The 62,608-nt window shown below is 41.7% G+C and overlaps 4 protein-coding genes across 6 annotated transcripts; 2 read left to right on the top strand and 2 right to left on the bottom strand.

Annotated features, from left to right (window-relative positions):
• Window positions 1–23,669: 23,669 nt before the first annotated feature.
• On the top strand, window positions 23,670–31,730 carry shisa9b (shisa family member 9b). Its single transcript, XM_053852257.1, has 4 exons — window positions 23,670–24,347; window positions 25,354–25,460; window positions 29,060–29,200; window positions 30,534–31,730. The coding sequence occupies exons 1-4, from the start codon at window positions 23,845–23,847 to the stop codon at window positions 30,914–30,916; spliced, it is 1,134 nt and encodes a 377-aa protein (XP_053708232.1). The 5' UTR covers window positions 23,670–23,844; the 3' UTR covers window positions 30,917–31,730.
• A 6,213-nt stretch (window positions 31,731–37,943) lies between these two features.
• On the top strand, window positions 37,944–40,706 carry igfals (insulin-like growth factor binding protein, acid labile subunit). The gene is made up of 2 exons (XM_053851749.1): window positions 37,944–38,035; window positions 38,154–40,706. The coding sequence occupies exon 2, from the start codon at window positions 38,159–38,161 to the stop codon at window positions 39,890–39,892; it is 1,734 nt and encodes a 577-aa protein (XP_053707724.1). The 5' UTR covers window positions 37,944–38,035; window positions 38,154–38,158; the 3' UTR covers window positions 39,893–40,706.
• A 911-nt stretch (window positions 40,707–41,617) lies between these two features.
• On the bottom strand, window positions 41,618–54,686 carry unkl (unk like zinc finger). Of its 3 annotated transcripts, XM_053851747.1 has the most exons (17): window positions 54,523–54,686; window positions 54,321–54,447; window positions 53,537–53,746; window positions 52,465–52,641; window positions 51,761–51,894; window positions 51,540–51,675; window positions 51,358–51,475; window positions 50,041–50,125; window positions 49,689–49,855; window positions 49,285–49,473; window positions 48,917–48,967; window positions 48,454–48,631; window positions 48,297–48,386; window positions 47,998–48,234; window positions 47,105–47,292; window positions 46,061–46,318; window positions 41,618–45,896 (listed from the first exon to the last, which is right to left on the bottom strand). In XM_053851747.1, the coding sequence occupies exons 2-17, from the start codon at window positions 54,383–54,385 to the stop codon at window positions 45,729–45,731; spliced, it is 2,451 nt and encodes an 816-aa protein (XP_053707722.1). In that variant the 5' UTR covers window positions 54,386–54,447; window positions 54,523–54,686; the 3' UTR covers window positions 41,618–45,728. The 3 variants fall into 3 exon arrangements, with proteins under 3 accessions (XP_053707722.1, XP_053707721.1, XP_053707723.1); XM_053851746.1 differs by having other exon boundaries at window positions 54,321–54,679; XM_053851748.1 differs by lacking the exon at window positions 49,285–49,473 and having other exon boundaries at window positions 54,321–54,679.
• A 2,207-nt stretch (window positions 54,687–56,893) lies between these two features.
• Window positions 56,894–60,361, bottom strand: gper1 (G protein-coupled estrogen receptor 1). Its single transcript, XM_053852126.1, has 2 exons — window positions 60,023–60,361; window positions 56,894–58,892 (listed from the first exon to the last, which is right to left on the bottom strand). The coding sequence occupies exon 2, from the start codon at window positions 58,631–58,633 to the stop codon at window positions 57,494–57,496; it is 1,140 nt and encodes a 379-aa protein (XP_053708101.1). The 5' UTR covers window positions 58,634–58,892; window positions 60,023–60,361; the 3' UTR covers window positions 56,894–57,493.
• Between the last annotated feature and the right edge of the window lie 2,247 nt (window positions 60,362–62,608).

Genomic DNA, 62,608 nt, shown 5'->3' with positions numbered 1-62,608 from the left:
AGCATTAACTCAACAACTATTTTAAACTCATATTTCTGCTCAGGTAATTTATTGGTTATTGAGATATGACTAAGATTATCTTTCCAAATTCTTTTGTTTTGTTGACGCACGCATGAAGTCATGGCTGGGATATGATAACCAAACATGGAAGTTTCAAAGGCAAAAAAAAATTCTGATTGTCATCCAAACAAGAAAGCAATTTTTCCTTTTTCCCCTCAGCCAGTTCTTAAACTATGACTAAAAAAAGTGTGGCACGTAGAAGAGCACTTGGTCAAATCATTGGCATCAGTGGCTGTTTTTTGAAAAAGTGAAAGTGAAGATCATCATTTAAAAGTCATTTTACAATAAAAAAAAAAGTTCAAGTTATCGAAATTCACTCACTTATTACCACGTCGATGATTATTATTGAAAACAATAAAAATAAAAAATATAGCTCAGATATAGATCATTTCTTTAGTTTCATTGTATGGGACGACACCAGCAATTTTATAGCATTTTACTGAATGAATATGTTGATCATAGTGTGACTTAAACATTAGTATTTGAGATGATATAGTTTATTCCAAACATACTGACTTATTTAGCACATATTGACAACAAAAATGTTGCAATTCTTGAAGCATTTTGTGGCCCTTATTCCTAGACAGCAAATCCCAACTACATAGGGCGAAATCATGGAGAGAGAAGTACATTTGAGGAATATACAGTGTTACTACTGAACTTCCCAGTGACAAACCGACATGTAGCTACAGCTCCTAGAATGACATTTGTAACTGAAGAAATATAACAGATGCACGTACTTTGCCTGTTTATTGACTATGTATATTCCAGGTGGAAAGTACATCAACCACTGCACAACGTAATGCATCGATTTAAAAAGCAGTCTGATCCTCGATTTGTTTCTGGTAAATGAAAAGAGAAGAAGTCATGACAACTTAATAGCCGTGTTTTGGTAGAACTGGGTTAAACGTGTGGGACTGAACATATACTTATTAAACAGCGGGAGACAGAGGAAACCCAAAGTTGCTAGATAAACATTAATAAGGCAGCGAGGAAAAATATGTTATGACAGGTCCCCACCGAGATTGAATAATGGTTAACAAGCTCTTTTTTTTATTTAAAAAAAATATAGGGGAGTGCGGCGGGTGAATGAGGAATGTGGAAAATCATCCATCCAAATATAACATATCTTTAAACACACAAATCTTTCAGAGGTTCACATCCGTGGTCCAGTAAGAGAAACATTGATTCGTCCTTTACAATGCAGCTGCTAGAATAAGGACAAATAAATGTGGAGAATGTGAGATTGACTGATTTTTTTTCTTTCTTTCTTTTTTTTTTTTTTTTTTTAACAAAATGAGCACCGAACAGGCAAAAAGTGTGTATCATACTGTCAGAAGATAAAGTACATTATTATATCAAACTGAATCAGCTGAGGGAAAGACCCATGCGGAGCACCTTTCTACCTTTCTAAAGCAACATAAACTTTCATGACTAGTCATGGGAACATGTCACCAATAAAATATTTATCACTGGATTTTGGCGTTAACAGTTCAGTACAAGCTTTTTGTCAGCACATTACAAGACCAAGCTATTTGGAGGTTGAGACCAGGACAAGACCAAGATATTTGGAGGTGAAGACCCGGACAAGACCAAGATATTTGGAGGTCGAGACCAGGACAAGACCAAGGTATTTGGAGGTTGAGACCAGGACAACACCAAGATATTTGGAGGTGAAGACCAGGACAAGACCAAGATATTTGGCGGTTGAGACCAGGACAAGAACAAGATATTTGGAGGTCGAGACCAGGACAAGACCAAGATATTTGGAAGTCAAGACCAGGACAAGAACAAGAACAAGATATTTGGAGGTTGAGACCAGGACAAGACCAAGATATTTGGAGGGGAAGACCAGGACATGACCAAGATATTTGGAGGTGAAGACCAGGACAAGACCAAGATATTTGGAGGGGAAGACAGGCACAAGACCAAGATATTTGGAGGTGAAGACCGGGACAAGACCAAGATATTTGGAGGGGAAGACCAGGACATGACCAAGATATTTGGAGGTGAAGACCAGGACATGACCAAGATATTTGGAGGTCGAGACCAGGACAAGACCAAGATATTTGGAAGTCAAGACCAGGACAAGAACAAGAACAAGATATTTGGAGGTGAAGACCAGGACAACACCAAGATATTTAGAGGTCGGGACTAGGACAAGAACAAGAACAAGATATTTGGAGGTTGAGACCAGGACAAGACCAAGATATTTGGAGGGGAAGACCAGGACATGACCAAGATATTTGGAGGGGAAGACAGGCACAAGACCAAGATATTTGGAGGTGAAGACCGGGACAAGACCAAGATATTTGGAGGGGAAGACCAGGACATGACCAAGATATTTGGAGGTGAAGACCAGGACATGACCAAGATATTTGGAGGTCGAGACCAGGACAAGACCAAGATATTTGGAAGTCAAGACCAGGACAAGAACAAGAACAAGATATTTGGAGGTGAAGACCAGGACAACACCAAGATATTTAGAGGTCGGGACTAGGACAAGAACAAGAACAAGATATTTGGAGGTTGAGACCAGGACAAGACCAAGATATTTGGAGGGGAAGACCAGGACATGACCAAGATATTTGGAGGTCGAGACCAGGACAAGACCAAGATATTTGGAGGTGAAGACCAGGACATGACCAAGATATTTGGAGGTGAAGACCAGGACAAGACCAAGATATTTGGAGGGGAAGACCAGGACAAGACCAAGATATTTGGAAGTCAAGACCAGGACAAGAACAAGAACAAGATATTTGGAGGTGAAGACCAGGACAACACCAAGATATTTAGAGGTCGGGACTAGGACAAGAACAAGAACAAGATATTTGGAGGTTGAGACCAGGACAAGACCAAGATATTTGGAGGGGAAGACCAGGACATGACCAAGATATTTGGAGGTCGAGACCAGGACAAGACCAAGATATTTGGAGGTGAAGACCAGGACATGACCAAGATATTTGGAGGTGAAGACCAGGACAAGACCAAGATATTTGGAGGGGAAGACCAGGACAAGACCAAGATATTTGGAGGGGAAGACCAGGACATGACCAAGATATTTGGAGGTGAAGACCAGGACATGACCAAGATATTTGGAGGTGAAGACCAGGACATGACCAAGATATTTGGAGGTGAAGACCAGGACAAGACCAAGATATTTGGAGGTCGAGGCCAGGAAAAGAACAAGAACTCGACCGGTCTTGAATAGAAATCCCGAGCCCGCCCAGTCTGAGACCAAGACAAGACCGAACAAAAATGTATTCGAGGCCGAGACGAGACCCTAAAAAAGTGAGTTATGAAACTAGCCTCGAGACGTAGACCAATCTTGAGTGCTACCAGAAGCTGTCCGCATGTGGAAGTGAAGGGGTTTATTTGGGGTATTATCTAAATAGCCAGTGGCACTGGTCAATAGGTGGCACTCGGGCACTGCCCCCTCATAAAAAGCCTAGCAGTGCACCTTTCTGCCTTCCTAAAGCAACATAAACTTCCATGACTAGTCATGGGAACATGTCACCAATTAAATATTGATCACTGGATTTTGGCGTTAACAGTTCGGTACAAGCTTTTTGTCAGCACATTACAGACATGGTGACAGATATTGTCCACAAATTCAGTAAGAGTCCTTCTGCTTCCAATACTTGCTAAGAATAGTTTTTGACATCGCCCTGACATTTTCGTCACAATTGACACTTTCTGTTGAAATTAGCAGCGAGCACACGCCCATGACCCACAGACCTGGGGTCAAATCCTGGTTGAAAAACATTTTTTTAAGAAAAGAGTTATGATCCAATCTTAGTTTATCTAAGACTCAAATGCCATATAAAGTAGTCTGTGTTGTGCCATGGCAACATATATCATAGAAAATAAGCTGTAAAATATTACTTCAGTTTTACGGCGATGATATTGCAAGTTATACTTAACGCCTGACTAAGAACAGAAGCATGAATTACACGGTTCAGACTAACATTTGTCTCAAGGGGGTTGAATCAGTGGGAACAAGCTGAGAAGATCTCAAGCTCAATTGCTGTTATATTGATAAAAGTAGAGATAAAATAGTGAGTACTCATGAGAACAAGTGTTCATGAGCACCCTCTGATATCAGAAACTACTTATGCTGGCGTCCAAACACAATTTTAAATCGCTTCCAGACGTGACTCCACAAACAACTTTGCGCAAATAATTTGTTGCCCCAACATGGCCTTCAGTGCCCCAACATCAACAGATGCTATTTGTAAACCAAGCGCTGTTTAGGTCATGAATTCATTCACGTTTATTAGTCTCTTTCCACTGAGCTTGAACACAAATACAGGCCTCCATTTTTCAATTGAATTGACAATAATAGAATAACATTTATTTTTGTTTAATTTGAATGTTATTAATTTTCGGGTTGCAATGACTAAACAGTGCAATTGGTTTGTGGAGGAATGTTTCTCAAGAAGGCGCAAAAGAATTTCCTCTGAATTCTCTGATTCAGAAAACGTTTCCAAATATCAACTTGCTTCACTGAGGGCGTCGGTTGTTTATGCTCGGCTGATCCAGATGTTTCAAGTTCAGAAGCTGCTGGTATAAGTCATGCAAGTGAACGTAAAGCATCGTGAAGGTATTTAGTTTTGGACGTATAGTTTTTGTTTTTGGGAACCGGAGGCCTCAGACCGAAATTTTGTTGCCATCATATAGTGACATGTTTTTGTGCAATGACAATAAAGAAAGTCTAAGTCTAAGTCCAAGTCTAAGTCTAAGTCTAAGGTGAACTTGTTAAAGGTTCTTGATGTTGTAACTGGGGCTCAGAATTCTGTCATGCATGAAAAAAAAGAATCATAACTCAGATTTTAAGCAATAGAATTCAGCGAAGTCGATTCCATGGAATCGATGTTTAGATTTTGGTGGTGCTCTGGTTTATCCGGCCATATTTCAAGTATGTTGCACCGATTTCCTCTTCACTCTCAAGCGACTGCAGAATGCGTACACCACCTACTGTCCCATTGAGCTCTGCTCTATCAGTGGTACGACATAAATAAATGAAAAAGACAGGCACAAGACCAAGATATTTGGAGGTGAAGACCGGGACAAGACCAAGATATTTGGAGGTGAAGACCAGGACATGACCAAGATATTTGGAGGTGAAGACCAGGACATGACCAAGATATTTGGAGGTGAAGACCAGGACATGACCAAGATATTTGGAGGTGAAGACCAGGACATGACCAAGATATTTGGAGGTGAAGACCAGGACAAAGACCAAGATATTTGGAGGTCGAGACCAGGACAAGACCAAGATATTTGGAGGTGAAGACCAGGACATGACCAAGATATTTGGAGGTGAAGACCAGGACAAGACCAAGATATTTGGAGGTCGAGACCAGGACAAGACCAAGACATTTTATATACGGCGTCTCAAAGTGATCCACAAGTGTGCAAAAAGAAATGACAACATAGGCGCCATGGCGATGTCGTATGAACACAGGGAATTTTAGGGTGTTATAAAGTGTGCGCTTAAGAACCTGCCTGTGGCTACAAAGATGGCGTAAGCTGCCTCTGGATGGTGACATCATACCTGACAGATATGGTACTGACATACGTTTTCTTTTCAAATGTTTCAATGAGCCAGAAAGAATTGAAATGAAGGATTTGATGGCACTTTCTACCACATGCGAATATTTATATCCGCAAAATACGATGTTTGTTATCGGGTCGTTTGTGAAGTTCATGTCCCCGATGTGGCTGGCATGTGTTAGTCATTGCTTTTATTTGGTTGCGCACCAAAACCCAGGTGTATCAGCAGACAATAATGCACCTCAGAAGATTTTTATTCATTTGCCAGGGGAAAATGTGCATCCATGAAGGAGTTATAACCTTTACCGAATCGCTTTTGCCGAACTGCACGTCGTGATTGGTTGACCTGTACGTGGTAGAACACATTTGGAAAGCCGACAGATTCGGTACCGACAGATGCACCACCGAAGAAGTGTCATATGTCCTTAACAGTCCTTCTTAACAACTGATAAAAAGCTATCTGTCCGTGTCGCACTTGACTGCATATAGACAAAAAACAGAAACTCCAGTTGTTGGGGAGCTGCTACGCTGCTAATTCCTGGGGGAGAACTCTTTCATGAAAGTGAGCAGCAGTATGTGCTCTCCATGTGCTTTTCTGATTTTAAAGTTGTGCTGTTCCTGGACTCTTCCTAGGAATGAAACAGGAAATCTCAGTGGTGCAGACGGGGGAACAGAATCAATTTCATGAAACCAAAAGTTACAAAATGTGATGGATCATTATTCAACAAGCAGTGCATCATTGGGAGTTTCCTATTCAACCACGCTTCCCATTTTTAAACTGAAGACTCAATAGCATTTTAAGCAACATTCTCAAGACTCATCACCAGTCAAAGCAGAAATGAAACTACTGTAAACAGGATGAGGGGAATTTCATGTACACACTATGGTAGTAAATTGGACATGTATGAAAAGAGAAGCATCCTGTTGACAGTACGAACTCAAAGCTAGTGTTTTTGTCAAGCGCTAAAAAAGATTTATTCACACTTAAAACTGCTGCAAATTTCAGCAAAACATGCCTTTGTGTGACATATTTTGGACTGCACCGTTAAAATGACTTGTTTACTGAAGTTTCTTCAGGCAAAGAGACAAGTTTTAATCGATCTTGGCTTGTGTGCAGTGAGCTATTAGCTCTTGTGTTGGGTTACAGTGGGCGCTCCCAATGTCTCCAAACAGACGTGACTGATCACTCTCAATGCATTAACAACGTCTGAGTAAGGAACAAGTTTACACAATCCAGATTACTACATAAAAGGTTATTTGCTTGAATCCATTGAAACATTTTTTCTGTTCTATTATCACAATAACACTCAAGTTTGTGTTGACTTCAGGTGCAGATTAATCTTAAACACAGGTTTAATAGGTTCCATTTCAAGTCCCCAACACAATGTAAGGTAGGCAGTGAGATCCTGCAGGGGACGGTGTGTGATCCAAACACCGGTCTGATAAACCCATCGCAGCACTTGATATAAACCAGATGGCTTCGGTGAAACAGAGCGCTGAAGCTCTGTCACTGTGATCCCCACAGTCTGAATTCTCTCCAGTGGAAGTTCACACCAAGCTTCACCCTTCTTTGAACACCAAAGCAGAAGATCCCTCCGCACACAGACTAAAGAGAGGAACTGAATGGTGGATTTTCCCAAGTGCCAAGGTCAAATCGAAGTGTGTGACAAAAACAGAGATCCATCACATGTGGCCAAAACGTTCACCTTGGGTAAAATCCCGTTCTTAAAAGCTTCGGGTCTAAAGCGGTGCTGCTTTGCTGATGGGCGCGCTGTAATGAAGCACAGGTGTTCTGTTATGAGAGAGTCATCCATGCTGGCGTGGGATTCCAGATAAAACCCAGGCCACGTCAAATTCCTCAGACTTTCGCTGAGGTGTTTTTCAGGGGAATCCATGAGAGGTCGTGGAGATAACTAGCAGCACGGACAGGCCTTCTCAAGAGTTCACTGAAAAAGAGGGATTCAAATCCGACACGCTGCTGAGCTCCTTCTTCCATCCAGAGACAGATGTTGGGGCTTGATCATTGCAGGAATCTGTTAATCGCATCATTTTGAAGGCATCTGCTTGTGGGTTTGGGATGACGGATGGTCGTGTTGTCAGACAGTGACACGTTGGTCTTCGGAGTTATTTGTCAAGCTGGTGACAAGCCTGGGCCTCCGCCACAAAGTCGCTTCAATGATGGCTCGAGTTAGACCCGGCAACACCTGGATCTGAAACCAGGAATGTGCGGAGGAAGATGACACCTTATATAGAGGAAATATAGGCATCACAAAGATCGAATCTGCACAATAGGTTGCCCTCTTCAAGAACTAAAAAGCAGTTTGTAGTCGCAGTATGTCTCACCACACATTTTCAGCGGATTCCCAAACGTATGTCACCTAATCCTTTTACAGAAATACACTGAAATGTATCGCTTTTTTCCTTTCTTCAGCGCTTGACTCTCTCATACTAGGAGAGTAGCCTTGAGTCAAAATTAAAGTTTCAATGTATGTATGTGCTAAGTTAGAGCTAATCGAAGGTTAAAATGCTGTGATTTAACCTTTTGCGACAGGTAACGTTGGAGTATTTAAATAAGCCCAGCTGGAAATATGGAGCCGGATGAAGTTACTACCTCACATAAGCAGAGGGCAGATGTGAGTAGCTTCGAGCTGAGCAACTTTGTGGGCGTGTTTTGTTTGGAGTAAATAGAGTTTGAACTCTGCCCCCAGTTGAGCTGACGAGGGAGGCTGTAGTTTCGTAGTAGGAGCAGGACAGAGATCAAGAGAGCCACTGACTCAGATTCTGAAGGGGAATATTTACACTTTGATCAAGATCATACAGTGAGACAGAAAGCGACAGGGAATATCGTGGCAGCACGATCAAAGAGGGGACTGAGGTAATGTGACTGTGAAAAAAATGTGGATGTAGTGGAAGTTGTGGTCGGTAAAAACTGATGCCCAGCCAGTGACAAAGTCATAAACCAAGTCACGCTCTGTCCCAGACTCGCCTCATCCGTGTCCCAGCTCCAGCCCACAACAGGACATCAAACCCTGGAGTGAGCGCTCCAGCACCTCCCCTGTGACACTCTACCACGGTCCAGTGCGGAGACAGGAAAGGTTTTACACCTCAATATGAAGAAAAAACAGCCAGTAAATGTAATGACACGTCTGCATACAGAGGCTGCGTTATACACAATAACAAAGCGCCTTGTGGGTCAGCTGATCGGTCCGCGCACGTTATGTTTTTTGTAGCTTTTTTTTGGATTCGAGTTCTGGATTTTCATTCGAAATCCGAAGCAAAAAAATCTCAAAATTTTTGTTCGAACTCCGGGACGTTCGAAAAGCGAGGTACCACTGTATTTCAATATGGCCGCCGCCTGGTCATAATGTACAAATCAGATGTGTGAAATAACTGCCATCCCTAACTTTGGGTCACAGTGAAGACTCGCCACCATTATCTGTAACCATCTTTAAGCTACAACCTTTCATTCGTGATATGGAAGTGCAATGTTTCGCTGGAGCTCAAAAGGTTAAGAGGCAACACTTGTGGATGTCAAAGTTCAACTGTAGTGTTTTGTAGACTGCTGGCGTTGTCAGTTCCATTAAGTCAGTGTTGTGTCCAGTTGCAACTGAACTCTAGTACTCTCATCTCATTAATTTCTGTTTCTGTTTCAGGACGGTAATATGGAATATGAATATGTTCTTCCCAGGCTTGGTAGCGTCCTACAAAGACCCCAGTCTATGGTGGGAAAGTTAGCTGGAAATCCCTAAAGGCACTTGCTTGTCTCCGAAACTGTGCTAAATGCAGCCGCCACAAGAGATGGGGGAAGCTGGAGTGATCACAGCGGCTTTCGCTGTATTAGCATCCTGTGGTATTCAACACACACACACACAAAACGCACATCATAAACAACTCGAACACAACAGAACCGTACATCTCAACTGAGTCAAAGTAAAATGGATTTCCCGCTCATGGTTACACCGGATCCTATAAAACCTGCTCGTAGCTGACGTACATGTTTTGAGCAATATAATTATCTTAAAGCTCCGGGATTTTCTTCAAAAGGTCGATGTGTTCCTGACCAAGCGCAGCTTTGGTGACGCACACCAGATGGAGCCGGTTCTGTCCTCAAAATCTTTGAACATTGATCGGCACTATCACAAGGCTTTGGGGCTGACAGCGGGGAGCAGAGCTCATAAAAACCATTACAAGTGGAACGTGCTCTTGTGCTGCGTATCCTGTCTGATGATTTTAGCGTGAACATGTGGCTCTGGCAAGATTTATGTGACATGAAAATGAAAAATGATGGAGCCGGTCTCATTATACTTTATAGATCCGCTAATATAAACATTTTTTTTTTTCTGTATGAGTAGTTTAGGGTGTGAATATCCAGCCAAACCCTGACCCTCGATTGTTTAACATAAAAAAAACTACACAAATAAAATCTGAAAGTTTGACATAGAAGAATTGAATTCCCAAATCCCATGATGTGGAAAATGCTGAAAGAAGATGAAGCTCATTTGAAACAAGCATAATATGGACAGCCGTCCAGCCGCTACCCATGATCCACCTGAATTTCATGTAAACAAGAAGAGGACCCAGCACATGCCATGACCAGACATACTTTCTTAGCTGTATTTCTCAGGTTATTCAGAGCTAAATTTAGCACTCAATGAATGCATTTCCCAGTAGTACACACTGCAGCACCCATTCATATGGGACAGTAGGCTCCTACTTTGCCTCGTAGTTGGGACTCCCGTCTGTTATTACCCCACAGATCATAGATGATCAAGTCTGTGGTTAGTGTAATGGGTTAGGTATAGACTAATCCAGACATGAAACCCTCATGAAGTTAGAGCAAAACTACACAAGAAGCTATTCTTTAAACAATACTGGTTCTTAATATAAGTCATTTTTGTTTGTTTTTAATGTTATTTCCCCACCGTTTGTGTCTGTTTTCCTAGCAGCTATTCTATTGTTATATTGAATTAGCAATTGAGCCCCAAAATAAATAAATAAAATATATATTTATTAATAATAAATGTGCCTTTACATTTTATTATTTTTTTAAACTCTGTCTTTCTGAACCCTCCAACCATATATTTTACATGGTATATATATATATATATCATAGTTAAAAAAAAAAAAATATATATATATGTATGTTTAAATTATTTTACGTAACAGTGTCATTACATTTTTTCCCAGACTTCTCTCTTATGCCCCTTCGCAACACGCAACAGTCTCAACATACAATGTGGGCCCACATTTAATCTCCCAGCCCTGGTCTAACCCATTACCTTGAGCAACTGGCAGGCACCGTTGATGCCCACTGCCCCATATGAATGGGTGACGACTGGAATTTACAAAAGCAGACAACGTTGCAGACATCATGTTCCATTCTGCTGCCAATTTAGAAGGTATGATAAAAAACATATGGGATTAAATGTATCCAAACACATGTATAAACACTTGTGGCCTAGTGTTGAAATCAATGGAACAGTACAGGACTGTGTGCTTGAGCCTTAAGCTCTTGCAACAACACATTCCTGGCAGGGTATATTTCAGTTGGCATTTTAAAAGCTTGCAGCATTTCAAACCGTTCAATTCAAGAAGTGCATTTTGCCAATGGAAAGCTTGTTGGCCAGCAGCGACTTCATAACATCAGGCCCTATTATCTGAACGTTTGCTTAAGTGGGGAGGGAGAGCGGGGGGACGTCTATAAATAGAGTAACTACACCAACAACTAGCTCGACCAGTGGAGAACAAAAAAAAAAAAAAAGTGTCTGGCATGTCACAGATGAAAACAAAGTCACAACTTCTTCCAAGGGTGAGTAACTAGTTTGCACTTTATCTCTAAACAGTCCCCGATTTCATCAAGCACGACTTTCCCATCACTTTAGTCAACCCATGAGTGGCCGCGAGGAGGTTCCGTTAAACAAAACATGAGCCTCACTTGCCCCCTCTAGCCCACGTCCCGCCAGCGGAGGGCCTGGCAGGGGGTCGTCTCGGGGTCGGCCACTGACCAAAATAGCTCTGTGTTTGCTCACTGACATTCTGTAATTCCTGGAGTGTGTGTTGAAGCATTCGCTGGATTCTGGATTCTTCCAAAGTGTTTGACACCTATTTTTATGAAGCTCAAAGTGTTGGTTCTCTGCTCTCTTTACGTCACTTAACATGCCATTTTTACCTTGAATAACTTCATAGAAATTCTGGTCTGGCAAAGGGATGAGATGATGTCAGACAGCTTTTGAGTTTCTGTAAAAGACACGATTAATTGAATTTACTTGGACGGCGGCGACTTACAAACGGGACTGCAGCCAAAAACTGGCAACGCATCGACTTTTTCCACGTCTGCATATTCAATTTGGGATACGAAACTATTGCAATGTGTGTAAATCTTAGTGCTGACAGCCAGAATCCTAAAAGCGCTGTTTTTTTTCTTTTTTTTTTCTCTTTTTTGGCTCCTGAATCTTACATTACAGAAGGATCTTTCCGAACCCTCCAACCATAGTAAAAAAAAAAAAAAAAATTTAATATATATATTTATAAGAATAAGAGGTAACAATAATACTCCATGTGTTGACTGGAGTCAGAGCAGGAACACGCTCCAGACCACAAGGAAAGCATCAACAGCTCTATAAATGTCAGGAGTATAAACTGTAGTTGTGGCAAAACAAGGCAATATAAAACTATACAACTTCTTTTTGGATAGATTTTGAAAATAAAACCCTCATGCATGAACTGTCATCAGCTTACTACTGATTTACTTCCTGATTCTGCTCTGGGAAACAGTGAGCACGATTACAGACATTTCCTTCCTCCAGCATTCGCAGCAACGCCTGGAATGGCTGCTCTATTTACTCAGGCCTGGAGCAGTAAACTCCAGATCCCACACCCACATGGCATATGCATCACGCACTGCAAAGGCCACAAGTTCCTGGGAGAGTCACTCCTCACTAAATGCTGATACTTGCTCCATAAATGTCTTCAGTTCCTCTTCATAGACACTTTAAGTTTTCCTCTTTAACATTAAATAACAATTACAGCAAGTAGTCAACTGCTAATGTGCACGCATTCTCGGAACACCGAGGCCCTTTACAAAAGGGGTCAGAGTCGTCTCTACTTCTTGAGGAGGCTCAGGTCCTTCAATGTCTGCGGGACAATGCTGAGGATGTTTTATGAGTCGGTGGTGTCCGGTGCAAATCTGTTGGCTGCGGTTTGCTGGAGCATCAGATTAACGGTGGCGGACACTAACAGATGCAACAGACTCATCCGCAAAGCTGGTGATGAAACCGGACTCTGTGGAGACGGTTATGGAGAGAAGGATGCTCCTGAAACTTAAGGAGCATCCTGGACAACATCACCTCCATGAGCTCCTGGTCCAATACAGAAGCACATGGACCAACAGACTGAGACTACAGGACCACAGGAGGTCCTTTCTTCCTGTGGCTATAAAAACATACACTTTGTCCCTGAAAATAATACAATGAAGGGTTTTTTGGCACATTTTCTGTTCTTGAACTGCACATTGTTTTTCTAAGATCTTTTGTATCACTTTTTTTTGCTCTTTATAATATTATTTCTTTTTAACTTACTGTGATGTGTTGTGTACAGAGCATGTTACAAACACAATTTCCCTTGGGATTAATAAGGTTTTTCTGATTCTGATTCCGTCAATATTTATGAAGCTTCTTTTAACATAAATAAGCATAAAAATAGTTTGAGCTGATTATGTTCCTGGGTATTTTTTTTTTTATTATTACTTTAGCTGGTTGAAATTAACGGCCAAAAAAAAAAAAAAACAGATTAATGTCTCTACCTAGTGTATGAAATGGAGAACTGCATACACTTTTATTAACTATTAATTTAATAAGATTCATATCAAAGTGGATGACTCAGTTATTAATGTTTTGGTTTGTTCCAGCCGTTTGCATTGTGTCCTCTCACATACAAGAGACAAACAACAGACAATAGAAGACAATCGACAGCGCGCAACATTTCAAAAGGCTCGCAAGGGGGCAGTGTTAAGTTCCACACCACGACGCTTTCGATCCAAAAGTCATCCGTCAGCTTGGTCCCAAATTTAGATCGTGTTGCACGAAGCAAGAGTCACAGAATATTTTTAGCCCGCGATCAGCGCCCATCACTTCTGAAGAACTCTGTCAGAGTCTAGAAATCTGCTCAGCAAAATTCTTGTCACGCACCTCCAGTTTAAAGTCCACTCTTGAACATTTGAATCATAAATTCAACAGCACTTCATGTGATATTTTATTCTTGTTCTATGTATTTACTTACTCTCACGTATGTTCCATATTCACCCTGTGATTCACCGGAATATGTCCACTGTATTGTCATTCTTTACATGGCGATACAAACTTATGATCAGTGTGTTTTCAGCCTCTCCCACTTAATATCTCCACAATATTGTGATATGGATATGTGCCCCTTCTCTTCTTGACTAGAAGAGGAGGTGACAAAATCATATAAAAATATAGTCACCATTGTTTGTATTGTCTTTCTAGCAACAAATAAAACAACAACAACAACAACAATAATCCTAATAATAATAATAATACAGTCATATACTGTTAACATATTTCATCACAATCTTACGATGAAAAAGAAAAAGAATCCAAGCCTCAGATCATGCTGCTACACCCGAAACCTGCAGAGCTTTGACCCCCTCTCTGTGTTTAAAAGTCAGAATCATTCGAGAGGTGGGACACATTATTTGCCTGAAACAACACTCCAGCTTCATGCTGTTGAAAAAGCTAATTCAAGCTTTGTGTCTGAGATCCAGTCTCATCTCTCTGCAGGGTTCCCTGTCATACATGCCTGTCCCTTTCTCTGGCAATATGGAGGCAGATTATATCAAGTTCAAATCTCAATATTCTGCTCATTCAGCGCTGTCTGTGTGAGTGAGTGTGTTCCCAGGCTGCATGTCAGGGAGATCAACTTGGGTCCAACTCACGGTGCGAGCTGAAAATAGGTCAGATCGAAGAATATAGTTTCATATTACATTGCACAGGAGACCCAAGCAGTCGACAATGGCACTGGTGTCCTCCTCACTCTTCACCTCCCTCCAACGGAAAAACACTTAAAAGGAGCCGTCGCTGTATGACAGCAGAACGTACAAATACATAACGTTTTCTTCTTCTGGTCTTCACAATATACATCATAAGCATGTCATTTGAATGCAGTATTAAGTCTCGGTTCCATCCCAGCCATTTCCATTCAGCTACTACACCACCTAATAATGTTACATGAAGTATCAAAAATCTTTATAAATAGAATATAAAAGAGATTGTACAGAAACCTGACACGAAAGTGAAGACAACAACACATCTACAAACACTTCAGATCTAAGTTTCTAAATTTATTCTGCTTCAGGATGAGATGTTACATCGCTGTCACCTTTTGAGACTCACACTGATGGAGGACAAGTGGTGCACAGGAAATCAGAAGTGGCTTTGGAAACCCAAGTTTGCATGGCCTCAGTGCTGAAATCATGAGACACATACCAAATATTGACTCAATATTTCCAACTCAAGGTGTCTCTTATGTCCTGTGCAGTCCTATTAGAAGGCCAGGGGGTAAGTGTGGGACACCCCTCGTAGGTAGCAGTCTGTTCCAGGGAACCAAGGATGAGGCTTCATGAAACAGTATCACTTTTTTTCAGGGGCCACCAGACGTTGCTGTCTGCTGTATAATATTTACCTTTCAAGTTCAATGAAAGCGCACGTCATTTTTTAACCAAGAGCGCCATCTAGTGAAAATAAGGACACTGTTTCATCAACCCATCACTAGTGGACACACAAGTATTTGTCATTCAGTATACGTTTGGGTTGTCGCTAGTTGATGAGGTCATGCTGTGCATGTTCCAAAGTCAACAAAGATTTACTCAGAACCTGTACATCTTTGTCACTTAGATTAAATTACATATTCTTATAGTGAGGGGCAAATGAGGCTTCGTGAAACAGTGTCCTCAATTTCAGAGACCGGAGGTGGTGGCCTCGGTATAAAAATGCTGGCTACACCAGTGAGAGGAAATTGGAGTGGCCGAAAGAAATCCTCACACCTCAGGTTCACTCTTAAGAGGTGGTGGTGGCCTCGGTATAAAAAAATGATGTGAGGTTTCCTTCAAATGGTTGTTGAAACCCAAAGATTTTCAAGCAAACAGTGCCATCTAGTGGCCTCAGAAAAGGAGAATCCTGTTTCATGAAGCCTCACCAGCCCATCACTACTTTCTTAGTGCCACAGTGGAGGAATTGGACGCATCCTTGCCACTTCAAGTTATCAGGGCAGTGAGTTTCAGCACCATTGTTTTGAGCATGGAGAGAACTGTTTCACTACCTTGTGGTCAGAACTTAGCAGGCGTAAAATCACTTGGGAGTCTTGGTAGTGAGAGTGAGCTGTTCTTGCGTTTATGTTTATTTTAGGCATCACGCTACTGGATCATCCCTACAGACCTCAAGATAATGTCAGGAAGGGAGAGAGCGCATGTACGATAGCAGCAGGCATGGTGCGGTAAAATGGACACAAGGCCCTCCACTTACTGCTACACCAGTGGGAGGAAATTGGAGTGGCCAAAAGAAATCCTCACACCTCAGGTTCACTCTTAAGAGTTGCCTCAAGTTGGGACCAAACTCAAAACAGCACTAACACCAGTGTGCGGCCGTCATACTCATATTCCATATTCATAACTAAAATGTTGGTCCTGCACTTTCTTTATCAACTATTTCCTGCGCTAAAATGGATGCAAACCCTATTTGTATGACATTGAGTCTCATGACTGTTCTTGGAAGCGGCACAAAAGTAAACAACAAAGCTACAAGTTTCGCAAATACGGTGGGCATTTAGTGGGCTGGCCCACCTGGGAGCAGGCTGGACCGGCATACAAGGATTCTGCTGCAGAAGAGTCACAATTCTCTGGGACGGGATCCAAGCCTGGCAGCTCAGTCACGGATATCTCCGCGGTTGCAGGGCCACAATTTCTCCTCCAAGCAGCTAACGCACCGAAATTATTATCCTCCTCCCCAAGACCAACATATCTGGGTCTCTCAGCCAGAATGCCTCGCCTGGAGCGAGAGCGTTTTTGTCAGGCAAGGTGAATACTCAATGACAGCAGAGGATAACGGCTTATTTGGGAGAGGAAAAAAATAAACATCCACGGGAAGAGTGGCCTAGAAAATATATGGCGCGTTTGTGTTGAATCAAACCGACTGAGATTTTGTTTGGATTGTGAAAGACAAGCACTTTAGGCAGCCATCTTGATAAAGACAAAGCTTGTCATTCAAAAGCAAATGACGGTGATTCAGTTTGTTGTCGCGGGTATTTACCTCCAGCGATCCAGAGGCTCACTGGTCCCAGCCAAGCTCGTGCATTTCGAGTGGAGGCTTGGACTCATCCTGCTGTAATGATCCTGGCGCTCCAGCCGAGTTACTGACATGAAGCTGGCTGACTTGGCGCCGGGGCATCTGTCCTGGTGCTCGGCTCAGACTGTGGAAATGAGCCTGTTATCGCCGCACAACTCAGCCATGACATACAAACCACCAGCAAGCACTGCTGCTCATACTAATGAGACTGAAGGACTATATGCGTATGACTTCTTTGTTACGCCTCATGAATTAGTAATAACAGAACATAAAATTGAGACAAGCGCTTACATCATGCTTAAACAGAAAGATTATTATTTCAACCCCAAATAAACCAGTTGTGCTTTGAAAAAATAAGAAAAAAACACATTATGAATAATGAAAAATGCCCCCATGAATTCAGGGAAATTATTAATTTTTGATTTTTTTTTAGAAAATCTCAGACAAGCAAGTCATGTAAATATTTATAATAACTTTAGTTTAGTATTATATGTTCAATATAAATCAATAAACAAGAAATATTCTTGACAATATGTTGTGTTATGACATTTGCAGTCTTAATAAATAAATAAATAAATATTTGGCTGATAAGAAAATGGATGGAAATTTAAATTAAAAAATAGAATAAAAGTTGGATGCACCATTAAATAAATTGCCAAAAATATTATCAATTTAAACAACAATAATAATTTGGGTCTCAGCTCTCTCTTTTTTTGTAATGTAAATAATAAGACTAACTTTTCGAGGTGGCCCTTCAGAACTTTGTAGCACTTCATCTTAAAGTGATTCATGCAATATTTCTGCACCCTATAAGACCATTCTCTATCAACTTCACTAGATTTGTTGGCAAAAGAAAAAACATAAACTTAAGGGCCATTGCTTTGCAATATTATGATGGTGTACATGCACAGGCAGGGACGATATTTGTTCAACTACTTATTCAATTGAGGTATCCAGTCTTCATACTTCCAAACTGTGATACATACTGTACACAGCTCACACAAGAGTCATGTGTCACCATGGCTATTTTTCTGATGCCATGACAACCGTTTCCGTGCACACGGCTGCACCACGATTGAGGAAAGTCACACAAAATACAGTTGAAATCAGTGATAAAACTCTCTATACAGAAACAGTGTATGTTTCTGAAATGATACCTCAATGATCCGTTGAAAAACATTCAACTTTACATCTTAAAATTACCTTATTTGAAAGACAAAGGAAGGAGTATCCAGCAGCTACACATCAGTACCTGTCAAACAGAAGGTGCAAATACACTGAAAATCCTCAATCACTCGTACTTCACCGCTGCACCCACACGGACTGTCAATCTTTACAAATGTTCTTTTATTGTTCTGTTCCTTTCCCAGCATTCCAGGTATAAAAGAACCCTTCTGGCCTCCAGGGGATAAAGTTAGACGCAATTCTGGGCTGAATAAAGCAAGCTTTCGAGGTTTTGAATCGGAGAAAGAGGTCCGTTTTAATGGGCAAGAAAATATCAGCGATCCAGGAAGCACCTGATTTTCCACTCTGACATAGGTCAAAACAATTCTTATACTGCTGCAACAGGCCTCTTGACAGATTCAGGTTGCAGATTTGAATACTTCTAAAAGATTTCATAGGTTTGTTTGAGGAGGGGGACGACAGAGGACTATTACTGCTGCTGTTTCAGATGGGAAAACGTGAAGAGGGTGATAAATGTGAAGCAGAGGTGAGCCTTTGCTCCTGAAATAATTGAGTTCATGAAGTTAGAAACACAAGTTAAAGATGAGTGTATATGCATATGATAGAAAAAATAAATAAAAGCATTCTTCCTGAAAAAAAAAAAAAAGAAAAAATACATTTTATTTTAATTTAAGGAAGAATGAATCACATCACATGGCACAATATGGGAGATCAGTGATTCTTAACCTGAGGGTCGGGGCCCATGGTTGGGCCGCCAGTGCCTCCAAGATGGCCGCTAAAAGTTTTTTTGTGTTCCACCTTTGGGCTGTGAGGACCGCGAGATGCTCAGTTTTAATACATTAGCCACGTGTGGTGGCAGTAGTGTGTCACTGAATTGATTTGACAGCTGCAAATCTGTGACACTTAACTATGGGGAAGTTCTTGAAAAGAAAAAAACTGTAAAAACTGTTCATGAAGCAGTTTTGAAAATTAATTCAAATCTTTTATGGTGATACTTTCATTTACACTTTACCTATATCTTTTATCTTTATCTTTATAGTTTAAATAAAATATATTATTTTTATTTTATGATATTTAGACATGATTTATGCTGAATTTATGCTTAAGCTGAAAAAACACTCCTGATCTTTGTTTTCTCTTCTATAAGTAACCAAAGTCAGAGACACTGAAACAGTTTCATCATTTTCAAACACATCACACCACAATGTGTAGCACAGAGATTAGAGCGCTGCCAGTATTAGTGAATCTCAGGGATTGTACCTCAAGTGCCAAACGAAAAGTCTCAACAAAATAAGAGTGAAGTTACTCCAAAGTAAAATTTAAAATATTCAAGCCACATTTGGATTCTTAAAAAAAAAACCTGCCTCACCACTGCCTTGTGGAGGTGAACCCAGTTTTTCCTTCTGGGTTTAGTTTGCTCATAAAAGGAGCGAAGAATTTCGGGAAGAATTGCGAGATTTGGAAACGATGAAAGAGTCAGAATGTGGTAACTGAAACGCGGTGGAGGAAGCCACGCGATGTAAATGTGCCGAGCTTTATTTAGCATCGCATTAGAATGAAAACGTCTGGCGCCTCTCCCATGTTCAGAAGGTCTTTCAACACTTGTCAGTTCAAAGATGACTTTTCGACTTTCCATGTGGGAGACCTAAATAATTGAGGAGCCCAGTCTCTAAATTACAGTTTGCTATGACTTATGGATGGTCACTAAAGGACGTTTGGCTCATCGTTGCTGATGCCAGCTGCCCGCTTCTTCCACTTTGTTCGAACACATGTGACAAACAATTCCCCCGGCCTGCTCGATTCCCAGAATACAAATGTTGGGTGCCAAGCTTTTTTTTTTTTTTTGATGGATGGATGTGTGGGGAAGGGTTTGGCAAGGCACCGAACTGGTGCCAGTCCAGCGTAAATACAGATGAGAGGCTGCAGCTACAGTGGCTCAGCGAGTTCCTGCTGGTCCAGCACTCTTCTGCAGCTCTTCATAATGACTGGGTAATATCTCAGTCTATATTCCCCTTAACTTTTAGTGTCTGTCAAGTTTGATTTCTCCAGGCTGCTCCTAAACACTGGAGTTAAAAAGAAAGGACGGGCTGATAAATATAGTCCTGATGAGCAGAATCAGACCAGAGTGGTGGGAACAAAGGCCGACAACTCAAGCTCCAGAGCTATTTTAGGACCGATAAAAAGCTTGTTGAACCCTGCATAAAAGTCACTCTACGTTTAGAGGGGATCTCATCATAAAGGTACACTTTTTTAGAATTAAACCAAGGTTGGAATGTAGGGAGATAAAGTATAATTCATTATGAACTTCTCTTTTACTTCCTGCACAGGCCTCCCTCATGTGTCACTTCCAGAAGAATTATTTGACTGTGACAGAGAAGAATTGCATCAAAATTCCCTCCTGTGAGGCCATTTCATTAGGCTCCTCTCCTGTCAGTGGAAAACTATAGTGTTCTCTTCTTCTCACCTGCTACCCACCTATCTATCCATCCATCCATCATCCATCCATCATCTATCATCTATCTATCTATCTATCTGTCTGTCTGTCTGTCTGTCTGTCTGTCCGTCCGTCCGTCCGTCCGTCCGTCCGTCCGTCCGTCCGTCATCCATCCATCCATCCATCATCCATCCATCCATCCATCCATCCATCCATCCATCCATCCATCCATCCATCCATCCATCTATCTATCTATCTATCTATCTATCTATCTATCTATCTATCTATCTATCTATCTATCTATCTATCTATCCGTCAATCTGTCAATACAATGATCTGAAAAGCTACAGTACTTTTTTCAATTGTCCAAAGTATTCAACAAACTGTCTCAACATTGCACGGCGAGGCGAGGCTGCAGGGAAATATACTGATATCTATGAGCTCAAAAAAGCCTATTTTTAGGCAAGAAAAGCTTCGTCCTCGGGGACAGCTCAAACCTATTATAGGAAACTTTAAAGCTGCACCAAAAGAAGAGGGGCTGAAGTCCCCTGACAGACAATTGTAAATAGAAGTAGCCTCTGATGGTCAAGATGATTCAGCATCAAACAAGGAAGAGTGAGATTTCTCCAGAGGCGGTCTCCTTCTACTCATCATAATTTTAGATGAATCGCCTTCTCTAAAAATAATTTGTTGTCGGACTTTTGGGTGGATCTGAGCTGCAATTCATCACCGGTTATTGTGTAAACAATCAATAAATAGCAGAAGGTGCTCTTTAGGAATGCAGCCGTTTTAGATCGGATTCTTTATCTAGAACTCATTTGGAGCATATGTCAAACCAAGACATCCTCACTCCTGTCGTGCAATGCTCTATATTGAGGTTAGGAAAGGGGACTTTTGCGTCCTATATTGAAGCCAAAGGTAGCCTCCGTTGTTGCATGTTGATGTTTAGGCGTTTCAATGGAGTGAAAAACGCTTTCCATTGAGAAAAAACAGGGCAGGACAAGTAGTAAGGACTGTGCGGAGAGAAAGTCACTGTGACAAACTCCGTCTTTTTCACTTTAACCGATGCAAGTTGGCTTTTCACCAACTTCACGTGGTAAAAAGGGTTTTCACACCACAGACTCTGTCTTGGGTCAAAGTCCATTCAGCAAAGTGGGCTTCAGTCTGCTGACATGGAGACACTGGAAACAAAGTAAGTAGCACAACTAAACATTTTTGGCTTATGGAGTTATGATCGCCGGCAAAATGCAAAAACAACAACAAAAATAATCGGTTCAACCAGGGATTCGGTAAACAGCAGAGCATTCCAGGAGTGACTCCAGAGTGCTAGTCTTTTATTTGCCAGGTAAACATCTACCTCAGTAGACATATACTTATTTTATTTGTTGGTGCTGGATAATTTCTCTCTCCTCTCTTCTCCATCACAAGAAGACACAAGATGTCATATATCTGTGATTCATCTTCTTTTCCTTTCGGCCTCTCCCTTCCTACAAACCTCATGTCCTCCTTCACCACCTCCATAAATCTTCTCTTTGGCCTTCCTCTCCACCTTCTGCCTGGCAGTTCCAACCTCAACATCTTCATCTACCAATGTACTGGCTCTCTCTCCTCTGTACATGTCCAAACCATCTCCATCTAGCCTCTCTGACTTTGTCTCCTAAACACCTGAGCATATGTGCTGTCCCTCTGATCCTATCCATCCTGCTCACTCCCAGAGAGAAGCTCAGCATCTTCATCTCTGCTCCCTCCAGCTCTGCCTCCTGTCTTCTCCTCAGTGTCACTGTTTCCAAACCATTCAACATTGCTGGCCTCACCACCCTTTTGGACATGCAAGTTTACATCAACTCCATGAAACGCAAAATGTTAAAATGTTAAAAACGGTCATGAGCTGAACAAGTATTATGATGTATTAGTTAGCCTGTAATAATCTAGTAATTATATCTATATCTATGATCAACACTTCTTTGACAGGAAGCAAACATCAACAGAATATAACAGCAGCCTTTTTAAGACTAGCTTCCCTCCAAATAACTTTCAAAAAAATAAACGTTTCCTTCTATGTTAATGGTTATGAGAACAGTTTCTCGGTCACAATATTGATGTTTGTGTTGCACTATATTCATTTTGGCTTAACCGTGTGCTGGTTTTTGCTCCGTAAAGACTGTTTCTGCTGTCCACATGGATCTGCTGAAACGATCTTGAGTGCGTCCGGGGACAGGCGCTTCTCATGTGTCGAGCATTTTTAGCAGCACCGTGGTGCTCCGAGTTATCAGCATGAACTTCTAACGTGTTTGATCTTGGTTTGAGAATATTAAACTTCTCCGCCGAATGCGTGCCACTACCCCGCCAAGCATATTTGAAGAGAGTGCTTGCGAAGTGGCCATTTTGGGGGAGAACCAGTTTCAAAAATGATCACCAGATCTGTGAGGAGGAAAGGCCTATCTCACACAAATGGGCCTTTAAAATTGACTCAATGGACCCCAGGCCTTGAGTTTGACATGCTTTTCTACCATTCCCGGCTTTTAGAGTTGTCAACACTGCAGCGCAGATCGGTTGCAGCCTGCCACCTCTTCAGGACCTGTATGTCTCCAGGACCCGGATCAGAGCCGACCCTTCTCTCCCTGGTCATGGACTGTTTGTTCCTCTTCCCTCTGGCAGGAGGCTACGGTCCATCCAGACCAGAACCTCCCGTCACAGCAACAGCTTCTTCCCCTCGGCCGTCAGACTGTTGAATTTGTGATCAGCCTTTTTTTAAATTTAATTTAATTTTTGTCTGTCAGCACTCAGGCGGGCTCTGATTCTGATGACGCACTAAGAAAACGTCGGTGAATAGATTCATAAAAAAGGAGGCACCAAAAGACAAGAGTCTCACTAATAAACTATTTCAAATAGAAAGAGAATGTCGAGTCAAATCACGAATAAACAACGGAGATGTTGATCCCTCCACTGGTCCATCAGGTGAGCTGCTTCACACCCGTCCTTCTCATTGGCTAATCCACGCCGTTAACTTTCTCTCTCCATCCGTGCGCTCGGAGTGAAACATCCCCAGCGGAGTCTGATACACTTGCGCGCAGCCAGAGGCGCTGAATCACGGATGACCCAGTCCACCGCCGCTCTATTGAAAGCCATTTCCCACGAGAGGACTTGCGATTGAAGTTAACCGGATGACTTTTACGCACGACCTTGGCTCGTCCACGGGCAGGATGATCGCGGACTTGAGCGCACGGAGAGCTGGGTAAAGTGCCAGAGACGATGCGGGGCACGGAGCTGTTGCTCAGCTGTTTACTGGTCAAAGTGACGCTGTGCGACGCAGAAGGGGAGCCAGCTCAGACCGTGGACGACTACATGGTCGCTACCGGGTACAACTACTCCACCGAGGCGGAGGTCACGGAGACGCCCCACGTGGAAGACAAGTGTCGCGGCTACTACGACGTGATGGGCCAGTGGGACCCGCCGTTCGTGTGCCAGACTGGGAACTACCTGTACTGCTGCGGCACTTGTGGATTCAGGTTCTGCTGCGCGTTTAAAAGCTCCCGACTGGACCAGACCACCTGTAAGAACTACGACACCCCCCCTTGGATGATGACCGGGAGACCCCCGTCCAAAGCGGACGTGTCGCAGGACGCGTCGAGAGACAAAACTAACCTGATCGTTTATGTCATCTGTGGGGTCGTGGCCATCATGGCTCTGATCGGGATTTTCACCAAACTGGGTTTGGAGAAGTCAAACCGCTTACAAAGAGAGAACGTTTCCAGGTGAGTTATTTATCTTCTCAGCATTCCCCAACAAATAAATGACCCATGATGGAGCACGTGACATCACTCCACTTCAGTGTGGACATAAATATATAGGTGTCTATGTAAAAATGTCATTCCTGAATGGCTTCATATGACAACCTACAGTGAGTATCTGGGATCACCCTTAAGAACAGAACTCAGTAGTCCATGAGTGATCGATGTGTGACGTGTTTGTGGGTCATAATGAAACACCTTTTCGACCGGTGACTTAGGAGATTTAAACCAGGGGTCTCACACTGATCCACAAAGGGTCTGCAGTGGGTGCAGGCTTGTGTTCCAAACCATCAAGCAAGGTCTACAAAGGAGCTTTCAACCTTAACCATTTTCTGTCAGTCAGTGAATCACTTTGGCTTGGGGAATCACTCATATTCTATGGACTAATATGGCTGTAGAAAAACATTATGACCGCCTAAAAATCCTTTGAAAATAAAGGCGAATGAGTGCCACTCTCCTTCATGAGCGAGAGAGCAAGGTCCCGGATACAAGCAGCTGAAATGGGTTTTCTCCGAAGGGTGGCAGGCGTCTCCCTTAGTGATAGGGTGAGAAGTTCTGTCACTCGGGAGGAGCTCGGAGTAGAGCCGCTGCTTCTCCACATTGAGAGGAGTCAGCTGAGGTGGTTTGGGATCTCATCAGGACGCCCTCTGGACGCCTCCCTTTGGAGGTGTTCCAGACACGTCCAGCTGGGAGGAGACCGAGGGGTCGACCCAGGACCAGGTGGAGAGATTGGCCTGGGAGCGTCTCTGGATCCCCCAGTCGGAGCTGGTGGAGGTCGCTGGGGAGAAGGGTGTTTGGCGTGACCTCCTGAAGCTGCTGCCCCCGCGACCCGGCAACGGGCGACGATGGATGGATGGATGGAGTGCCTCTCAAATGTTCAACTAATATTTGGGGGGGGGGTTGGGGTGGGGGTTGTCACCTATGCAATGCCTATGCAGTTCTTGTTTATAATAATCGACTGTCTCCCCAGGACACTTGCACACGTGATCCGTCACCCTGCCTCTGAACATACCGATGAGATTGGACTGGGCCAACAGTATGAGAATCTCAATCCAGAACTTGCTGTGAACAGTCTCTGTAAGTATCTAAACTAAAATGATTGAAAATAATCTCAGAATAATGTGTACATACTGGGTTAATATGAATGTATACGAAGAATGAGCAAGTGTCAGCCAATATTTTTACAGGAGGAAAAGCGCCTGAAAATAGACATCCAAATTCGCAAACACAATTGTTTGTAGCGTTCAGGGATCCAAGTGTTTCCCATCCCAATCTTTTGTAAGGTTTATAATCCACACCCACGCAGCTACCCTCATACCCCAAAACCACTTTTCCTCGGCACATAAGTATCTCTGCTCCACTACGCTGATGAGTGCAGCGACAACACTTTCTATTCAATTTCAAAATGCTCCGTGAGAGAAAGCAGTTGCTGTTTACTTTGTGGCATGTCGCCGATGAGTGCGCCCCTAAATCTTTCATGAGAGAAGTGTCTGCCACTCACAGCAACCTTTTAACCTTGTGTGTCACCTGAAGTCTGACCTACTTTTGTGTCAGCGTCTGATATTAAAAAAGACAAACACATTAGCGCCGCCTGCACAATATAGAGGTGTGTATCCAGCACTTTTGTTGCTGGCATCAACTACACTGTGCATCAGTTACTGACGACACAACGCCAGGAGAGTTGAGGACTTTATGAGTAGTAGAAGTAGAGGAATCATTTACTGAAGAAAAGAAAACAAATGGAATACTATGACCTTTAACGGAGTAAAAACAAAAACATTTTTCTTTTCATGAATTCATGAATTCGAAAAAAAAATGTGGTTGACAGGCTGAAACATAAAATACACAACTATCCTAATTCATGCTGAATAATTTCCAAACATTGAGTCAGCTTGAGCTGGAAGTGACTGACTGCAGTGTGCCCCACATACAACAAACGTACGAAATGGAAGCAGGTCGACGAGTTTAGAAAGTCACCTGATCAGGCAGTACAGATCTTTTCAGCCGGATTTTGACACCCATTTGTACACGCGTTGTCCAAATATGAGCTGTCAAAAAAGAAAAATGTACAGTTCCTTTGGGGACACTGATCTTGTGACTGTGACTGGTCATAAAACATCATCACACTCTGGACTCCGGAGCTTCAGATGAAGTGAGGTCAGTTTACAACTGAGGAGATCTGCTTTTAAAGGTCCCATTGACTGCCTTTAAATTTCTGGGCTCAGTACTTTTAAATAAGAATCTAAGTCAAGTTCTGATTTTAAACCAAAGACAGCAGTGAGGAAACACTGGGTGCAGTTCCACCATCAAACCTTGGTGACCACAACTGACCTCTAACTCTCATATTACTCCCAGGGATGAAGGTAAAGCGACTCTTAAAGCGACACGCTGCATCCTTCAACGGCACAAAAGTGAATGTTGACTGTTTCAAACTAATTTGGATAGAAGTTTACCCCTAACATTCAGGGATTTGGGCTCCAATAAACCTATTTTTACCTTTGTGAATTGTGTCAGATACACACAAAAAGGAGTAGCTTGAACAGCTCATTGATTTGAGATCAAATGTAGTTCTCCAGATGGAAGCAGTGGGAGTGGTGTGAGCCATCTCTGCAGAAGGGATCACCAACTGGGGGAAGAGGCTCCACCAGTTCCACCAGACACAACACCTGTAGGGGTCTAGTTTTTTCTGCAGTTGGCCGAAGGAGGATGTGGCCACGGTTACATGCAACAAACCAAATTATTGCATGAGTGCAACTCAGACTTTTACATGAATGTAAACAGCTTAATCCGACCATACATTGTACCGAGAAATACACAAACCTGAATTGATACTCATGTAGAGTGGGCTGACCGTCACTCTGGTCCAGGTTTTATTACAAGTTCTCACAAGAGGATGAGGGCTATGTGATTTTTGTTGGAAGGAAATGGCATTAAACCTAAAAAACGTAAAAGGATTGAATGTAAGCAAGGATGTTAAGAAGTGTAAATATGCCATGAAACCTACTGAAATTTTTCATTTTACAGTGCTTCCTCGGTTCTCGGCCACACTCCGTTCCAGACGGCAGTTCGAAAAGCATTTAGTTCGAAATCTGAATGGATTTTTCCCATTACAATGAATGGAAAAAGAACTAATGCGTTCCGAGCCTTAAAATAGTCTTTTGTAGGAGTGAATGTAGAGTGTCTGCTGCAGGTGCGCTGTTCCTCTATGTGTGTGGCCGCTGCATGTGGGAGGGGTTGCCGAGTGAGTGACGTCTCTCCAGAAGTGAAGAGGTGCCCGGTGCGTGTCCAGCTCTGAATGTGCGCTTCTGTGCAGTTTGGCTGTGACAAAGTCATAAACCAAGTCACGCTCTGTCCCAGACTCGCCTCATCCCTGTCCCAGCACCAGCCCACAACAGGACATCAAACCCTGGAGTGAGCGCTCCAGCACCTCCCCTGTGACACTCTACCACGGTCCAGTGTGGAGACAGGAAAGGTTTTACACCTCAATATGAAGAAAAAACAGTCAGTAAATGTAGCTAACGGGACACGTCTGCGTACAGAGGCTGCGTTATACACAATAACAAAGCGCGTCATGGGTCAGCTGATCGGTCCGCGCACGTTATGGTTTTTCCGGCTTTTTTCGGGGGCGTTCGAGTTCTGGATTTTCGTTCAAAATCCGAAGCTAAAAAATCGCAAAATTTTTGTTCGAACTCCTATTTGTACGAATTCCGGGACTTTCGAAGAACGAGGTACCACTGTATTTGCATTTAATTTGAAAATAAATCAACATAACTATGGACCAAAAAAAAAAGGCAACATCATTAAAAAATTCTTAAAATCATTTTTGAAAATGTATCTGCAATATTCCTTCAACGTATTTTTAGGAACATGAAAAACACACAAAATGGCCCATGGAAAGAAGACTTTTAGTGTTAAAAGATGAACATGCTATATTTACAGCTGAAGTGGTGGTGGTGACTAAAAGAGAAAGAACCAAAGAAAGGCAGAAAAATTACTTTTAGACATCAAAAGGGCCACGAAAATACAGGCATTGGGCCGCATTTGCACAGGTCCGGGTTAGAGTTAGGGTTAGTCATCGGAATCTCATGTCATATTCTTCACATCATTCAATGTGACATGGGCAACATTAGCTTGTGGAGGAGGATATTTACATACAGTCTATCATTCTAGCAGCAAAGCAAACCAGAAACAAGTCAAAGCTTCCTGCTATTGTGATTGCTGCAAGATGGTGTTGAACCATTGCCCTGACACTAGACCTCCTTAGTTAAACTATTTGCTATTTTAGCATGAGCGCTCTGTTCATACAATTTCATGTGAAATTAGATGCGAAAACTTAGATGTAAATGTAGGTCAGCACTTCTGACATTGTTTACATACATACAGATACAACACTATGCAACTGAAAAATGTCTGCTAAGATCATAACTAAGAACATTACTATCTTTTATCATTTTTCTCGTAACAATGATGTCAGCGAGACAGAACTGACTGGCACCCCGCATTTTACAGAGACCTGTCATGACTTTCTGGGGGGGAAAGGCCTTCAGTGAATCCAGTGTTGTATTGACCATGACGTTACATAACATATGCGTGAACTACGGCTGAAGTGCTTATGTATTTATGCTGCCAGACTGACACTGTGGGAGATCATAACGTCTGTGTTTTCCTCATCTAAGACAGTGCCCAGATGAACAACTTGATTCAAGCATCCACCCTAATAGCTCAGCCCTACCCGGACCTGGGACCAATGACCAGCCCTTATGAGCCCCAAAAGACCGCGAAGGAACTGAACCAGTACGCCACTTTGAAAGCAGTCGGTAAGATGGCTCAGCAATATTCATGATAAAGTTGATATTCCATAAAGAAATGTGATGTAAAAGGCGCGGCCAGGATGTGAAAGAAGAGTGAATGAGTGTAAAATAATATCAGAGACACAAGGGTGGCGACAGTCACTCAGGCGTCTCGTCAAACCGCCGAGCCGCCACACAGAATGATCATAATGAGAAATTAAAAATAGAGCAAATGGCGGATAATGAGGCTTGGGACAGAAAATAATCAGGACACAAATGAGTTGGAGCTTGGTAAACGGATGTGAGCCGACTCGCAGGTTAGTCAGAATTAGCCACTTCAAAGGGAAATGAATATTTTAATGTTTGTAAATGGATACGTATATTTGAAGCGAAGCGAAGTGTTGAGGGAGAGATATTTTTTCCCCATAAAATTTAGGAAGGAAGAGGAAAAAACTGAGTTTAAAAATTGGAAACAGGAATTTAACTCAAATTTTATTGTGTCGTTTCTCAATTGGAAATGGAAGTATGTGCTCAGATTTGAAGAGCAAATATTAGATGAGCAAATGCTGAAGCCAGTACAAAGGCCACTTAAAAAAAATAAAAACAGATTCTGCTTCTCTGTGTTATGATTATGTGTTAGAGTTCCCATTCATTGCTATTACTTCCGGTCATGTGACCAAATATAAGACGGAAAATTTGACTTACCATAATTCCCGGACGATAAGCTGCTACTTTTTTCTTGCGGCCTGAACCCTGCGCCTTATCCATCGATGCAGCTAATATATGGATTTTTAGTCAATTTTTAGTGCTTATGTATAAACAAGATCTATTTTCCTTCTTAAATTTAGTGGGTGTGGCTAATATTCCGGTGTTCTCTATAGTCTGGAATTTACGGTAATTAAATACAATTTAATTGCTGAAATAAATAAACTTTCCCTTGCCTATTGTGGCAACATATGTCGTCTGCATCAATGTAATATTTTGTTAGAGAGACGATGACGAACGTAAGGGTGCTGTTTTGAGTCTGTCTGTTACTTTTAGATTTAACGCGTTTCACCACGAGCCTCTGCAGTTCTTTTGAGATAGAAGTTATTTCACTCGTCTAATTGTGAGCTGTGTTTTTGGTCGAGGTAGGGACTTTCCCTGTGCCTTTCTGGTTATTAATTTAAAACTCACAGTAGGATATTTTCAACTTACAAAGATACTTAGACAGTTAATAAAATCAATACAAATTCAAAATATGAAACTGCATTTAAAGCAAAATGTATGGACAGGGATAAGGCGAGTCAGGGACATGCTAAACAATGTGACATCCACGTGGTGCAAGAAAATAACCGTCACTATCCGTGTGTGTCCGCAGCTGAGAAAGCTAACAACGACTTCTATGGCAACAGACGACAAGTGATGGAGATGGCGGCAAAGGGCTGCCTTCCAATGGAGCCTTTGAATATTGAGCCGGAGCCAAGAAATCCCTACAGCCCACCCAGACAAAAGTCTGCGAAGCAGATTGAACACAAGTACAGAAGCCCCAAGAGCCGAAGCGCTCAGTCATTGTATTACAGCTCCAGCACTTTAGCCAGCCCTGGGATCCTGAGGTCCCTGGAGGCCAAGGACGTGATGGGGCTGCGGCACAGCTACGGCCCACAGAAACTCAACTTGATGGAGAAGGAGATGTACAACATTCGTCACATGCCTTCACAACCGTACTTTGTCACCAACAGCAAGACAGAAGTGACCGTATAAGACGATCTGGAGACGTCAAGACTGTGACGGTGAATGTTAGTATATCAGTGTGTAATGTGATGAGAGTCTTGCACATAGCCTGGTAACATTTATACAGGTATATATAATATATATATGTGTTTAAACCTTCACTCAATAATGAAACAAATTGTCTTATGAGAGTGTTCACCAGTTACAATTATAGCGGATTTATATATCTCACACTATGTGACCAGGGCTGAAATACAGACTGTTACTGGTTTTAATCTTCCGAACTAAACATATGCAATCTGTTTTTAACCACCAAAACAAACAGTTTTCGCTCACTTGCTTGTGTATTTCTTAGCAGGCATTGATGTTCAAACAAGAGTTGTTGCTTAATAACCTGTTTTGCGTTGACTATTGTGTGACTAAGAGTATTTCTGTTCCAGTTGTACATTGTTTTGCTCAGTCATGGCCTTGTATGTACTACAGTCATAGTGTTGCTCGTGGATTATAGCGGTAACTGTTGTGCGTCTTTCTGTACTGCTCAGGTTGAACTTGTCCAACTTCACATTGGAGCACATATAGAGTCGCCACTTACTTAAAAGTTCACAGTGCTGTCTGTTAAATTGTTGTTTTTTTTATTGTGAAAATATGCTGGATTTTATCATGCGTTTTCGGCTCTTGTGACCCGTAAATTCTGTACTGTTTTTTTGTAGATACTGTCACCTCAATGACTCTTTACAGAACTGAATTATGATGAAGCCGAATTGCAAATCTGTATCCACGTAATGGCCCTAAATTCCCATGGTTCAGACAAGTTATTCATTGTTAATAAAGGTGTTTTAATTTCTTTTGAATACATATCCACCAGTCATGTTCCAGCAGGTTATTTGGGTGAGTAAAGGAAACCTTTCCCACCATGGTAAGTACAAATACCCTTTGTGTACTTGACCATCTATGGATAATTTTCTGCAGTGAATTTAATGTGTGTAGGCCATGATTTATTTTTTTTTAAATCTTGCACATTACATTTAGGAATTTATTTGAATAGAGAGGGAACTGAACCCGAACGGACGGCTAGCAAACAGGTATTTCACTCAAATACTGCATGTTTACAGCTGTGCTCCCGATCCATTTTCAACACCATGAGACGTTCTTTTTAATTGGAAAATAATGTTTTTAACCACTGGGCTGCTTCCCACTGGAAATGTAATCGGCACAGTAACCCAGTTCAGTCTGGAGGAAACCACGTGCCAGACTTCAGGTTCCTCCTGTACGGATTCTGCTTGGATCAGTCCATTTGAAAGGCTGTTTCCAGTGTACATGTCGCCCATTCATATGGGGGAGTAGGCTCCGACTGTGCCTCTAGATAAGGTCTGTCAAGGTCATGTGGCCATGGCAATGTTACTGTTATGTCATGTGACTTTGAGAGGAGTTGCCAGGAACATACCTGTCAACCTCCCCTTAGAAACACAATCGTGGGGCATTTTAATATTATATTATTACTGTTTACATCACAGCAAGACAGACAATGTCCTGGAAAATGATAACAATAACAATGATTATATGATGGAAGGACATCATTATTTTGTTTTAGTTTGTGTATATATAGTATATACAGTGGTACCACAGTTTTGAATGATCTGGAATTCGAACAAATCGGAGTTCGAACAAAAATTTTGAGATTTTTTTGCTTCGGATTTCGAACGAAAATCCAGAACTCGAACGCCCCCGACAAAAGCCGGAAAAAACATAACGTGCGCGGACCGATCTGCTGACCCATGAGGCGCTTTGTTATTGTGTATAACGCAGCCTCTGTATGCAGACGTGTCCCGTTAGCTACATTTACTGACTGTTTTTTCTTCATATTGAGGTGTAAAACCTTTCCTGTCTCCGCACTGGACAGTGGTAGAGTGTCACAGGGGAGGTGCTGGAGCGCTCACTCCAGGGTTTGATGTCCTGTTGTGGGCTGGAGCTGGGACAGGGATGAGGCAAGTCTGGGACAGAGCGTGACTTGGTTTATGACTTTGTCACAGCCAAACTGCACAGAAGCGCACATTCAGAGCTGGACACGCACCGGGCACCTCTTCACTTCTGGAGAGACGTCACTCACTCGGCAACCCCTCCCACATGCAGCGGCCACACACATAGAGGAACAGCGCACCTGCAGCAGACACTCTACATTCACTCCTACAAAAGACTATGTTAAGGCTTGGAACGCATTAGTTCTTTTTCCATTCATTGTAATGGGAAAAATTGATTCAGATTTCGAACAAATCGCTCCTCGAACTGCCGTCGATGTAAATTTTCATTTGAGAAAAACTAATTTATCCATGACTCTTCAAAGGAGACTTCCTATTGCTTCTCCATGCGAAGTCTACTTCATCATTCAGTGGCCTCTGAAATGTATTCTTTTCTACTGATTTTATTCAAGATATAGAAGAAGCATTGTCTGAATAACTATGGGCATATTAACTTCTTTGAAAGGGCATTGAAGATGCTATACTATGGGGATTCAGGGTTTTTCTGTAATTATTCCTTCATTCCGCTGTCAGAAAGATATGGTTTATCTGCGTCTGTATCAAGAAAGTGCGGCGAGGGAGTGAAGCGCTACTCTTTGTAATGACGTTTTTAACTATCATGCTTTTTAAAAACGCAAATAAAATATTGAATTTTTGGTTAGTATTTCTTCTTCGGATTGTTGAGATGAATGTGCAACACCTAGGCAGAGAGTTTGCTGTCAGTGTGCGACATGCATCCGTTCTCCTGGTAGCAGTGCGGATCATTGTGTTGCTGCAAAGATAAGTGAAGTGGCTGGGAACAGAATCTGAGTTTCTGGAGGGAAGCACATTAAGATGAGGAACATGGTGATCCTCAGAGAAAAGGATGACAAAGGCAGCATGGACTCATTCGCTCTGCTCCAGACAGAAAGTTTTCCTTCAGAGTGGATGAATATATTACTTAGTAGAGACGATCATCACTGGAGAGAAGACGCACTAAACATTTTCTGAGCTTAAAAATACAGCTGTAAACAAAGCTTTTACAGCTAAATTGACATGTGAGCTCTCACGAGATCATAGCTACCAATCTCTGGAGGTCCCGAAATCAACATTGGAGGTGATGTAGTTTTTGGTCATAACTAGTGAATATCAGAATAACTTTATTCAATCCGATGGGAAATTCTGTCCGTAACTTGACACGCTCTATATAAGGTGAAAGCAGAGTAACAGGTGTGCCATTACTTGGAGTCAAAGGGAAAATGCAGGAAGTAGTTCAACAAAATAAAAGCATGATAAATCCTTTCTTAAAAAGAGAGCATAGTCGAGGCACATTGAAGAGGTGAGGACACATTCATGTGAGTCTTGCCAGCATGAGGCCACGTTCAGTTACTATTCATGAGTGTGTGACTTGAATCAAATGTCAAATATCTTCTTCAATCTTGAACAATAAAAACCAAAGGTTGAGTCTTGTCAGTCAGCGATCAAACACGTCTATTTATAGCTTCAACATTTGTGCTTCCGAGCCGCGGAGACAAGCAGTAGAAGATCAACAAATTTAAACTTCAAGAGCTGATGCTTTACCTTATTTGCTCTCATGTAGCGACTCATATTTGTATTCATGCTTCATAATGCACACAGAGGCAGCGGAGGATGAAAGGAGGGAAATATGAAGAGGGATGTTTCTTCTGGTTCTGAGCATATTTTATGTACTTTTTTTTCCGTAAATTTAAATGTGAGCGATGATGAAATAATTGGGTCATCACTTGCAATGATCTGGATAGAGATCACATCAATTAAAAACTCTGATGGCGGAGTTCCAAAATGTCAAGGCAGTGGCAGGCGGCTTCTCTCACTTCAGTGCAAAGGCGGAGTAGACGGAGCGTTATTAATAGCCTCAGTAGCAGCAGCGGCGGTGCTGAAGGTATCTGCCTGACAAAAGCTTGAAGTGGCTGATCCACAAAAACACCTGCACAGGTCAAAAGGACCCGCGCGGCAAAAATACCCTCCCAAAAAGAAGGTATGTGGCTAGAAATGTAACATTGGGGGGACGCAATAGGTGGCAACAGGAGGGTTGGTATGATGACAACTAACACTGAAAATAAGTCTGGAGGAAAAATATTTTTTTACCCCCGAAAAAGTGGTAGTAGTTCTGCGACAGGTTCTTGTAAACCGTGAGAACAGTAGAACGCTGTCCCAAATGCCACTTGAAGGATCAACATGCATTGTAACACGCAAATATAATGACTGAAGAAATAGATTCCTATCGACTGAGTTCTCGCAGTTCGGCTTTCCCCCGATGAAGAAACATTCGGTGCATTCTGACAGTCGCAGCAGATCCTGAAAGACGCAGCCTCAGCTCAGTCATTCAATTAAGTCTGCTCTCCTCCGCTCAGCCGCTGACATACCTGGGGACCTCTTTGTGTCTGGCTGAGTGCAGGAGAATGAGCCAGTGAGGAGCTTTTGGCTGGGGACGAATAATTGCCAGGCATGACGTGAGACAGTCGGACAAATAACGGAAATAAAAATAACTGCTCAGTTGATTTACTTGTACGGCCACACTGGACCTAACGCAAGGCTCCAGAGTGAGGGGGGTAAGTTGAATGTGGTTTTGCCACCATGATGTTGCAGGTTGCATAGGTTGTGCGCTTGTTTCGGGTTCCTCTCGGGAACTATGGTGGCCCGAAATATTGGGCCAAAAACATTTAGAGTCTGGCTCTGAATTGTAGGGGTAAGTTAAGTCAGTAAGAAATAAACGTTTCCCGCCCGCCAACTCTCCGCCGCCACGGTAAATAGTATCATTTGTCTATAAAATTATCGTACACCTCTGCGTAACATTGCATCCATGACAACATTAAAGTACTTGACTTTAACATTAACATTGTTTTTGTCTGTAACAGAAGACAAGACAAACTGCATCAATTTGCTTGACATAAAAGTGAGTGGATGTGCAATAAGGCTGTGACCCATTTCTCCCATTAACACGAGCACTTAACACTTGGTTTTGAGTTCCCTCCGACGACGAAGTGACTTCCCTAAGAATTGGGACGCTTCGCGACATTACGCTACGTGTAAGGACGTGTCATTTGCTGCCATGCTGTTTTGTTTCTTGCATGTCGAGACGTTTTGGACAACCTCTTGCGTCGGCACTGATCATCTCACTTGGTTTGGTGAACCAGCAGAGAAGAAATGGGCGGAGCCAAAGCCGGATTCGCCGCTATGTTGCGGTGATAGATCTGCTAGGGGTTTGAGGATGTTAACGTTAGCCTGGATGCTAGCTGACAGTTGTTTGTTAAAAGGAAATAAAAACATACTGTTGTCCATACATGTCGTATTGTTCACGTTGTTGGACACGGTCGACCATTTGGCTCGCCAAAGTGTGATACAAGAGAAAGTAAACAAACAGAAGAGCAGTCCTTATTACTGAAATGTCCCTCTTGTCCTATCCAACACTGTTTGTAAATCAAGTACTTTGGTACCCTGGAAATCTGTCCACACTTCATATTCCCACTTGGTTTCAAGTCAGCTCCCGAGCTCCCTCAGTTTGAAGGGATTATTTCAAGTGGTGAGCAGCGTGAGCCCTCGGTCTTAGGAGTATAGGGACACACGACACTTAAACATGAATGCGCAAAACCGAGTGTTACGGTCAAAACACTTTATTCTAGTACGGCAAAAAAGTATATTCCGAGGTCACGTGCCCCCCTCATCTTAAGCAGATGAGAGCTTCCGTATGTCCTCCTGTCCCTCACGATCAACCATCACCCCGCTGTCCCATGCATTCCCTCGTGTGCTGCTCTTCACGCTCCGCTAGGCGCCACCCGTAACAAATGCGGCTGAGAGTACTACTGTCTTTGTCAAGTTGTTTTCTTTCTAAACGCTGATCAAACATCTAAATCCGCTTCCGCTGCGAGTCACAACTTTTCCCCTTGAGCCTTGGGCAAAATTTCCCACATTCTTCTGTTCGACTAGTCTGGGACGGAATCCACATCTCCAGGGGTACTCAAGTCGGAGGCCAAAGCCTGGTTCGCGTGAGTTCACATCTCTGCATTTTGAGCGGAAAGCGGAGCAGCAGTGCACTTGACCGGTAAAGGACAGGACAAACACGACGACAGTTCACTCATACAAGCCTCCCTCAAAAACTCATAAGCGAAAGCAATGAAATAAAATTATTAAAACCAGCGATCATATTGTGAAATAAAGCAAAATGTAAAAAAAAAAACGATGAAAACAACAGAAAAACATTTGTCAAATAATTCTTGGGCACTCTGATTTTTCATAGAAGTGAAGACGCTCCAGATATAAAACAGTTTTGCGCACAGATTTACTACAATAAATGTCATGTAAATGAATCATCATATTATGAATAGATTTCCTTATGTATATGAGAAAAGCTACATAGCGTAATTTACGTTTTTAAAACGTTTTTTTTTTCTTGTCAATGTTCTCGTTTTTATAAGGCGTTTCTATCTGGAACGTGAATCAATGTCGCTCAGGGACTGAATGTTATTTGGCCTTTGTTGTCCTGAAGTTCATGGCTGAAAAAATGATCCCAGATAGCGACGGACAAAGTAAACACAAAGTTAGTCATTATAATGGGAGATTAGGAAACAGACCTCTGGAACTGTCCTCATTTTCGCTCTGTTAAATGTGAGAATACAAAGTGGCGGCGTGTTAATGGTTTTATTGTTATTTATCTCTTATTCATCGTGTTTATGATGAGTTATGTTATGGTGCTTGAGTTGGATGGAAGGACAAACAGGAGCGAGGGTGTAGTGACAATGCTGCTGGATTGTTTCCCTTAGGTTCATAGGGTTCATCTTATCTTTCACCCCACATGTGTTGTACAGTACAGTAAAGACAGTAAAAGAGCTGTTTCTTAGGTGAACGGCAAAGGCCACAAACATTCAACAAAGCGCATGCTTGACTTGACAGAAATGAAATTTGGGCACAAAAGTGACATGTCTTAGTGATGCGACCATTTCATTTCATGGCAAACCCGGTTTCAAAAAGCAAACATTGGGTCCTCAGTGGTGCCGAATGGGTTAAGTGTCGTCCACAGCGCTCAGTTTTCGGGGCTTGGCAGACTTTCCTGTCAGCATACAAGCACAAGGTCCAGGACTTGGACGGTCAACTTTAAATCTGGACCTCCTGTTTGACGGTAAGAAGCCTGAATATTTATTTTAAAAAAAAAAAAGAAAAGATAGGTATACCATTTTTTTTAAGTGCGTAAAAATGGGAATTGAGTTGATGGAACTCTTGATGTTTCTGGTCCTCAGCTGGCATGAAAAGCTTTGTGCTGTTCGTGTTCTGGGTTGCGGGGACATCGCGGGTGGTGCCAGACCCGGACACCGCGGGAGTGAAGGCGCAAGAGGAGCCCATTCCATGTTCCAAAGGATGTACCTGCCTACTGGACGACTACAGCTTGGAGCTAAATATGTACTGCAGCTTTCGGAACTTCACCCAAGTTCCTTCGGACCTGCCGTCCACGACTCACGCTCTCTGGCTGGACGGCAATCTATTCGCCTCGATCCAAGCGTCTGCGTTCAAGGACCTCAGCAATCTGGACTTTTTAAACCTGCAGAGCGGGCAGCTAGCTACGCTGGATCCACAGGCTTTCAGAGGCCTGCGCTCACTCGCACATGTTCACCTGGAGAGGAACCGCCTGCGAGTGCTACCGGCAACCCTCTTCCAGAACACTCCCAACATCGCGTCGCTGAGCCTGCATAACAACCTGCTGGTACGGATCGATGAAAGGCTGTTTCACGGCCTCTCTCACATGTGGTTTCTCAATTTGGGATGGAATTCCATTGCCGTCTTGCCGGAGACCATCTTCCACGACCTCTCTGGGCTCCGAGAGCTTGTTCTTGCTGGCAACCGACTTGCTTACTTGCAAACACAACTGTTCCAAAACCTTGTTGAGCTGAAGGAGTTAGATCTGACTGGCAATCATCTCAAGGTCATCAAAGCCAATGTCTTTGTGAAGCTCACCAAGCTACAGAAGCTTTATCTCGCCCAGAACCAGATTGCCACTGTCGTTCCCAGAGCCTTCATGGGCATGAAGTTCCTCAGATGGCTGGATCTCACCAACAACCGTCTGACGTCCATGCACGACGACACCTTCTTCGGTCTTCACAGCCTGCACGTGCTCCGCCTCTCCAACAACTCCATCACTGGAATTAGGCCCAGGACATTCCGGGATCTGCAGTATTTGGAGGAGCTACGACTCAGCTACAACCGGATTCGTGCCTTGGGGGACAGGATCTTCGAAGGCTTGGGCCACCTTGAGGTGCTAGAGCTTGAGCACAACCAAGTTCAGGAGGCACAAGTTGGCAGTTTCACGGGCCTTTCTCACGTCGCAGTGATAAATCTTTCCGGAAGTTGCTTCCAAAGTCTGCCGGACCAGATCTTCAGGGGTCTACCGAAGCTTCACAGCCTCCATTTGGACCGAGGCTGTCTGTCGAGGATCACTTCGCAAGCATTCACCGGGCTCACGGGTCTTCGGAGGCTTTTCTTGCAGCACAACAACATTTCCGTGATAGAGCGCCAGAGTTTCGCGGATCTGATCGGCCTCCTGGGACTCGATTTAAGTTTCAACAAGCTGGAGGTTCTCAACACCAATACGTTTTCTGGCCTGAAGAATCTGGAGTACCTGCTGCTCTCCAACAACGACTGTCGACAGTTCTTGCAAAACGGCACCAGGCAGGTTCTTCCAAGGCTCCGCTACCTCGACCTGCGGGCGAATTCTTTGACGAACATGGTCCTGGACTTCAACGACAACATGGAGAAGCTTTTGCTCTCGGGGAATCGGTGGAAATGCGACTGCAGCTCTCTCTCTCTCAGGAACTACAGCTTGAAGAACCCGCTGGTGATTCCTCGGCGGGTGGAGACGCACGCTGAAGCCGAGGAGCCGGACACCACCATCACCATATACAACAACATTACGTGCAACAGCCCGCCGCGGCTAGCTGGTCAGGACCTGCGGGATATTGCAGATGATGTTTTTCAAACTTGCTAAAAGCAAAAAGCTGATCGGAAAATATCATATTTACAAACAATCGCTCATCACAATTCTACAGCAACAAGCTCCTGATAACAGACTTACAGTCCTAACTGTGCGGTCCCACTACAGAAAACATTTATTTCACCAATATTTCTTTGTTTCAAACAAGAAAAAGAGCAGAATTTTGCTAAATTTATTGGCATTAGGCACAAACAGACCATGCTAGCTGTCAACCGCAATAAGTTTTAATGCTATCTATATCATTATTAGCGTTTCTTTTGAGGTCATTTTGGGAGAAATGACAAGATTCTCACACCATAGGCCACATCTGGAATACAGAAAGTCGAGATCGAATCGCTCCAATTCGACTACTTCAATGACTGAGCCACTCAAAGCTCCACCACTCATGACCAACATGTATTTTAGCCGTAGCACGTTTGCTCTCTCAAGACCATTGAGGCGTTTTATTTACTGTTAAATTGATCTCAAGTAGTGTAGCAACAAAGAAGATAAAGTAGGTGTTGGACTACTACTATCTAAACAGCAAACATTATCACAGTAGCTTGTATTTGCATCAAACATAATAACTCTTTTGCAATTCACCTTAATGTTTTATTCCATTGGAACATTAGAGTTCATGTCGAAGATTTCTACACCGCAGGCCGCTTTTCATGTATTTGCATTGAGTGTTCAAATCTTGTTTATTTCATGTTTGTGCTTCCCACATCGCTGTTGTCTGAAATGATTCATTTTTACTTTGCACTATTGTGAAACTGTCTGAGAGAGAAATAAATATATTGAAGACAAAAATCGGTGTCAGATGAGGTCAGTGTTTCTTTACTAATATACACTGTTTTGTTGCATATTGTTGGCCATACATTCATGCACCAAAAAAATAATTTTAGCCGTGAATAAAACATGGCTAAAATGTTCATGTTGTCCACAACAAGACTGAGGACAAGCATAAATCGAGGGATATCTGCGTCTTATCATATTCAGGATGTAGTCTGAGGTCAAATGGTTACAAGCTCACACACTGAAATGCAGCAACACACTTTTTTTGTAGCAGGTAAAGCTGGTCGGCCATGTTTGTTCTTCCGATCTAAACAGGACTGTCTTAGCCGGCCATCTTGTAAACTTTTTGTAAAGATTCATGTTGGAAAACAATGTGTTATAGGACCAGTTTGAGCGAGTAAATTCAGTTGCATTCAGGGGAATTCGATTAAAGTACTGTTTATCCTTTATACTAGTACTATTTCTAGGATATTCAATGATGCATTATGGGTATATTATTATATTTATATTATATTAAGTGGAAGCAATATGATTTATGGAGCAATGTGCTGTGACATGACAAAAGACATAAAGGATTAATGTAACCTTCACTCCAAGACATCAATAACTATTTTTTTCCATCAATTTTCAAAGATAAAAAAGGCATCGCAATCGCACACTAGATCACTTGCAGCGTAGGCACCAGACTTCGGAGCAGTTCAACTATTTATTTAAACAGAATAAATTCCAATAAAACATTTAATCATTTATAGAATCTCTGGAACTATTTGCAGCTGTGGATGTCGAAATATGACCACGGCTGAACTCTATGGACTGGACAAACAAAGTGCTTGGTCAGTTATTCAGGGTCTAAAGAGAGCGACACCACACGAGGTTATACCGGCCTCTAGTGGTAGCGGGACGACAGAACAGTTGCTGTGTCCGACACAAAAACTTCCCACACAGTTCAGATGAAAAAATTATTTTAATTCTCAAGATGATAAAAATAACTTTGTGAAATTTTGTAAACCATTGCATAAACTGTAGTGTAACAATTTAACAAGTGTTAACAAACTAGCAAATACATAAGAGAAAACCTGCAGTACACAATCCTCAATGTAGAAAAAAAAAAGGAAAAAGAAATGAATGTTAACTCTTACACCTATTTTGTGTTCACCACACAAAAAAAATATCAATATAGCAACAGAATATTTTTGCACAATTATCAGTGACTTCCTACGGTTTGCCACAAAAAACGGTGGACTAATGTTTACACCACAGATTGTAAAATGAATAAAATGCAGATCGATCTCCGTAATCTTTTCTGACAGAACAGAAACTTGAAAACTTACATTTGTTTTAGTTCTAATAGATTTTATTGAATAGCAATTTACAACTAAATGCTACATCCAAATAATTAAATTCCAGAATAATCCAGTGACCTAAGTATTTATTTATTGAATATCTAATTTATAGAACAATACATTCAATATTTCAGGGATGTAAAATAACATTTCTACTAAAATTCTCTATCATATATGGAACCGAGCGGCTTCGACAAACACACTAGTATGTTCACTTAATTCCAACAGCTCCATACATCATATACACTTACGAGATTGCATAAATCCTCAGGCTCCATTTTCAGAATATTAAAACAAAGACAACACAACAACTAACAACAATGCAAAATAGATTCAACTGTTCAAATGCAGAGCTTATTGATACATCAAGTACAGTTCATTTACAAGATTCTTCCTATTTGGTGCTTTTTGAAACAAACAAGTGCGTTTTCTTTTTCGTTTTTTTTTGGTGCCAGATGACAGATTTTCGATCAAAATTGTGTGATTGACGGTTCAGTATTGCTGTGTCTCACGACGGTTCTGGCAAATACAGACTGGATTTGTCGGCGGCCATTTATAAAATTTGATTCAGTAAAAGGAAACAGCGTTCCGCCAGCCGTTCAAAAGGTTAAGCGATCACATTCTAGTCCAAATAAGTGGTATATAAGGCACTGGACTGCGGTTTTAAATCATTTTCGTGGAGAGGAATACCAATCGAAAAAATTCCACTTTCACAAAAGGCACGAATGTTCAACAGATTGGCCTGTTACAGACAAATTCAACTAATTTTTAGATTTTTTTTCTCCCCCCCCGCCCTCCAAAAAAAGGTTTTGTTTTAAGACAAAGTGTCTGTATCTGCCGTCGACGCTTGTCACAATCATTGTCTGTCCAGTTATATATATTTAAGAAAAGGAAAAGAAGAATTGGACCACAGCTTTTACAAAGAAAAGAAAGCACCGTACAGTCACTGTAGGTTAAAATGCATAACCATTTTGCTTCCACTGTCATTGAGAATATGCCTTTAAGCAAAAATAAAATTAGAGGTGAAGAGAATTGGGCGCTAATGAACAACAAGCCTTCATCTTAAAATGGATTTTAAAACATTGGTGAGGCTTCAGGTTCGATGGCAGCCAGGTCGCATGTCATACATTTTAAGTGAAGCTTCTTAGGGTCAACTTCTGAGCTGCATCCAACGACAACAATACTACCGAGGCTCTCTCTTTGTTTGTGCTATAAAATAAATCCATGTGAAGAGCTGACTTGTTGTCAAGCGCCCCCCCCCCTCACTCCCTTCAGTTTAAATATGGCCACTTCAGAAACACAAATGCCTTCACTGTCGACGACAATTTCAACTGACACAGATCCATCGTCGGGGTTTATACTCAACACGAATGTACAAAGGTCGGACTCATGCATTTAGTCGATCCGCTCGCTATAGCTGGCTCACACGGAACAAAAAAGAATGACTTTTGATCGGTTTAAGGTACTAGGTGATATCAGTTAGACTACTGAACTCAAGAAAAGGATGATGCAGAGGAAAACAACGACTGGTCTTTGGTAAAACTGTGAAACTCGGGGTGTTTTGTTACTCTTAAAATTGAACCTAAAAACAGCGAATTATATGAATACATGTAGCTTTTTATTGGTCTCAGTTATTGCTTGGAGTTATAACCAAGAATCCAATGCTGCCCGCCTGGATTGTTATTAGAAATCACACTGCACTTTGGTTCAAATTTGACTCTTATCTTCCAGGCGGGACCGACCAAAGCACCCCGCGAAATGAGCTCGTGGAAAGGAAAATGTCTGACATCATTCTAGAAGAATCCAAAACCAACCACAAATGAATCGATGACGACATTCAAACATCTAGAAACTACGAGTAAGTACATTAACAACTTTGTCTGATAGCAGCGAAGCTTGCACAATTTTAATAAGCCTTTTTTTTTAACTACACTAGAAATAAATCGATACAAATATTCTGGCAGTGTCACACTTTTTTTTTTTCTTATTTTTGTAGCTGGTTATTATGATACCGCACCACATGCAACACCAGAAGACTCTTAATGTATGACTGTCAAAACTACCTCCGCCAAACCTCTGGTTTATGAATGTAAACAACGCGTTTCCCCCATTTTATATAAGAAGCAAAAGTCGCCATACACGTTTCTAGCTGTATCTGAAGCAAGACTTTTGAACACAGTAGAAGGTCATTTTTTAAAAATTGAACCTAACCATCTCGAGAGGATTCTTCATTTACTGCAAATACCTTTTATTATTTTATTTATTTATTTTTACAGTTAAATGTTGCTTAAAACAAAAAAAAAACCATTTATCAAATTGCTATACAAATGCATGTGTCCTATATTTGCATACTCTCAAATAAAAGACAGAAGCTGCACTGAGAGAGCACCACGGCCAAGGAATGAGTGGGAGGTTCGATTCTCACGTGGGACACAGGCACCGATATCTACCCACTTCTGCTAAACACACCGTTTTATTCTATATACACATACATTAACCACACATCTTGATTTTTATATAAACCTGTGCACGAGATTGGACAGTTGTTTTTTTTCCCCTCCATTATCATGATACATATGACCTTTATCAACTAAGGCACTTTAGAGTTAGAGGCCGATATGTTTCTAGACAAGAGGCTAGATTACTACAACTACTACTACAAAAAAAAAACTTTCAAATACCATCATTTCAGGCTTTTAGTAAATAAAACACATGCTTCTCTAAGCTCTAGAAATCTCTACAAAACAACACTAAGTGATTGAATAACAGCCTTAACATGTGCCTAACTGATGCTGGTTATGCCTAAAAATGCACCTTAAATTTGCACTTACATGATTGAAACCTTTTATAAATCTAAATATGAAAGTAGAAACTATTAAATACTTCTGTTTCGTCTAATAAATCTTAATATGTAGAAACATGCCATGAATTAGGAACTTCGGAATTTGAGGTTTCACAGTAGACAACAAAAAAGCTTTAGCTTATATATATATATATATATGTATATATATATAGGGGGGAAAGAACGGTATAGAAAACACTAAAGAAAACGCTACAAAGCAGCTTGAAGCAAGAATAAAAATTAAACAGTCAAAAAAAAAAGTGCTTTAATTGAAGGTTACTAGTTAGACGCCTGACGGGTCTAATTCGGAAAAATCGAATCCATTTTTTTTTTTGCTTTGTAAAGCTCCTGTTGGTAAACTCCACAAAAGCATCGACACAAACTTTTGCCCTTTGTTTTATAAAAGGTGGATTTTCCAAGTTTTGCTCTGTCATTTGCTATGCTTGAGTTATTTATTGACATCTGGCTTAAGGTGAAGAATTTCCTCGGCACTGCCTTGTAAATAAATACCCGGTTAAAAATGACTCCTCAGTCAGTGAATCCTTCAGGTTAAGACCAGTATACTGATGCCTTCGAAACCCCTCGACTCGTAGGTGGTGAGCAAGACAGTTCAGCCGGATATGAAGTGTTTATTAATTCAAAAAAACTATATTAAGCGCTTGAATTATAAGTGCATAAAAGAATGGATTTTTAAAGTTAACCACTGGCGTGTTTAAATGCTCAGAAATCTCTTGTTATAACATATTTATATCATGGGTATAATAACTTTGGCCCACTTGAGTAATTTGGGCGAGTAAAAACTGACAACATCCATCATAGTGCTTTGTATTACATCAGCCACCTGTGGAATTATCCATGTGAAGTCAACTGTTTAAACAGTACCGAAAGAAGTTGATAGTTTTGCTCGGCAATAGGGACATTCGCTTCGACTAGGTGCACAGTTCTCACAGAGTACATAATGTTGGCAAGGCTGCAGAACAACGCAACGATCACGCTTTTGGCAAACTACACAAGTCTTTGACCGAAGCTGATAAATTACCTGTTGGGGGAAAAAACAAAAATGGAAATCAGCTTCTACCTAGCAGAGGATACAAACGTGTTAAAAGAGCATGCTCTGACCACAAACGCGGGTATGAATCGTGTAAAAAAAGAAAAAAAAAAAAGCTAGAAATGAAACGCTGTGTGTGATCTAGACTTTCTTACCCCGTCTATAAGGTCTAGGTCACTACGCAGCTGACTTTGAATAGAGTGAAGCTTTGACAAGGGCAGTTGGTCCAGCTCTCCGTAGCTACGAAGAAGAGGCGTTCCTGTGGTGCGGCAAAGCGCATCAAAGTCCCCTTGTAGCTCTTTAAGCCGGCGCTCTGTTTCCTCCCATTTCTGCTCTGCTAGCTGCCGCTCTGCCTCTGCCACCTTCGCTTGTTCCTTCGCTTCCAGAGCATCTTTCTGGCAAGCTTCACAGGCCTGAGGAGGAAAGATGGGGTCGACTGAGGACACCATAGATCGGTTCATTCCAGGCTAAAGATGGAGTGGTGAGCCTTCATGGAACAGTGTCCTAGTTTTCAGAGCTCAGCAGGTGTCGCTCTTGTTTTAAAAAAATCATTTAGCATTGAAATACTGTAGTCATTCAAAGCCAAAGAATACACAACAGACAGTGCCATCTAGTGGCCTCTAAAAACTAGGGTGGTTTCATGAACCCTCATCAGCGAAGCATATCGATAGAAACAGCTGCTCTACCACAAGTCTCTAATGCTTTAATATTTACAGCACAAATGCAGAAGCAATCCAAGTTCTCCTAGTTTACTCCTCCTATGGAAATTATACATTGTCTTCAATATAAATACTGACTAGCTAATACTTGTGATGGTGAACAACAATCATCTGATGTCCAATATTTTCTTGAAAAAAGAAACCTGTGTAAGGTCAGTGGTGCACCCGGATTAAAAATGCATGAGGATCACTTCTAAACTAGTTTTGAAAATGGGGCGTTAAGGTCAATAAAACGCCCGTGATGTCATAAGTTAGCAGTCAATAGTTTAGCAGCATGACGCTCTTTGGCCTGTAAAAAAACCATATATTAGCTGAGGAAAAAGTAGTGGCTTAAATTATTGTATATTTTTCTTATCTATATTGTGGTTTACATTTTTTGTTATGATCACTATTTTTGAATATCACACGCTTCAGTACTTCACTTTCATCCACTCGAAAAACTGGATTCGCCATTCGGAATACAAGTGGATCCCTTCCTACCTGTTTCACCTGGTGCCACGCGTCCTCCCACTGTTTAATCTTTCTCTTGGCCTCATCCAGTTCTCTGAACAGCCGAGCGACGTCTGTGCTGGTGGAGGAGCTGGTGAGGCTGCTGAACACTGGAGATGGACTCGGCGAAAAGTTGCCACTGACGAAGTCCCAGATGCTGCTGGCGCCTCCATTCAAGCCTGGTAAATTCCAAAACCAGTCACAAGTCACAATCAATCGACACAGGTCGCACATCGTAGGGGCAGACAGTTGAGCAACGCAGAGACACCTTTTAACCTTCCAAATGTTATGTAGCGCATTGCTCTGAGAGGGTCAGCGTCACCGAAGTTTGAAACCTAAAAAGGTATGTTCAAACCAAACAGCACTTGGCCATACAGGTCACGCTAGTCACACCCGAGTAGCTCCTTCTCCTCGCCTCTCAAGTAGCATTATGCATTTATTTTCCCATGATGCATCCCATTAATTATGTAAATTCAAATTACTACTAAAAAGTAATTGCTTCTAAAATCTGGAGAAATTTAAACTGACATAACAGATATTTTGCACATTCAATCATGATTCATAAAAACAACCACCATAAAAAGTCACAAATGTTTTATCAATACCTGTGAAGAATCATGAACACGGTCTTCTGATTGAAATCAGTTATTATTAATAAATATAGCTATTTGAACCAAGACATTTTGTGTGACTAATTCTCTCTAACTATTGTAATGTAAATGAAAAGTGTTGTTCACTCACTCTTGGCTCAACACTATTTTATGTCAAACCATTTGAGTTGAATGGGCTTCAATACTAACATGTCTCACTCATATCTCTCAACGCTCATGGTTCATTGTGTCGTTGGTTATACTCCCTCTGGAGTGACAATGCGGTGAGCGTACCCAGGGAGTTTTGGGACGAGGATGTGGGCGTTCCCAGGAGGCCGTGCTCTTGCTTGGCCATCATACTTGAGGGTTGGTTTTGCTGTGTAGTCGCCGCCGACAGAAGCGACTGAGACAGGGACTGGGAGAGGGAGCTGAGTGGGGAGGTGGACAGCGAAGAGGAGGAATTGAAGGACGAGGATCGGGCCAGCGAGCCGGGAATGTTGACTGGAGCGGAACCTCCGAGCACCCTCTGACCTGGGAAAATATCGGCCAACAGTCAATACACAAGATGTGATGTTAAACACATCCATACTTACTTGTCAATCCCAAATTGGCTTCCTGCTCCTCCAAGTCCTTCTCAAGAGAAGCAACGTTGATATCACTAAAGTTAAGATCCAGTGCTGACCCTAAAATAAACACTTGTCAGAGAGCAGATCAAGGGGATATACAGTCGTAGAAACACGTGGCTCTCACCAATGACTGACTCCACTGTGTTGCTCCCAGGATAGAAAGGAGTGGCTTTTGCATTCATGGTTGATAAGGTGGTGGGTGAAGAACTCTCTGAGCCAATACTAGATGCTAAACTGGATGTTATGCTGGAGGTAAAGCTCGAAGCCAGAGGGTTCACCGCCGAGAATACAGTATTTTGTGCCTGAAAAAACAAGTCTTGTTTACGTTACATAACTCTTTGGCATGTCCATCTCTGTGACACTGCTTTTCTTCAAAAATGTTCTTCACACTCTCCACCCAGCAACGCCTCTCACATTCAGCGATTCCCACACCCAAATAACAGCACCATCATCTTCTCACGTCTCGGCTTTCACTTTCATTTGAGCAAAAAGGAACCAATCTTCAATCGCAACACCACCGACCTTTCATCATTAAGTAAGCAACAGGTGATACAATTTCAAGATCCTCAAGTGTTTGACAGACAAACCTGTTTTTCTTGGTCCATTAACTTGTGATCCATGTGCCCCTTGTTCTTGATCTGAAGGTGACACAACAAAGAGAAGACGTAAACGGACAAATCCAGAACGTACTCGTAAATTTAGAAATATAAATAGAGAAAAGCTGAATCTACTTCTGCTGAGGAGGAAGAGCACTGAACCCGCATCTACCACATCTAAACATATAGACAGGCAAACTTAAACAGCAAAGCATAAGAATAAAAAACAGACTGAATAAATCTGAAAAAAGCTGTGAATGAATGAAGAAAGATAAAATGAGAAGAGATGAGTGATCAGACAGTGATTCAATATTTTGGATTCCTGTTCCATCTACTACTACAGAGAGCAGTCTGTGTACCTGGTCCTCACGTTCAAACCCCGGAGCTTTGGGGTAGTTAGTCAGCAGAGATGAGACACTGGAAGTGGCTGACTCTGAACATAAACTACTACTAGTAAAGGATTTGTGCCTGCTGCTGGACCCCACTGGGGATATCAAACTGTCGCTTCCTGAGCTCGGCGTAACAGTGGAGCTATTAGAACATGAAACCTGAGGACGAGAAGTGGACATGATCTTAATACAATGCAATGCAACGACACGTTTGACTGGACAATGCATCAGGTGATGTGTGACTGTTGGTGATGAAGGGTCAGAAACAAACTTAAATAAACAAAAAAGTAATAAATGTAAGGTAACTAAATTACAATGTGGACTTGTTTGTATCAGCCATCGGGCCTTCATTAGAGTGATAAAAACAGGCGTACACTTCCTACTTGGCCATTGCTACTGGTTGCAATGGTGGTGGAGTTACAGCCACTGCTCCACTCGCTGACTGGACACTCAGAATACTGCTGGGAACCAAGCTGGGACTGTGTACTTGACTGTATCGCTGACAAGATGGAGCTCATGGTCTCTTCATTCGAGGGAATTCCTGAAACCATTCACACAAGAATTGAAGTTTAATACTGTACATTAAAAGATCACAATCACTACATAGTAGTTTCTACCACTAGTAACCATTTAAACTGACTGAATTACGTCTAAATAGTGTGTAGTTAAGGGCAAGAAATCCCAACTGTGAAAACACAGGGTAACAGATTTGAAAGAGCCACTTACTTTCTACATGAGCAAAAGCGCAGAACGGCCCTCTGGGACAGTAACCAGTCTGCCTCATATCGTTGCATTTGGTGGACTTGTAGATCTAGACAAGAGAGATACAACAATCGAAATCACACTCGGTTGTTTTAAAAGTACCATAATCCCAGACTATAGAGTGCACCAGAATATTAGCCACACCCACTAAATTTAATAAGGAAAATAGATCTTGTTGATCCATAATCTGCACAGGTCTACAAGCCGCGGGTGCAGTGGTGCTGTCCGCCCCGTAGAAAGCTCAGTGGTGCACCCAGCTTAAAAATGCATGAGGACCACCTCTAAACTAGTTTTGAAAATGGGGCCCAGCATGGAAACTGACTCATGAAACAAACAGGGCAATGTTCAGAACTTGAATCATGAACTCCTCACATCTTTTATTTACATTAAAGTGCTCAAAATGTGGCGTTTTCGCCCATGTGTCTGAAGTTCCAACCAACATCACAGCCGGTCTCAGCTGCTGCTTCTCGTCTCTGGTGCTCCAGGAGATTGGCTCTGTTGGAGGAGCTGCGGGCACACGGGCGAAAACAACGCATTTGGAGTGCTTTAAAGTCAATAAAACACCTGTGATTTCATCGGTTTGATGTGACAGGTCTCAATATTTTGAGCCTCGTCATGATCCATATGTTAGCTGTGTCGGAGGTTCAGACCGCAAGAAGAAAGTAGGGCCTTTCAGTCTTGAAACTACGGTAGCATAAAAACATGTTTTAATAGTTAATGAGGAGCAGAAAGAAACATCACTCTGAACCTGATGATGACAATGTTTTCTCTAAATAACATCAGTGCACTCATCGGCTTCTATAGAGATTGATTTAGAACGTGTGGTTGCTCAAAAAATGAACATTGCACATACACCTTGACAAGTGACTTGGTGGAGAGACCAGTGGTTGTTGTGTCTTAAAAAAAAAAAAAAATCATCTGAGATCTTCGGTGACATCATTAAGGCTGTTTGTTTGGTACCCGTACCTCCTACGCGAGGAGATTCAAAGCATGCTGTTCCCTCTCACGACATCCAAAACAAGCTTTTCTACCATCCCTATTTTGAAATATTCCAGAAAACATTGGAGGATTTTCCTACTCATGCAAAAACCTATGAACTTGTGTGTCCAAAACCAGTAAAAACCTCAAGTTAAGTAATAATCTGGTACATTTTTTTTTACGGAATAGAGCAACAATACATCTTAAGAGAAAGCTTTCCTAAGTGGCATTGTGAACCCTGGGAATGACAGGTGGAGGCCATGTCACTGGTCTGTGACATAGTCCCTTGCCATACTTCCTTACCTCTGGATGAAACTGCTGTTCAGTTCGTGAGTGACAATACTGACAACTGTCCCCACTGTCACACTTGGATGGCTCTCCCCACTCGTCTCCATGCTTCACATTAGGACATGGTGTTGACCTACAATATCACATATCGATTAGCAACCTTAAAAACACTCACTTCACAGCCATAACTGACTCACCTGTACTTGAACTTCCGTGGATTTCTCCTTCTGTCTCTACTGTTATGGTAGTGTGGACAAGCGTAGCCCTGTCTGCATAGTCTGGGGGGCTTGGTACACTGGTCTGTTTTGTAATTGGCTAAAACAAAATTGGTATCTGCGACAACACAAGAAGCATTTGCATTAACTAGCTGCAGGAAGATGCAAGTGTTACATGTAGAATCCGGCTGTATCACGCTCACCTTGCCACCGCGGGTCTTCTGTGAGTGTCTTCTCAATCATGGCTTGGCTAGCAAGGACACCAGGTTGTAGATCTGGAATACCTTCCCCTGACCCCAACTGTCCGTTTTGTAGAGCTTCTTGTGCTTGAATCTCTCTGCGGACCCAACAAAAACATCTAAATCGCACATCCCTCACTGTGCCTCCCTCTGAGCAGTGGAGAGTGAATGAAGTTATTTTCACATGCTGTGCAGGACAAATGCATTTTTAAATTACACTAGCATTTTCATACCAATATGATGGATCTTTGAATCTTCAGTGTATTTTTTTTTTTACCAGCATGTTATAATTGACAGAGAGTGAGCAGTAGACTGAGGCGCAGCAGAATGTGTTCTCTCTTTTACTCAGTTTTTATTGTGACTCCGACCTATGACCATGAACTATGACTCATGCCAGAACAAACAAGACACAAATTGAGAGCGAAAAAGGTTACCTAAGGTGGGTGGACTTGCAATAGCTATTCTGACCAACCATCTCCAGACTAGCAATTTCCTTATCATATTTTTTTTAATTATTCCATAACTAATATCAATATCATAACAATAATCTAAATGCAAATCAGCACAACTCCAATTCAAAACAATGCATTTTGACTTTTGTTATTGTGATGAATGTATTTGAGTGAGTAAACAAAGTCAAAGAAATCACAGTTTGTTTTGAACGTCACCTGATATCATAGACTGGAGGTCGGAGATCATGTGGACCGTGAGCAAAAGCACAGTGCAGGCCATTCTTCACACAATGCCCTCTGGCATCTGTTTCATGGATACAAGTGCCCGTCTTGTAATAGCGTAGATGGTACTTGCGCTCCGTGTCACCAGTGGTGCGGTGCAAATAGGGACAGCTTCAAAATATAAAAGAAAATTTCAACATGAGAAGAAATATGCAGAGTCACACATTTTAATAAATAAAATAAAGAGCCGTTTCAAGAGGCTTTGAACAAACCAATTCCATCCAAATGCATTTTACATATTTAATTCAATATTCTCATTGGTCTACATATTTCGCAGGAGCGTGAAATTCCACTGGGCACACACGATAGATGATTTCTGAAGGAAAGCATAACCAATAGGCCTCTTGAATAAACCAATTCTTCCCTTCTTGAGTAGCAACAGTTGCCATAGCAACAAGTAAGGTCATACAAAAATAGCAGCGATTGGAAGACATGGAATTGTAAGGACTGCTAGTCGATGTTTCATTTGTTCAATAGCAACATGGTGAGTGCTTTTAAGGCACAGAGAAGGGTAGATAAACATGGACAGGGAGGGTTTCTAAATCACACACAAAGCAGTTTCTAAACCAACAGAGACAAAATTTAACTCTAACTAGAGTGCAATAAATGTAGTTATTTTCACAATAATAACAATAATAGCACTAATAACAACAACAACAATAATAATAATAATAATAATAATAATAATGTTGTTTTAATTGTAATATTTTTATTATTTTAAAAAATCACGTTTGGGTTAGTTATTGGTGTTGCTCTGTTTATATTACATTATTTATTTGACATATTTAGAATTAAAGGAAAGTATTAGTGGGCTATTTTTAAATTTGTGGTACCCCGTAAACAAGCCTTTGACAGTACAGTAGCTTTGCAACATGACTTTAATATTTCCGCATCACACACTTTCATTCAACCTAAAAGCCTCTGAACACAAGTCAGACTTTAAAGCCTCATCGTGGTGATAACATATAAAACAATAGAATAAATAGAATAAAACGAATCCTCTTACTCGTCTCCATCCGGACAAATGCCTGTTGTCTCGTCGTATTTGGTGCAATAAACGTCCGGACTGTAGTTAAAAGTTCCGTCTCTTCTTCTGATGGGTCTTCTCCTCCGTTGGTTGAGAAAATGCCAGTGAAAGCAAGTAAAAGGTCGATGCTGTGTGCACTTATGCTGGAGAAACAACGGGCACTGCTCCGTCCTAAACTCTTTCAAGTATCTGGAACAAGTAAAAACATCCGCAAGTTAAAACCTCGCAATTAAAACACCTCGAAATACAATGTTTTTTTGTGTATTTTGCAACAAAAAAGGAGGAGCGTTACATATTTTGGGTCACCAACGTAAGCGCACTATTCACTAAGCAAACTACGCGTTTGTTTCGACGTAACCATCGTGGAAATTCCTTGAGCGTACGTCTATAAAAGCGCGTAGCAAGAGGGAACATAAAAATAAGGCCGTGCTATTTACAAGCTGGTTAGCCAGTTCCTGGCTAATCATTTAGCACAACAAGTTGACGACATAGAACCCGATTGATGGCAGAAAACAACCCAACAGGCGCGTGGAGTCGTGGAAAAGTCCACGGAGAGGAACGCGAGTGTCGTGCTGGTGCGTTTAAGGTGACGATGGTGTCGTGTATTGGTTGTGTTGGTCACAAAGCCAGGAAAAGCACCATGTTTTTTAAACGCGCACGCAGGAGTTGAAACATAAACAATGCAAACGCGTGTACCCAGGCGTGCGCGTGGACGTTATAGCAGCGGACGGTGACGCCGTGTGTGTGCAGAAGCTTCACTTACGTGTAGTGGGTAGGTTTCTCGGTTTGAGGAGACGCATTGGCCGCCGTTTTCGAAACCGACGGCATTTTCAGTCAAAACAATGGATTGCGCATGCGCTGGTATCTGCTGCTTGAGTGCTGTCCGTGCGCTACAAAGAGTGACGTGAGAAGGCGCTGCAGACACGTGACAATACTCCGGCTGTTGTTTCCGTGTATTTACTTACTTATCGCTTTAACAATGGAACTCAAAATATCATAAGTGGTACATACCGCCTCTTTTAAAACACCCCACCCCCGATAATACAAATATAATACGCTGTTTTTCCCAAACCAGTTGAACCGTCTGTTGTTGTCCGGTGCATCATCGTCGTTGGTGATCCAAGTTTTATACAGACCGCCCTGTTCTAAAACGATCCACACATCTTTAATGTTCCTTCGAGAACACTATAATCTTGTAAAATATGAATTCCCTTAAAAAAAAAAGAAAAGCTTCAGCTACCCCCTCTAAAGGAAATTGTTTAACATAACGTGTAATAAAGCTACATATGAATCAGCTGAGGTCAAAGGGTATTCATTTATTGGACCGCACAAAACTCGCATTAATAAAAACACATTAGGAACAAACTCATATTTGTTTGCAAGGTCTGGAAAAACGCGACAAAACAAGGCGTATATAAAAAAACATTGTCATGAAAGTGCGATGACAATGTTTCACTACACCATATGTTGTCAAGAAGTGTAGTTACACTGAATCCATCCATCGTCGCCCGCTTATCCGTTGCTGAGTCGCGGGGGCAGCAGCTTCAGGAGGTCACACCAAACGCCCTTCTCCCGAGCGACATCCACCAGCTCCGACTGGGGGATCCCGAGACGCTCCCAGGCCAGAGTAGAGATATAATCTCTCCACCTGGTCCTGGGTCGACCCCTCGGTCTCCTCCCAGCTGGACGTGTCTGGAACACCTCCAAAGGGGGGCGTCCAGAGGGCGTCCAGATGAGATGCCCCAACCACCTAAGCTGACTCCTCTCAATGTGGAGAAGCAGCGGCTCTACTCCGAGCCTCTCCCGGGAGACTGAATGAAATCTGAAATTGCCATGTATTTTATTTGTGAGTATCAGGGCAAAAAACTGTGATAAGATGAAATGGTGCTTTAAAAATGACATCCATGTGTATTCACCTGTTTTCTTAGGGATATTTGAATGATATGCTTGTCATCACTAGTTATAAATACCAACCTCTACTGAATAAAACAGTATTTTCCTGTTTGGGATTTCAATTTACAAATGTAATTACGCTTCAAATTCATTATTCAAATGAAGAGTCGCACCTCTACAGCCCTCTGTCTTGTTTATTATGCATGATGACCGCCCCCACTGGCTGCAGATGATTGCTTGGAAACGTCACGCCAGCAACTCAACCTTCAGTCAACACAATTTCTTACGTAAGGATGCTAGTTTTAAAATTTCAAATGTATTTATTCATATTTTGTTGCTGCGGGTGAAGAACCTGAGACAAAGAGATCCATGTATCACGTGCCACTTTCTACTGAATCTGAAAAGTTGCTGGAACTAGGAGTTTAGAGGAGCCAACGCCACAACAACAAACAAAAGTCTGGCGCAGCATTATTGAAGGGGAACATGTCAAATGAAGGCCTGACCTTCCTCGTCCCGTGACGCGATTGCCCCAAACCTTTAACCTTCCTCTGTATAGTCTCAGCTGCAGACTTGGTTTTTCTCATAACATCTAAATATTTGTTGATGCCTGGTCTTGTTTCTATGCTGTCGATATTATGTCACTGCACTGTATTTGTCTGATGTATAACCAACATTTATTGGTTGTACTTTTACCATTAAGCCCTATGTGGCCAAAGGCCCAGGATCATTGCTGTTTACAGACCCACAGACAAGTGCAAGCAATATAAAACAGAAGATTTTGCACAAAAGGTAAGGTGTTTTTCCCCAAGTAGCAAAGGTACGTTAGATAACAGCATGTTATGTGGAACTAGTGGAACATTTCCCCTGCAAAACTCTTGCACACGATCATCCTCCACGCTCTTTTCCCATGCTACTGGGTCTTTACAGCTGGAATAACAGTTAGTGGTTTGGACACACACATTATCTCTGGCTTCCTTAAATGAAAACGCAGTGCAGGCACTTTGAGCCAAACACTGTCGATGCAGTGAGTTTATATTATTATTATTATATTATATTAAGTTATTATTTTATAGCCTTGTGAAACACATTCTGATATCACTGCACTGGCGGTTTTACTTTATATTTCCTGTATATTTGCCTCAGCGGTCTGTGGAATTGACCCACCAATGTTCATCAGTCATAAAATATTTCCCAGAGAAAATAAAAATTTAAAAGTAAAAAAAAAACAAACTTTTTTTATGATTTATCCAGTCATTTAAAGAGGCATGGAATGCAGCATCAAGAAGACATAATGGTGGTTTAAAGTTATTAGACATTTTATTTAAAATCCAAATAAAATAATTTGTAATTTTAAAAAATGAACATAGTTATAAAATATAGCATATCTGAAGGAGTATTTGATAGACAGACGTTATTTCACGTTAACTTTTCTCAGTATTATCATCGACAAGTTTATTTAAGAGAATATTCATAACCAAATACATACATCAATAAAACATTTTTTAGAAATTGAATGTTATCACCCTAGATGTATTGTATCAATAGTATTAGATGTGTTTTTTTAAACGTTCTAAATATCAATGAAATCATAACAATGTAGTTTTAATGCACTTAGTGGGGCAGCAACAATCCAGTAGAAACAGGGCAAGAAAGTCTGATGTTAACTTGTGTTTTCAAAATATTGCATTTTGAACTACACATTTTTTTAAAAAGTGAGGAACAAGATGACTCATGGAGGGAATTATTAACATGTTTTTAACTCTCAAAAATGAAGCCAAATCTGAATACGTTTGAGGCACTTTTTGAAGTAACGTTCAGCCTTTTAACCCCCATACGGTGTGAAAGATAATATCAATATATGAACTTCATGTGATACACATTTTTGACAGAAAATAAAATTATTACACATGTATTATCATGAAGAATTATGAGCTCTCAAGTTATCTAAGACATGTAAGTAACAGCTCGCCACTTTGCATGGTTTACAAAATTCATAAAAATGATTCTATATAAAAATAGAGCATATCTTTCAAATCTTGGGAGTCACACATCGGAGGCTTCACCCTGGACTGGTAAGCAGGGATTCAGTCCATGATGGCAGAAACGGTTGACAACTGACCAGCTGGCCTTGGTCTTGATGAAGACTCGAAGCTTGTCTCTGAAGGTTTCCCCCAAAAAGCTGTAGATAATGGGATTCAGGCAGCTGTTGGAGAAGGCTGCCAGGTTCACAATGTGGCCTGCCAGGGGGTAGTCATGCCACAGGGTGGTCACCGTCCTCTGTGATGGCTCCTGCAGCAGCTGGATGCTGATGAAGACGTTCTCCGGCAGCCAGCAGATGAAGAACACCAGAACCACCACCACAATCATGCGCAGGGCCTTCTGCCTCCGTGGCCACAGTCCACGATGCTTCTGAGCTCTCATGAGGATGCGCCCGATGAGCGAGTAGCAAAGCCCGATAACAGAGAACGGCACCAGAAAGCCGAAGGTGATTTCAAGCCACTGGATTTCAGAGACGTTGGCGAAGCAGAAGTGCAGCTCTCCCCTGTGCTGGGTCTGCACAATGGTGAAAGGCAGAAGCGTGGCGAGAATGGACGCCATCCAGATGAGGCCGCAGCTCCACTTGGCGTACTGCATAGTCCTCAGCGGGCTGCAGCTCATGGAGCTGGCCAAGGCGATGTATCGGTCGAAGCTCATCCACGTGAGGAAGAAGATGCTGCTGTACATGTTGACCTGCAGGAAGAGGGACATGAAGGTGCACAGCACGGCGTAGTCATAGTACTTCTCATTCAGGTTGAAGACCTCGATGAGGGAGTCGGCCACCAGGATGAGGTCCGCCACAGCCAGGTTGACAAAGTAAAGGTCAGGGATGGTCATCTTCTCACGATGGTTCAAGTTCACCACCAAGATCAAGATGTTGCCGATGAATCCAATGGGGAAGAGCAGAATGGTGTACAAGCAGGACAGGAAGAGGCCAATAATATACGACTGGTGTTTGTCGTCTTCCAGCAGTTCAGTGGTGCCGTTTTCATGTGAAGCGTTCATTTGTTCTGTGGTGTTGACGTAAAGCACGGAGGCCGTGTGCACCTCCATATTGTCTTGAATAAATGACCACATGTCACCTGGCGTGGCTACATTGTTAAACCCCGTCGCTTCCCACTTCCGTCTCTCGAGAGGATGAATCATCTAGTCTGCCTCAGTGACATGATGATGTCAAACTTCAGTCCACTCCCAAACAGCAAGCACGTCCCGGGGAGGCCTCTGGCTTTTTTCATTTAAAATATTCACATGGTTCTGGGAGTCCAAACTGCGGGCCTGAGATTAGAACGTGCGGCTCTTTCTTTTTCCTCCTCACAGTCATCTGATTGGATTCCTGCCTTGTCTTCCAGGGTACATTTATATTCATTGAGCTCTGGCTGGAGACTCTAGAAGTGTGACACCTGAGCTGTGGAGAGAGGTCAACAACACAAATGAGGACGTCTCATCTCTGTCCTGGATGTTTTTTATCGCTGCTATGGATCCATTTCCTCATCTCTATATGGAAATTACAGCTGTCAACAAATGTAGTAAAGTCTATTATTACAACAATATTAAACAATGTGTAGCGGGGATTTAAATTGTGATCTGTTCAATTTGATTATTTTAGATGGAAGTTAATATCTAATTCCAGGGGATTATTTTTTTTTGTAAATTTTGTGCTTCAAAGTATAAAAAATACATATAGATTTTTGTGCTTCTGTCCTGAAGATTTTCAAACTTAAACTCTCTGTTCGTCATCGTGGATGTTTTGGTTATGACATCAGTGTAGTGCCGTTGGAATTTTTGCTCCGAAAAATATTCGCTGCAAACTTTCTGCATTATTTACAACAGAATATAAGCCTCTTTTTTTTTTTTTAAATAAAGAGCAAAAATCGAGGCTGTTGTACCGTTCAATTACGCTTTCTTACAGGAGAAATTCTTTGGAAAATATTCACTTACATTCTGCTGCAGGCAACGCATGTGTATGTTTCACCATAAATAACAAGAAATCTACATAAAAATGACTCAAATTCAACACTAATGGGCACAATATTAAGTACTCCTTGTTGAGGGAAGCTGTTTGGCTACCACCTGTACTGTGGTCAGCCAAAGTAAGCCAGTTAATATATGCAGCATTTGTTCCTTAAACAGATTCATTGAAATTCGTCTCCTCAGGTTTAAGTTCCTCATTCACCCTCAGCAAGCAAAAGTGCAATTATTTACCATTTTACGCAACTTTTCAACAAGAAACGTGAAGTATGAAGTACTTTTTAGAATACATTTTATCATAATAATAATAATGATAATAACAAGTGGTACAGAAATTCTAATAAATATTTTTAATGGTATCAAATGGCATCTTATATGGATAAAGCAAAGGAAAATAATGTAAGACAATGTTTTATTATTGTTTACAAAATGCAAAATAACTACTGAAAAGTGGCTTCCGCTTCAAGTCTCTGGGAGACAGTGCTTCCTTACATTTACTCTGATGTATTTGAAAGCCACTTAAAAGAATCATTGCATGCAAATTCACAAATATATATGATGACTTACTTGAGAAAATGCTCTTCCATGTTTTATCCTGTGCAGAAGACAAAGATCCAGAGGTTTGTAAATCCAGCGTCCGGGGTTCTCTTCTGCACCACCTGCTGTTTGGCCCAACCCTGTCTGGAGGGGAGAGGAGGGGGAGCACAGCCGCGCAAGGGGGTCTGCCACCGTCATCCTCACTGCGGTCCTCGGCCCCAGATGACCAAAGATTTCACGCTGAATCCACACGATAAACAGGTGAGGGGCAGTCGTCACCGACAGGAGTAATAAAGTACTGGCGCACAATTATAAAGGTGATTCAGAATCCCATATTGAAATGAAATGAACAGTCACATAAGACTCGACAGTGAGTCACAGCTGATTATGAGTCCACAGTTTATGCAATTCCGATGCAGACCAGGTTTTTGCTTCTGTCCTTTGAAGATTTAATTCATTATGATGTATGCGAGCGACTCACACCTGTTTGTGATGGACTCCGCCATGAAGTTATGACCGCCTGAACCACTCTTTTACCTGCACTATAAACTTCAAATTGATGGACAATAACTCTAATAATAACAATAACAAATGACATTGATGAAGCACATATGTATTTAATATATATTTTAATAACTAGAAAAGTACTTTAGAAGTCAGAAGGGAGTCTGGGCAACTTCATATGTTTTTTAATGTTTAAAATATAATGGCTTCAGATGGACTGTGGGGGCAGTAGCGTTGACACACTCACAAGCACAACGCACTCAGTAGGATGAAGAAGAAAGCCAAAAATTTGCAGGGCCAGAAACTTTTTGCAGTTATTTTGCTCACAGACTGAACGATGATCATAAAAGCTCTCTTCTAGAAGTGATATTACAGCAACTGTTCATAAATAAAACAGCATTTCAGTGGTGTTGCATGTTGAAAATCTTTCATGAATTTAGCGCTGTTAAGGTCTGGTTGCTCTGTATACTGCTGTTGTCACTACATGTTCTTATTCTAGCACGTGTTTCTCATCCAAACTACTAGTATAAATGTTAAATCAAATCAGTCTTTTACATTTATATTGTAATTCTGGCAAACATGAATTATTGATAAGGTGAAACCCCAACAACGGTGAACGTGTGAGGATGATATGACAGGTAATAAAATTCTGAGGCTTCACTGTTATCCTATAAATGGAGGCACTGATAACACATTACCAACATGCTGCTGGTCTGACACTGAGAATAGATAACACACAGATCGTAGTGGACTTTTCACAAGCTGAAGGAGACCAGACTGAGGTGCCGGTCTGCCTAAAGAGGCACCAGCTGCAGGTCTCATGATACACGATGTGACAGTAATAGAGAGATGAAGGAGTAAATACATTTCAGCTGGGGGAAGAAAACATGTCACGTCTCATTGGGATTCTCCAGACCACTTCCGGAGTCGGGGTGATGTCACAGCGCTATCACAACAAGCTGTTTCAAACCAACAAAGCATCATGTTTATTCACAGAGAAGTCCTGAACGATTTTAGCTCTGGCTTGGTGTTTAAACGTCTCATAGATCAGGGGTGTCACGTGTGAAGACATGAAAGCACATGGCCACCAACTTTTACTGACACAGTAGAAGCAGTTCCAGCACAGTTCCAGCCGACTCCCAGCACAGTTCCAGCCGACTTCCAAATACAAATGTACCAATCTACAAATATCGTTTCTAGTTTATCACTCAATAGCTTCAAAAAGTAGACAGGGCTTTGGTCATCGCTGTCTTAGAACATATTCCACAAGACTGACGCAAATCTCATGAGATATATTGATGTGAATGTGTTGCTGCACTGAAGGCATTCAGCTTTACTTACATCCTGTTTGCTTGTTTGTGACCATCAGATATTCCTCAAGTGATACCAGTTAAAAGCTGGTGGAGTTTAACATTCTTAACAGGAAAACATCACTTATTCAAAATTATTATTTTACTCAATTGTCAAATACAATTTGTCAGTAATTTAGCTACAGTTTTTGTGAGCCACAAGTTATACAGTACGTGCTCACAACAGAGCCCGCAGGCCAAAATGCGGGTGGACTTTGGTCACGGCTGATCGTAAGTTAAAAAGTGATTTGGTTAAACAGCAAAACTCATTCTAGTCTTCAAGTCCTGACACGGTTTTAGCTTTCATGAACCCAATTATTAGGGCCATTCGGGTGGGCTGGTCTCAAATTGATGGCATTTTTTGCAATACATACTGTGGGAGTAGTATAAAATAAATACACAACTAATACAACAACAAAATCCTCCTCAAACATGTCAGGCTCCCAGATGCTTTAAAAAATCATGGCTCGCAGTTCTGTGTGTTGTTTGAGTTGTCAAACAAAATTATGTTACGTTGCGTTATATTGCATTAGAGTAGAGTAGAGTAGAATATAAAAATATAATCATTTATTGCTTGATCCATTATAAACATTGAAATTGTTGATCTGTTTTTAACACTGGTAAACACCAAGGTTTTGATATAATAGGACCATTAGTAGCCTTTCACTTAGAGCAGTACTACAATTTACAGAGAAAGAAAAATGTACTCCAGTGTTCTCTTTTCTGGTCTAACTATATTTTAAAAAGAACATTGTGTGACTTT

Source organism: Synchiropus splendidus, chromosome 19 (genome assembly GCF_027744825.2).
Source record: "Synchiropus splendidus isolate RoL2022-P1 chromosome 19, RoL_Sspl_1.0, whole genome shotgun sequence".
Taxonomy (NCBI): Eukaryota; Metazoa; Chordata; class Actinopteri; order Syngnathiformes; family Callionymidae; genus Synchiropus; species Synchiropus splendidus.
This window is presented reverse-complemented; position numbering and strand designations above follow the sequence as displayed.

Bases quoted from the DNA above. Each gene is read 5' to 3' on its own strand.
- unkl (XM_053851747.1), bottom strand. From the start codon at position 54,385: ATGCCGTCGGTTTCGAAAACGGCGGCCAATGCGTCTCCTCAAACCGAG. The intron at 50,126-51,357 runs GTAAGGAAGTAT...TCTCTTGTCTAG, and splicing joins AACAGCAGTTTCATCCAGAG to ATCTACAAGTCCACCAAATG. The intron at 49,474-49,688 runs GTACGCCTGTTT...TCTCGTCCTCAG, and splicing joins GCAATGGCCAAGTAGGAAGT to GTTTCATGTTCTAATAGCTC.
- shisa9b (XM_053852257.1), top strand. From the start codon at position 23,845: ATGCGGGGCACGGAGCTGTTGCTCAGCTGTTTACTGGTCAAAGTGACG. The intron at 25,461-29,059 runs GTAAGTATCTAA...TCCTCATCTAAG, and splicing joins ACTTGCTGTGAACAGTCTCT to ACAGTGCCCAGATGAACAAC. The intron at 29,201-30,533 runs GTAAGATGGCTC...GTGTGTCCGCAG, and splicing joins CGCCACTTTGAAAGCAGTCG to CTGAGAAAGCTAACAACGAC.
- gper1 (XM_053852126.1), bottom strand. From the start codon at position 58,633: ATGATTCATCCTCTCGAGAGACGGAAGTGGGAAGCGACGGGGTTTAAC.
- igfals (XM_053851749.1), top strand. From the start codon at position 38,159: ATGAAAAGCTTTGTGCTGTTCGTGTTCTGGGTTGCGGGGACATCGCGG.